The 60,948-nt window shown below is 40.8% G+C and overlaps 2 protein-coding genes across 2 annotated transcripts in view; one reads left to right on the top strand and one right to left on the bottom strand.

Moving 5' to 3' along the window:
- The first annotated feature begins 280 nt into the window (after positions 1-280).
- On the top strand, positions 281-31,507 carry Decr1 (2,4-dienoyl-CoA reductase 1). Its single transcript, XM_052718488.1, has 10 exons — positions 281-660; positions 16,261-16,463; positions 21,305-21,362; positions 21,489-21,575; positions 22,561-22,708; positions 27,220-27,319; positions 28,939-29,011; positions 30,528-30,674; positions 31,089-31,151; positions 31,246-31,507. Exons 1-10 carry the CDS (start codon positions 592-594, stop codon positions 31,303-31,305), a joined length of 1,008 nt encoding a protein of 335 aa, XP_052574448.1. The 5' UTR covers positions 281-591; the 3' UTR covers positions 31,306-31,507.
- Positions 31,508-44,131: 12,624 nt separating this feature from the next.
- Positions 44,132-60,948, bottom strand: part of Calb1 (calbindin 1) — a 22,785-nt gene continuing 5,968 nt past the window's right edge. Inside the window, exons 4-11 of the mRNA XM_052718489.1 lie at positions 53,035-53,118; positions 52,874-52,930; positions 49,608-49,685; positions 47,573-47,628; positions 47,443-47,482; positions 47,264-47,317; positions 45,406-45,477; positions 44,132-45,065 (exon numbers count right to left, since the gene is read on the bottom strand). Coding sequence (XP_052574449.1) covers positions 44,952-45,065; positions 45,406-45,477; positions 47,264-47,317; positions 47,443-47,482; positions 47,573-47,628; positions 49,608-49,685; positions 52,874-52,930; positions 53,035-53,118 — 555 coding nt within the window. The 3' untranslated portion in view covers positions 44,132-44,951. The remainder of the gene's footprint in view (positions 45,066-45,405; positions 45,478-47,263; positions 47,318-47,442; positions 47,483-47,572; positions 47,629-49,607; positions 49,686-52,873; positions 52,931-53,034; positions 53,119-60,948) is intronic.

Below are 60,948 nucleotides of genomic sequence, written 5' to 3'. Positions count from 1 at the left end.
CAGAGTCTTACACCCCCGGGACCCGCCCCCTCGGGCACCGAGCAGAGTCTTACACCCCCGGGACCCGCCCCCTCGGGCACCGAGCAGAGTCTTACACCCCCGGGACCCGCCCCCTCGGGCACCGAGCAGAGTCTTACACCCCCGGGACCCGCCCCCTCGGGCACCGAGCAGAGTCTTACACCCCCGGGACCCGCCCCCTCGGGCACCTAGCAGAGTCTTACACCCCCGGGACCCGCCCCCTCGGGCACCGAGCAGAGTCTTACACCCCCGGGACCCGCCCCCTCGGGCACGGAGCAGAGTCTTACACCCCCGGGACCCGGCCCCTCGGGCACCGAGCAGAGCCCCGACACCCCGGGACCCGGCCCCTCGGGCACCGAGCAGAGCCCCGACACCCCGGGACCCGCCCCCTCGGGCACCGAGCAGAGTCTTACACCCCCGGGACCCGGCCCCTCGGGCACCGAGCAGAGCCCCGACACCCCGGGACCCGCCCCCACGGGGCTAGACGGCTCTCGGTCGCAGCCCGGTCCCCGCCCTGATCCGAGACTTCCGGCCGGGGCGGGTCCTCGCATTACCGGCACTTTTGCTGGAGACATGGCGCTGCAGGGCCGCGCGTTCTTTGCCCGGGTGTCCCGCCTGCCCCGCGATCCGGGTCCTCTGAGGGTAAGGCAGCGCGGGGTGGTGAGGGCCAGGCTCGCTTCTGCAGGCCAGGGGCCCCGGGCCGAGGAAGTGGGAAGACCGGGCTTCCTGGGAGCCGGGGGACGTGGAAGAACAAGGGTGCTCGCGGGCAGGGAGGGGGAAGGCCAGGGATCCCGGGACGCCGGCAGGTGAACCAAGCCCAGGGCCTTGGGGTGCAGGGAGGTGAGAGATGCCAGGCAAGGAGAGGTGTGAGGGGACAAGGTTCCAGGACTTGGAGGAGATATGAGGAGAGAGGAGAGGGCTCCAGGGACGCAGTGAGGGGAAAAGAGAGGCCCGGGGGTCCCAGGACGCAGGGAAATAAGAGAGTGGGGGGAAAAAAGAGGTATAAACCTCCGATAAAGGAACTTTCGTTTGTAAATAAGCAGGGAATGGGACACAAGTAGGCTGGGTGAACTCTGGTTTGTCCAGTGTTAGGATGGGAACTCAGATTATTTTGGAAGAGGTCCATTGACCTTTTACCTACTTTTAGCACGCTCCTAGTCAAAGCTGGCCTGCCTGCATAGCTGTCTGTCACTTCTGCGGGTAGGAAAGGGAAAGAGTGGGCTGGCAGGTTGGTTCCGTTGCCGAGGAAGCCTCCCCTGAGCAGCGTTATCGTTCTCAAGCCCCCCACCCCACACACAGTGCCTTGTTTTTGTGGGATGTGACAGGAGTGACTTCATTTTGTATAATGAATTTTCACAAAGCAGATGCACATGAAAATGAAAGAAACGAAAAGTCTTGTGGAAGTTGGTTCTCACTTTCTGCCGCTGGGTCCCAGGATCCAACTCTTGTCAGGCAGGCTTAGGCCTTCCTCCCCCAAATAAACAAGCACAGTATAATAAAGTAATTTGAAAAAAAATCAAAACCTAAACCACGTTTAGATTCACTTTCTAGAGGTGCTTCTCATGGTGGAATCCATTTTTGTTTCCCTCAAGCTTATTTTGTTTTGCTTTTCAACATTTTCCCACCCAAGTCTACAATGGAAATAAAATATGCAAGTGAAGAAACTAGGGAGGAAGAGGAAGAAAAAAAAAGCACTATTTCAAGGCAATCCTTGCCCCTAACTAGGTTAAAAATCTTAAGCTAAAAAGCAGAATTTCCTTATCCAAATAGAAAAGTCAGTCCACCAATTGCTATCCTCACACCCCCTTCAAGTTTGATAGACTGGCCCTGTAGTGTTTACATTAGAAAAATATGGGGTGGTGTGAAAGAACAGGGTACTGGAGGGCAGTGAGGTAGGAAAGGACAGGAGTCCCGGGGACGCAGAGAAGCCCAGGAGGTAGAACAGGGGTCAGACACGGGCTAGAAAGGGCTCCAGATGTGAAGGCAGGAGAGTAGGTGTGGTGATTTCTTCCAGTCAGAGAATCTCCCGTAAGTGGTCTGTCCCCTGCTAGCGTTGGATTGATACTGTTTGTCTTTAAAGATAACACAGCATTGTAAAGACAGACAAAACCGCTGTGTTTCTTTCTTGAGAATTGGTCCTTTTCGTACCGGCCACATCTCTGACCTAGCGATGCTGTTAGGAGTGCAGCCCCGGAGTCACAGAGCAGAATCCCAGTCTTCTGATACCACTGGACGATGCACTTCGAGAAGGAAAAATGAATTCAAAATGATTGCAATCTGACGCTTTGAAATTCATTCGCTTAAGAAAAATGTTAAGGCATGGTGGTGCATACCTTTCATCCCAGCATGTGGGAGGCAGAGGCAGGTGGATCTTGGTGAGTCTGAGGACAGCCTGGTCTACACAGTGAGTTCCAGGACAGCCAGGACTATGTAGAGAGAACCTGTCTCAAAAAAAAAAAAAAGTTCTGAGGAAATAGAGGTGCCTGTCTGCTTGGCACATGGAGGCTGGAGTGGGGTTTGAATCCCGGGGGAAGGAACCACGAGATGCCAAGAAACATTGTATTTTTGAGCGTTAAATATAAGATATTATACTTAAAACTTTCTGTGTCAGAGAAAAGTTCCAATTGTCATAAGCACCATCTGTGAATGCCACTTTAGATTGAATCTTGACCTACGTACACCTCAGTTCAATCCAGTAAATAACTAAGACTCCTGCTTGGCCAAGTGCTGTCCTTGAGATTAAAAAAAAAAAAAAAAAAGACTTTGATCTTAGTTTCTGTTTCATTCTCCTGAGAAAACATTTAATTTAATCAGTTGTTTATCATGAAATGTAATAGTTGGGCTTTCTTTAGAGAGACTCCCTGGTTGAAAAGGCGAGCCTGCACTCAGTGTGGAAATAGATTCACTTATGTTTCTGGAGCGATGGTTAGCATCTCATGATTAGGCTTTGACATACATCTAGTGCAAGGCAAGCAGATGCAACAAAGAATTAGAAGAAGGCAGTGCCGTGAGTCTTGTCAGACTCTGGCCCGTTGGTGCTCACTGCATGACCTTCAGTTTTTATCTCAAGTAATCGCTTTATTATTTTTATAAAAGTGATTCCTGCCCAGTATTAATTTAAGCAGTTTATATAGTTAAATAAGGTACAGAGTAACAATTCTATAAAAAAAAAACAAAGTTTTTTTTTATCCTACTTAAAATTCTGTTATCCCATCTGTAATTCTGTCACATCTGGTTGGCTCACTGATTGCCCCCAACCCAGGACCTGACACAGAGTAAACATGGAAGAAGAGTGTAACATGAGTGACTGTGCACACTATGTTGTGGAGTTGGAAAATTTATCACCATGGTTCACACCAAAAATGTGTGAAAAAGGTTACTACCAGCTCGGACAGACTGAAAACACAGTGCATTATAATGCATAGATGAACAAAATCGTGTATGCAGAGGCAGACAAGGCTGCCTGGAGGAGGAGGGCCCAAGAAGGAATTCCAGCCTAAGGCTGGAGAGATAGCTCAGGGGTTAAGAGTGCTTGCTGCCTTTTCGGAGAACTGAAGTGTGTTTTCCCAGCACTCACACCGTGTAGTCATAACCAGGGGATCTGACACCCACTTCTGTCTTTAGTGGGCATCTGTCTTAATCACTGTTCTATTGCTGTGAAGAGACACCATGACCAAGGCAATTGTTATAAAAGAAAGTGTTTAAGTGGGGGCTTGCTTACAGTTTAAGAGGCTAGTCCATTATTATCATGGCAGAAAGCATGGCAGCATGCATGGCAAGCATGGTGCTGAAGAGGTAGCTGAGAGTTCTACATCAGGACAGCCAGAGAGAGAGGAGAGAGAGAGAGAGAGAGAGAGAGAGAGAGAGAGAGAGAGAGAGAGAGAGAGAGAGAGAGAGAGACAAACATTGGGCTTGGCATGGGCTTTTGAAACCTGAGAGTCCACCCACCAGTGACATACTCCCTCCAACAAGGTCACACCTCCTAATCCTTCTCAAGTAGTTCCATTTCCTGATGACTAAGCATTTAAATATATGAGTCTATAGGGACCATATTCAAATCACCACAGCACCTGTATATATTTGTACATATAAACACATACACACATATACATAAATTAATATAAAAAAGGTAGTTCCGTTTTGAAGAATAACATGTATCAACAAGGAAAGGGTCATTGCCCATTTCTGCAAGTTGAAATGATTTGATGTATGCTGGGAGCGATCCCCAGCGGTGGAGGGATCCTGCAGAGGATGTACGGAGTCGGTGGGGAAGGAAGTGAGTCAGGCCATGGTGGTTGGGAGAATCTTGCAGCCTGACTGACTAGCAGTCAGAGTGTTTATTTATACAGAATTTAGTTAGCAGGGATACATTCATGATGTTCCAAAACATAGATCATATCATTTTTGTTTTTGGACATGTGTTTCACTTCCTTTTGCTCATCTTTTAGTCATCATTAATAAATTATGACAGAACAGAACTATCATTTCCAATCATTTCCCCTCAAGTTTTGACATCATTAATAAACAGAGTTATCATTCTTACTCATTAACCCCATAACCCAATTTTTGAGAATCTAGAGGCATATGACAGCCTGTGCTCAGGCTGGTTGTTTTGGTTGCTTCAAGGACATTAGACCAAAACAAAATCTTCACCCACCCTGGGCATTTTGTCATGTCTCAAGCAATGTATTATTAACTCTTAGTGGTCAGAGTGCCCAGGAAAAACCCTTAGGCTAAAGCTGATGCAGTTATTATTCAAATTCTGGCATAATACAATCAATAATCACATTTATATCCTTATAGTATTTGTCTATATGTCTAATCCTGGCATTCTGTTGTTCCTTGGTCATATGACATTGTAGTGGCTCTATATGAGCTAACTTCTAAGAGAGGGAGGTCCTGACACCTCATGCTTTCATTATCTTTCCACTCCATACTTTGCTCATCAGTATGTCTCTATATAGGGCAAAGTTGTATGCTACATAATTGTCTGAGTGTACAGTGGGAAGAGCCTTGTAATCTGAACTGTGGACAATTCCTCTAGCCCACCAAATCTTGTTGACCTTTTTAATTTTACTTTGTTTTGAATATCTTGTTCCTGTGTAAGTAGAGGAACAGATGTTTCAAGACTATCTCATAACCTCATAAAGAGACCTCTGGCTTCTTTATGTGTCACAACCTCCAAGGCATAAGGAAGACCTTCAAGTAGATAAGGATATCTCCCTCAAAGTGTGTGTGTGTGTGTGGGGGGGGGGACAGTATGTTCAGGACTTTCCTGGATAAGCTTAGAAGCAGCATTGCTGGGAGAAGGCATACATGATTCATAAGGAATTTTCCATCAACCCAACATCCCCAAATTGTACAAATATTAAAAGTGCCCCAAGTATGTAACAGGTGGAGATGACAACCAAAGGTGACATGGCAGCCATCATGTGTCTCAGCTCTGCTGGATCTTTGTCAAGCAGCTGTGCTGGCCCTATGACTTCTGCCATTCCGTCCAGATGTGGCTGTGCCAGATGTAGTACAGTTTGTGTCTTAGTACATGGAAAGAAGTATATGATCTTGGTCTAAGGACATCGTGGTAAAATCCAGTCTGTGTTTGCTTGGTGTCCTTGATGTTGCAGAGCTTCAGAAGAAATGCTGTCTCTTTCTTCCATTCGGAAGAAGATAATCCCAAAGTATCACTGTTTTACTTTTATTTATTAATTTTAAAAATATTTATTTATCCTTAGTTCATGTGTATGAATGTTTTGGCTTCATGTATGTCTCTGCACCAGATGCATTCTTGGTGCCTGCAGAGGCCAGAAGAGGCCATCAGTTTACCGATGACTGGAGTTACAGATGGTTTCAGTCACCACTCAGGTGCTGGGAACCAAACCCAGGCCTTTGAAGAGCAGTAGAATCTTTACTGCTGAACCATATCTCCACACCCACTTCTACCTGTAGCAATGGCCTACTTCCATTCTATGCCATCCTGTAACATGCACCAAGGTTTAATATACTGTATATTTCTCTTAGTTGTTTATCCCATTCCCCAAAATCTAATCTCACCAAAGATAGAATAGTGTATCTTTATTTCTTTGTCCACTGCTACATTGTCATTGCCTAGAATAGTGTTTGGGGCAGAGTAGATGCTCAATTAAAAATTTGCTAAAAATAAGTAAGTGGATGAACTTTACCATAATGTCTGTTTTCTGTCTAATAATTTTCCGCATAAGCAAATTGTATAATCCAAACAAACCTTCTGTAAGAACAGGGATTCTGATTGTTAGTTCAATGATGAGAGTCATGTTACTCTTGGCTAATGTAATAGAGAGTCAAGAAGAGATGTCTCAAGGGCAGACAGGAATGAAGACCAATGGAACACCTCCAACCATTCCCTAATTCATCTGTTTCATTTATTATGCAGCACTGGGAAACATCTTGGTCTGCATCTAACTACAAATAGATAAGAGCTGTAATAACAGTGGAAAGTACACCCCGTAGCACAGAGTAATGACTTTTTCAAGGACTTTGGTTCATTCTATGAGATGTGTCATTACTCAGAAATGAAATTTCTGCCTTGCTCTCGGCAACTGCATGATTCAGCCTATCCTTTGGAGCTTGGAGTCCAGCAATGCATTTTCTTTTCCATCCAGGCTCGTTGTTGCTGTGGCAACAAGATCTGAGCTCCCCAGGAGCTCAGCGTCCCAGCACTCTGTGCAGTGCTCTGTTGTAAGTTGTAGATGGGTAGGGATGCTCAGGTGGTACACAGCTCTCTGTGCAGTGCTCTGTTGTAAGATGGGTAGGGGTGCTCAGGTGGCACACAGCACTCTGTGCAGTGCTCTGTTGTAAGTTGTAGATGGGTAGGGATGCTCAGGTGGTACACAGCTCTCTGTGCAGTGCTCTGTTGTAAGTTGTAGATGGGTAGGAATGCTCAGGTGGTACACAGCTCTCTGTGCAGTGTTCTGTTGTAAGTTGTAGATGGGTAGGGATGCTCAGGTGGTACGCAGCACTCTGTGCAGTGTTCTGTTGTAAGTTGTAGATGGGTAGGGATGCTCAGGTGGTACGCAGCACTCTGTGCAGTGTTCTTTTGTAAGTTGTAGATGGGTAGGGGTGCTCAGGTGGTACACAGCTCTCTGTGCAGTGCTCTGTTGTAAGATGGGTAGGGGTGCTCAGGTGGCACACAGCACTCTGTGCAGTGCTCTGTTGTAAGTTGTAGATGGGTAGGGATGCTCAGGTGGCGCACACAGTTACAGAGTGCACTTCAGCTAGCAGGTGAAGAGCCGGGAGAGGGGAGTCACAGAGTTTGGACAATTTAGTTCTTTAAGTTTTTAGGGTCATGGTTGGCATTCAGGGTGCTGGGGGCAGTTCTTACTCTCTAAGAACCTTGCTTTCTGCATTGGAAAGTACAGAAGAGCTGTCCCTCCTGCTAAGAACTGTAGGTGCTATACTGAAAAGGCAGTGTCTGGACACTAAAAAGGACATGTGACTGGCACAGACAAGCACATTCTAGCAACCAGACAAAAACTGCAAGAAGCAATGGAAGACTTATTATATGCAGGCAATACAGGGAGTGCTTTGGAAGTATACAGGTGCACAGTTTCACATCCTTTGAAATATATGGTTGGCCAGTTTTTACCAAACTGATGTTATATGACAGTTAAAGAACAGTCTGCACAAACTCCCACTTTTGTGTGAATCGGAGTCAAAATAAATTTTATCTAAAAATATTCACCTGACACAAATCAACAGACCCTCAGCCCCTGCCCCTCTCCCTGAAAGAACCATGGAAGGAGTTCATTGTCTACCCTGGAACTCGCAGCCAAGTGTTAAAGGCAGAGTACTTCAGATAAGGTGGCTGTTTGTGAACTGTTTTGGTGATGCTCTTCTGAGATGTTTCCATCTCAGACCTTCCTGGGTTATGTGCTTGCACACTCTTTTGTGTTGGATATTTCAAATGAAATACCATCTAATGAATGTGGAATACTCAAGCAGTGTTATGCTGTGTCTATCTTGTTAGTCTTTTTCTGATAGTTTACTACAATGAGTAGTTTCTTGTGGGTTGTTTCAGAAGCTTTTGCGATTGTGTCAACACATAGGAAGATAGCCTCTTCTGAAAAAGCACGTGGTGGAGATTATGCATCACTTTCTTTGCATCTTTCTTTTAACGCATAATGCTTCATATTGGTGATATTCAGCAGACATTGTCGATCAGTTGGACAAACTATCTGTGGCAGTGTTCACCTTCAGCATGTGAGTTGTGCCCTTCTCTCAGTAGGTAATAGGTCCATGCTTTATGAATGGCTTTGGCTATTTCGAGCCTGTTGCAGTTCCATATCAACTTTAGGATAGTTTTGTCAACTTTTGTAAAAAGTGAAATAGAATTTTAATAAGGATGTAATTTGTTTTCAATGCTGGCAATAGAACCCAGGGCCTTGTACATGCTAGGTAAATGCTCTACCACTGAACTATACCTCTTGCTCCTTAATGCTTGTAACTCGATCGAAGGGTATTACATGTGACATTTTGATCAGTGTTGCCAAATTGGTCTCCAGAGAAGTAGGCACCAATCGGAGGGGAAATGGTGACTTTCACCTAGTTTTGACTGGTGCTTCTGCCAAGTTGAAAAAGAGTAGTTCAGGCTATCGAGAAAAACAGAGCAAAGGTTAGGAGGTGAAAGTTCTTGGCAAGCTTCAGGAGTGCTGCAGCAATAGTAGCTACAGATTTGACTGTCAGAACTGGTAGGAAGTAGCTTTAGAAAAGCAAGCTGAGACCACACTAGGTGGGTGCCTTCAAAGACCCAAGTACAGTCCTCAAAACCCATATACAACTGGGTCAGGTAGTACACACAATCCTGGGAAGGCGGAGGTGGGAGGACCCCTGGGACATGCTGGTCAGCCAGTCTAGCCCAAGCAGCAATTTTCAGATCAATGATGGACCCTGTTCCAAAGAACACGGTGGTCAGCCACTGAGGAGTGGTATTCATGGTTGATCTCTGGCACGTGCCTTTGCACTCTCTCTCTCTCAAATTCATACACACGGATGGAGAGAGGAGAGAGAGAGAGAGAAAAATCGAAGTGTGTGGTTTTGTCTTTTTCATTCTGGATGTATCCATGCTTTTAAAGTATGCAGTTTGATTGTGGAGGCCCTGATCAACAGTCATTATGTTGGCGGTGTAACAGCTGAGCCAATCTTTACTAAATATGGATCTGTTCAGCCTCACAACTTCCCTGTGAAAATCTATTGTTTAATGAATTTTACAGATTTGAAACTGACTTTTCTTTAAAAAAAAATCTGGCATGTTTAAGTACTATTTTTTTAAAAGATATTATTTTACATGGACTTCCAGGAGCTTGTTTGTGGTGCAAAAAGCAAAACAACACCAACAACGTGATCTACAAGAATCCCAAACTTGTCCCACTTCCTTTCGTATTGATGCTTGGGTTTTGTTTAGACAAGGGGTCATCACTCAAATGTCTCAGGGCCCTGAAGGCTCTGGAAATGAAGAAGGCCTCTCAGTGAAAGGGCCACACTTAGCTTGTATGACTGGAGGCTGGGCAGATGCAAAACTTACCTCAGGTGGGCATGGCTTAGAGTTGTACTGACTCATGTAGTCTTTGTATGACTTGTGAGTTTTATGTGAAGTTTCCCAGCATCTTAATCTTGACTCAAAGTTTCAAGACTTGGTGCTAGCTTCATAATACACATTTGGCCTAAGATTACCAATGCATGTATATTTTAGTTAACCTTAACATTGTTGGTATTCAACAGACATTGTTGAGCAATTGGACAAGCTATCTGTGGCAGTGTTCACCTTCAGCATGTGAGTTGTGTCCTTCTTTCAGTGGGTAATAGGTCCATGCTTTATGAATGGCTTTGGCTATTTCAAGCCTATTGCAGTTCCATATCAATTTTAGGATAGTCTCATAAACTTTTGTAAAAAGTGAAAGAATTTTAATAAGGATGTAATTTGTTTTCAATGCTGGCAATAGAACCCAGGGCCTCGTACATGCTAGGTAAATGCTCTACCACTGAACTATACCTCTTGCTCCTTAATGCTTGTCTTTGAACAGCTTACTTTAGGCTAGCAAAAATCAATAAGTAATTTAGAAATGAACCTCATCTATGTCTTTTAATCCCTTAAGGAAAGGACAAAGACAATACTTTCTCAGAATTGCCATTTTGAGGATAAATGTGATCACCCTTGATGTACATGCTGGGTATGATAGGAGATGCTGCTGAGTATGGAAGTGGGAGGGGTGAGAGTTGGTCTTCCAAAGGCCGATTTAGAGCTCAACATGTAATAAGTAGGCATTTCCAAAATATGAAGACTTTAGAAAGTTTTGAAAAGTTCAGGACATCAAAGATCTACAAGGAAACCAATGCTGATGAGAAAGGTATTATTTCTTTTTCTTTTTTTTTTTTCTGCTTTTTTTTTTTTTTTTTTTATTTTGCAATACAATTCAGTTCTACATATCAGCCACGGATTCCCTTGTTCTCCCCCTTCCCGTCCCCCTCACCTTCCCCCCAACCGCCCCCCATTCCCATCTCCTCCAGGGCAAAGCCTTCCCCACAGACTGAGGTCAACCTGGTAGACTCAGTCCAGGTAGGTCTAGTCCCCTCCTCCCAGGCCGAGCCAAACAATTCTGCATAGGCCCCAGGTTTCAAACAGCCAACTCATGCAATGAGCACAAGATCTGGTCCCACTGCCTGGATGACTCCCAAACAGATCAGATCAAGCCAATCAACTGTCTCACCCATTCAGAGGGCCTGATCCAGTGGGGACCCCTCAGCCATTGGTTCATAGCTCATGTGTTTCCATTCATTTGGCTATTTGTCCCTGTGCTTTATCCAACCTTGGTCTCAACAATTCTCACTCATATAAACCCTCCTCATTCTCGCTAATTGGACTCCCAGAGATCCACCCAGGGCCTAGTCATGGATCTCTGCATCCAGATCCCTCAGTAGTTGGATGAGGTTTCTAGCACAACAATTAGGGTGTTTGGCCATCCCATCACCAGAGTAGGTCAGTTCGGGCTGTCTCTCGACCATTGCCGGCAGTCTGTTGTGTGGGTATCTTTGTGGATTTCTGTGGGCCTCTCTAGCACTTTGCTTCTTCCTATTCTCATGTGGTCTTCATTTACCATGGTCTCCTATTCCTTGTTCTCCCTCTCTGTTGTTGATCCAGCTGGGATCTCCTGCTCCCCCAAGCTCTCTTTCCCTCGACCCTCGCCTTTCATTACCCCCACTCATGTCCAGGCTGTTCATGTAGATCTCATTCCATTTCTCTGTCATTGGGCGATCCCTGTGTCTTTCTTGGGGTCCTGTTTTCCAGGTAGCCTCCCTGGTGATGTGAGTAGCAGACAAGTCATCCTTGTTTCATGTCTAGTATCCTGCTATGAGTGAGTACATACCATGTTTGTTTTTCTGAGTCTGGGTTACCTCACTCAGGATGATTTTTTCTAGATCCATCCATTTGTCTGCAAACCTCATGATGTCATTGTTTTTCTCTGCTGAGTAGTATTCCATTGTGTATATGTACCACATTTTGTTTATCCATTCTTCAGTTGAAGGGCATCTAGGTTGTTTCCATGTTCTGACTATTACAAACAATGCTGATATGAACATAGCTGAACAAGTGCTCTTATGGTGTGGTTGAGCATTCCTTGGGTATATGCTCAAGAGTGGTATAGCTGGATCTTGGGGGAGATGGATTCCCAATTTTCTAAGAAAGCGCCATATTGATTTCCAAAGTGGTTGTACAAGCTTGCATTCCCACCAGCAGTGGAGGAGAGTTCCCCTAGCACCACATCCTCTCTAGCATAAGGTGTCTTCAGTGTTTTTGATCTTAGCCATTCTGACAGGCGTAAGGTGGTATGTCAGAGTTGTTTTGATTTGCATTTCCCTGATGATTAGGGATGTTGAGCAATTCCTTAAATGTCTTTCGGCCATTTGAGTTTCCTCTGTTGAGAATTCTCTGTTTAGCTCTATAGCCCATTTCTTAATTGGACTGTTGGGCATTTTGATGTCTAATTTCTTGAGTTCCTTATATATTCTGGATATCAGTCCTCTGTCAGATGTGGGGTTGGTGAAGATCTTTCCCCATTCTGTAGGCTGTTGCTTTGCCTTGTTGACCATATCCTTTGCTCTACAAAAGCTTCTCAGTTTCAAGAGGTCCCATTGATTGATTGTTTCTCTCAGAGTCTGTGCTACTGGTGTTCTATTTAGGAAGTGGTCTCCTATGCCAATGCGTTCAAGACTACTTCCTACTTTCTCTTCTAGCAGGTTCAGAGTAGCTGGATTTATGTTGAGGTCCTTGATCCACTTGGACTTAAGTTTTGTGCATGGTGATAGATATGGATCTATTTGCAGCCTTCTACATGTTGATATCCAGTTTTGCCAGCACCATTTGTTGAAGATGATTTCTTTTTTCCATTGTGCACTTTTGGCTTCTTTGTCAAAAATTATATGTTCATAGGTGTGCGGATTAATGTCAGGGTCTTCAATTCGATTCCATTGGTCCACATGTCAGTTTTTATGCCAGTGAGAAAGGTATTATTTCTAACTAAAGAAAAAAAAAACCTTACTTCTAAATAAGCCACATGTAGAAAAAAAATCACAATGCAAGATTTGAATATCATTCAAGGCCCATTTATGTTGCATTCACTTTTCATAATTCAGAAGGAAGTGGCCAGATGCAGTTTGAGTTGTTCAGGATTTTGCCTTGTAAAAGAGGCACGATCACACCATGGTTCTGTGAGATCTAGTCACTTTGTGAGTCTTAATAGACAACTTGTGATTAGGCAAAGAGATGGCTGATTTCATGCTCACACATGTGCTGTCAGTTATTAGAGGATGGTGTCAATCAAAATAGTGAGTAAGCGGTTTCCCTTTCAGTGTGAGGAAAGGAATTCATAAAATTATTATCAATCAGATCACATGAACTTACTAAGACATGAAATGATACTTCATTAACACAGTAGGATTGCTATTATCAAATATAATATTTTTATCTTTGTATATTTCCTTTGCCAGTTAGAAGGCTGATAAAATGCTTTTAAATATATTTTAAATGCTTTTATTTAAATGATTAATTATCCTTCAGAAAGCTTCAAATTTCCTGCACAAATTAACCCCAAATAAATAAAAATTCATGGCAGAGCCTTTTGAACATTTCAGTACATTTTTCATCATTCCCAGATAGTGACAAATTTACCAGCCCACTTGCGCAAATTTCCTGATTCATCATCCTAATGGAGCCCTTGTGGAGGTGGGTGGAAGTCTTAAGCAAATCTGCCATTTTTCTAAAGAAAGAGATGATTGTAGGCTGCTTGGATTGTTGCGTTGTAGCAAAAGGATATTGTGGTGGTGGGGGAGAACAGCATTGTCAATATGATGATACAATTATGATGAAGAGGATGAGACATAACCAGATTTGTAAAATTTAACCTTTGTGATGATTTTTTCTGATTATGAAAGAAGATCATACTTGCTCAGTAGATTTGGAAAAGAAAAGAAGTTGTCCATAAACCCATCACTTAGTGATAATAACCAAGTACAATGAGTCTCTGAAGCCAGACACATAGGATTTAAGTTGACTTCACTTCTTACTATTATTTTATTTATTATAGACTTACTATTTTTAGAAATTCTATTTATGTAATTGTGTGAGTGTATGCCATGTTAGGGGTGCTCACAAGGCCAGGAGAAGATTATGAGCTGAATGATGCTGGGTGCTAGAACTGAACTCAGGTCCTTTGGAAGTGCAGTGCGTGCACTTAACCACCGAGTAATCGCTCCAGCTCCCTTGCTATTATTTTTAAAAGTAGATTATTTGTCCTTTTAGAGTTTCAGTTTCCTAATCTGCAAAATGAGCATGACAACAGAATTTACACTGTAGCTGTTGTCCACAGGTGGCATGGGCAGGTGGCACATGGTCTGTAGCTGTTGTCCACAGGTGGCATGGGCAGGTGGCACATTGTCTGTAGCTGTTGTCCACAGGTGGCATGGGCAGGTGGTACATAGTCTGTAGCTGTTGTCCACAGGTGGCATGGGCAGGTGGTACATGGTCTGTAGCTGTGTCTACAGGTGGCATGGGCAGGTGGTACATGGTCTGTAGCTGTGTCCACAGGTGGCATGGGCAGGTGGTACATGGTCTGTAGCTGTTGTCCACAGGTGGCATGGGCAGGTGGTACACAGTCTGTAGCTGTTGTCCACAGGTGGCATGGGCAGGTGGCACATGGTCTGTAGCTGTTGTCCACAGGTGGCATGGGCAGGTGGCACATAGTTCACTATTTATGGTTGTTTCCTTCTTGTCTTTGTCATAAGTGTGTTTTTATGGAGACCAGGTGGACTTAGACTTGCTATGTATTTGAAGATGACCCTGAACTTTTATCCTTAAGTATCCACCTCTGTGGTACTCTGATTACAAGTGTGCACTACCACACCTCATTTTCTGTATAGTTCTGGGTATTGAATCCAAGATTTTACGCATGCTAGGCAGTACTCTGCCTATTGAGGTACATCCCCACACCTGAACATTGGTTATTATTTGTAATTAAGAAAATAATGTGTATGTATGTGTGTGTGTGTGTGTGTGTGTGTGTGTGTGTGTATAAATTGACTTAACATCACACTGTAAGTGCTGTCTTATATAAATTCAGCTGGTCAGCCTTATTTTGGTTTGCTCACAATCTAATTATTTACAGCTATGTAGCATACAGAAAAACTCTATTATTTACAGCTACGTAGCATACAGAAAAACTCTATTATTTACAGCTACGTAGCATACAGAAAAACTCTAGCAGGCAACGATAGATCTAAAATTTTGATCTTGCCAGCATGACCTGTCTGATAGGGAAATGTCACATCTCTCCCTGGTGTATTAATGAAACTTAAGAGAAACTTAGAGGAAAGCCAAAGACAGTGTGCCAGGGTATTGTAAGAGCAGGCTCCAGAGTTTGCCAGCCTATATTTGAATTTGGTCCTGCAATTTTCAATGTTCATAACCTCCTTGAACCTCTGCTAGGCAATAGGGTAAAAATCATACCTATTTCAAGTCTATGGTTATTACATGGTTTGTTATCTAATTGTAGCCCATAGTAACCACTAAATGAATGTTGGTTTTATTGTGTGTGTGTGTGTGTGTTTTTAATTTATTTTTATTTTATGTTCATTGATGTTTCGCCTGTATGTATGTCTGTGTGAGGGTGTCAGAAGCCATGGAATTGGAGTTATAGACAGTGTGAGCTGCCATGTGGGTGCTGGGAATTGAACCCAGTCCTCTGGAAGAGAGGCCAAGCCATTTCTCTAGCCCTTTACTGTGTGTTTTGCTCCACACTTAAAGTTTGTTTTTATAATTAAAATGTGTGAGAGTAGCAGTGCTTTTCACAAGTAATTGATTTTTAAACTGTGAAATATAAAACTAAGCAAAAGAATTATGTTTTAAGTTAATTTGAGTTATTTACCCTTCACTTTAAATATAGTGGGAATAAGAATTTTAAAATAATTGTCTTCAGTAATTCAAAGACAGAATGTGGTTTTCATCTACATTTTTCTGTCTTTTTTTTTTTTTTGTTAATGGGCTGGCTTTGAACTTGTGATCCTCCTACCTCAGCCTCCTGAATGGCCATGATTACAGATGTGTGCTACTCACCTGGCTCCCCCCCCCCCCCAAAAAAAAACCAACAAAAAAACCAGGGTTTCTCTGTGTAACCCTGGCTGTCCTGGAACTTACTCTGTAGATCAGGCTGGCTGTGAACTCAGAGATCTGCCTGCCTGCCTTTATGTTCCAAGTGCTGGGATTAAAGGTATGTGCCACCTCTGCCTGGCTAGCTATAATACTTTTTATACTTGAATGTAAACATAACATCTGCAAATAATAACGCCACCATTTACACTAGAGTGCTGTGTGCTGTGTGCTACTTCCTTTTTCTAAGTACTACTGTGTTTATTTTACTGACAACAACTAGTGAAATCCTTACAATGTCCCATGATGATGCTTTTGTTGGTCTCATTTTATGAATGAAGAAACGGAGAGAAAAGGAAGTTTAAGAACTTGCATATGACTATGGAGAAATTTCTTTCCTGTGTTGTCTAAGCCCTGGAGCCCTCATTATAGTACTTAGTAATTATATTCACTTAATATGTTTAATTATTCAGAAAAAGTGCTTAAATTCAATAATGATGGACAGTTAGAAGATTTCATCTCTTTTGTAAATATACAGGTGTACAAGTCTCAACTCATTTTTTTTCTTTTAGTTTTTCAGTTATGGAACAAAACCACTGTATCAAAGCATTGATGCTCCACAGTCTAAATTCTTCCTGCCCCTCTTAAAGCCTATGCTACCTCCTAATACTTTTCAAGGAAAAGTGGCTTTCATCACTGGAGGAGGTACTGGCCTTGGCAAGGCAATGACGACTTTCCTGTCCAGCCTGGGTGCCCAGTGTGTGATAGCCAGCAGGTAAGTGTCACTTGAGAGTCTGTGAAGAAACTAACTGTGCCACAGTATTAAAAACAGAGTGTCCCAGGGCCGTTTGATTGCATCTTATAGAAAACATTCTGTAGATTGATTAAATAAATGACCTTGGAAAAATTAAGTTGTAATTTGAGTTGTAAAAATAGTAAGGAATTTCATGAAACTGGTGGTATTTGCAGTTTTCATTGTCTGAATGTGAAGGTGGAGTTCTAAAGGACTACACGGAGGTAGTTTTGATTTCTGTTGGGCTCCTTATCCTTCTTACTAATTCAATTGATAATGAATGCCATGACAGAATAATGGATTCAACCCTTAGGGTTGCTTTAAGGTGGACAAGAATTTCAACATACATATTGTAATGGATGTAAAACCACACAGGCAGAAGTTCTTAGGTGGATATATCATCTTGTTATGGAATATTTGGTTAACTAGGCAAAGATGGGTTTGTTTAAATGTTTGTTTAAGTTGCAGAATATTACTTTAACTATGTGAAGGTGTGTTACACTTGTTTATAGTGCCTTGTGAATGATGTAAAGATGTGTTACATTTGTTTATACCACATTTGTTAAATTATGAAAAGATGTGTTGCTGTTTCAACCTGCCTGCCTAAGGCACCTGATTGGTCTAATAAAGAGCTGAATGGCCAGTAGCTAGGCAGAGAAAGGATAGGTGGGGCTTGTGGGCAGAGAGAATAAGTAGGAGGAGAAATCTAGGCTCCAGAGAAAAAGAAGGAGAGAATGAGGGAGAAAGAGAGGGACACACCTGGGCCCAGAAGCCAGGCAGCTGCCAGCCAGCTAGCCATAGAGAAAGCAGGAAAGAAAGAAAGGAAGAAAGAAATAAAGAAAGAAAGGAAGGGAGAAAGAGAGAAAGAAATGAAGGAAGGAAGAAAGAAAGGAAGAAAGGTTAAAAGCCCCTGAGGCAAAATGTAGATGAAGAGAAATAGTTAAGTTATAAGAGCTAGCAAGAAACTAGCCTAAGCTAAAGCTGAGCATTCATAACTAATAATAAAGTCTTCATGTCATGATTTGGGAGCTTGTTGGTGGCCCCAAAGAAAAAGCCTTGTACATTCGGTATTCCAACATGGGAACCAAATTTCCACATAGAGTCTGAGATACCTGGGAGGGGGGGGAAGCCGGCACATTGAGTAGAAACAGCATGCTGGGTAGGTACACTGTTGCAGTAGGCACAGGCATCCCAGAGCTGGGGTGAATTGAATGCAGTTCCCAGTTGAACACAGCTCTTGGCCAGGCTCATGGGGTGTAAACCTCCTCTCTCGTGGACAGAGGAGAGGGCAGGGCTACTCCCTCCCACTTAGCAGTTTAAAGTTTGGCTCAGATGTCAGAAAATGTTGCAAGTGAGCAGCTGTAGGCACTTTGTAAAGCCAGTCCAGATGGAAAAAACCCTCTAAACAGGTTCCAGTGTGTTAAAAAATGTACATAGGCTAAAGAAAGAAAAGAAAAAAGGTATAGACAGTCATAGAAAAAAATAGTTTTAAAATAATAAAGTCTTTAAAGAAAAAGTAAAGTAATATAAAAAAAGAATAAGCCACATAGAGATGGGAAATACACAGGGAGTCTGGATCCTATATGTTGATGTATTGACTTTGAATGTTTTGAATGTTAATGAGTGAACAACAGCTGCTGAGAGATGTAGGATTGTAACAGGGACTGCTGAATTTAACCAGCCTCGATACTTTAGGAATGCCTTAACTTTAAAATGGAAGTCAGAAAATATATTGCATTGGGGAAGTCGTTATGCTTTTATTTCCCCAGGAAACAAAAGGCTGTGGATTCCTTCAAGGTTCATAGAGATCAGGTTCGATCAGGGGAGAACCCCTGAAAATCCTGGCTACAAACATAAAGAATTAAAACTAGGAAAAAACTACAAGATAGGTGATGTATATTTTACCTGCTAAAACATAAAACAAAAAGTCTTCTTTGGCTGGCACTGTGTGTAAATGCACAGTCCATACTTATATTACTATAGATATGTATGTTACATTTGAAAGTTTGTGTGTTTTCAGAGTAAGGGGACCAGATACCAATGAAAATGGGTGGCCCAGGTGATCCAGCCTCTCAGAGTGCCTCTGTTACAGTTTCCTCAGAGTTCTGCATTCTGCATCCAGAATAGCTTCAAGGATGCTGGCTGAGACTATTCTAGACAGGACTGCAGATAAGCCTTGCACTTTCCCATTGTACAGAGATTGGACAACAAATGTTATGTCTAATTTTCCCAGGATTTCACCATTATCTCAATTTTCTCAGGTTCCCTAAAGATGCTTTTGCCCACAAACAACAGGAAGTAGTCTAAAGAACACAATGCCCCAAGAAGTAGGGTGGGTGATTTTTGGTTATTTGATGTGTTATGGATGATTGTCATCATTTAAGAGGAATATAGGAATATAGGTCAAAAAGACAACTATTAGCCTCAAATATTTTACATTGGTATGGATTTTGATATATTGATACAAATTTAAAGTTATTTTTGTTATACTGTATGTATGTTTCTACTCTTGTTTGGGTTATTGTGCTTATAGAGCTCATTTAAAAATAAAATGTATAATTAAGAAATGCAGGTTAGTAGTTAGTTATATGTAATAATCAAACTTGTAGTCATATTAGGTATGTTTCCAAGGTTAATCAGCTATATTTAGATAGATAGATGGTCTTCAAACACTTCAAAGACCTACAGAATATGGCATTTAAGATGTTTAATAACCTAAGTCTTTTCATGACAGTGAGACACATCTGCTCCTGGCAGCATCAATCTACTTCATGAAAGGATGATGGGAATTAAAGAACCTCCATATGGAATTTGCTTTCATTCTGGCAAAGTTAGCCATCTGAGCAAGAAACTGCTCTTGCCTTGACTGCTGACAGTATGCTGTAAAAACTGGATAAGCAAGATGCAAAGGAAAAAGACTGCTGAATTTTGCCAAGATAAGGCAGGACAGTCCTTCAAAATTCTTGCTTCATAGAAAAGTCTGCCAGACATTCTGCAGGACACACAGGAAAGTGACTGCTGAACTTTGCTAAGACTAGTCAGGATAGTCCTTCAAAATTCCTGCTTCATAGAAGAGTCTGCCAGATATTCTAGACCTGTAGGCTGAAGATGGATGCCCCAACGTTGCAGAGGAACCTGGGGTGACTGTCCAGGCAGCCAGATGTCTCTGTCATTTTGGAAGTGGTTTGCACTGCACTTTCTGTCTACTCAAGTAATATTATATCCTTCTGGGGTCTTTGATGGAGTTGAAGACTAGATAGTTATAGTTTTCCTTAGTTATGATAGAAGGTAAATTTGGATTCACCAAGATAGGATAAATAATTAAAAGTATTTTCTCTGAATTTGCCAAATACAAATGAACTGGTTATTATAAATGTAATTGTTACTTGATAACTGTTCTTACTGTATATGATTTTACTATGTTAAAGTTAAAACCCTTTTTTATTTAGACAAAAAAGGGAAATGTTGTGGGATATTTGTTTAACTGGGCAAAGATGTGTTATATTTGTTTAAGTTGTGGAATATTACTTTAAGTATGCAAAGGTGTGTTACATTTGTTCATGCTGCCTTTGTTAATGATGTAAAGATGTGTTACATTTGTTTAATTATGTAAAGATGTGTTGCTGTTTCATCTTTCCTTCCTAAGGCACCTGATTAGTCTAATAAAGAGTCAGTGGATAGGCAGAGAAAGGATAGGCAGGGTTGGCAGGCAGGGTTGGCAGGCAGGGAGAATAAGTAGGAGGAGAAATCTAGGCTCTAGAGAGGAGAAGGAGAAGAGAATGAGGGAGAAAGAGAGGGACATGCTCTGGGTCAGAAGCCAGTCAGCCAGCCAGCCATGGAGACAGCAGGAAAGTAAGACATACAGAGAGAAGGAAAGGTAAAAAGCACTGAGACAAAATGTAGATGAAGAGAAACAGGTTATATAAGAGCTAGCAAGAAACAAGCCTAAGCTAAGGCTGAGCATTCATAAATAATAAGTCTCCATGTCATGACTTGGGAGCTGGTTGGTGGCCCCAAAGGAAAAGCATGGTACGCCATCTTACTGTGAAATCTGGATCTTCAGAGTCTTGTTAAAAACTTTGCTCAAGCTGTCGCCTCAGTGACAGTCAGTATGTCATTACAAATGCAAGTTGGCTGGAACATTTTTTATGTTCTCAGTGCAATGTTTTAAAGAGTTTTAAAATGCTATTTTTACTTTGATGCTATACAGTTCACATTCATGGTTGGTTTTTTTTTTGTGTGTGTTTCTTTCAAGGATGTAAGATTGAACTCAGGGTGATTCAAACTCATAAATTTAATCTGAAACCCCTGGGGATTATAACAGCAATATATTTCTTTGGTTGAAGAATGAACACACTGATTCTAATTGAGGAAACAATTCAAATTTAAATTAAGTGAATCAGGTGTGGCTGAACATACTTTAATCCTAGCACATGGGAGGTAGAGGCAGGAGGATGAGGAATTCAAGGCCACTGTCTAATGCCTAGAGAGTTGAAGACCAATATTAACTACTTGAGTTTCTGTTTCCAAAACAAAACAAAGCAAAACCCTTCAAATAATTTGATATATAGATAATGCTAAAGCTACTCATATAAAAGTGATTAAATCTGTAAATTAGTTTCAGATATATGAAAATTATTTCAATTTAACTTAAAAAATGAAATCAACTTGGTTTTCCTGTAAGTATAAATTTCATACTTCAACAGAAATGCTTTTCTTTAAATTGTCAGTTTTCTGTGTTCTTTAGCTTAGGAAATTAAAAAGAAAAATATAATATGAGAACATTTTAGAACTCATGAGAAGCTACCTGTGTTTATTTCTAGGAATATTGATGTTTTGAAAGCTACTGCGGAGGAGATTTCTTCTAAAACTGGAAATAAGGTATATTGAAAAGCAGCTCTTTAAATCTGCTGTGGGGATTATAATGTTTATATAGTTTATTTGTAGTTTGGGGTTAGGAAGCCTGGAAATGCCTGAGTTCTTTCTTCTCTTTATCGTTTTTTGCAGGTTCATGCAATTCGGTGTGATGTACGGGATCCTGATATGGTGCATAACACCGTGCTAGAGCTGATCAAGGTTGCAGGGCATCCTGATGTAAGTGTAACGGGGCTAAAGCCTTCCAAAGCCCCTGAGGACAACCCCTAGACACACAGAGGGAAGGAGCTGCTGGTGTGATCGAGAGCCAGGGTGGAAAAATGCCGGCTCCGCTTAAAGCAGAGAAAAGATTGGGTGGACTGCACTCCCATTACCCCACAGGAATACTTTAAAAACATATTCATAATTGTAGAACAAACTTGATTTCACCTTGTTTGATGAGATTATGCAATAACGAGCATGCAGTAGCTAGTTTAAGTGATTGACTGGGTTGCTTTTCCTAATGACTATCAGCATTTCTCAATGGAGGAGAACGGCACAAACCAGGGAAATCATCAGAAATTCCACATTTCTGCTTTCTAGCCCTGAGAGGTAGTGAGTACTTTGCTGTTGCTTGGCTCATTTATTAGAGAAAAGCTGCTTCTTCCGTAGTCTCAAAGAGAACACTTTTCTCCGATAAATGCTGTTTCAGACAGGCCTGTAATCCTGAAGCCGCTGCAGAGCCCAGCAGAGCCTTCACTGGGAGTGAGGCAACAGCCACCGGGGAAGACGGGCGTTTCTTAGAATTAAAGGGCAGCAGAACTTAAAAGGCTTCATTTTGGTGATTTGTGTATGTGGGTGGAGGTTGGGATAAGGATTCCCTCTCCATGTAGCCCAAGCTGGCCTGAACTCCCTGTGTACCCCTAGGCTTTTAATTTTTTCAATCTTTTTGTCTCAGCCTTCCTAATGCTGCCTTTGAGCCAACACAGCTGGCTCAAAGGTATCTTATGATCGTTGAAGTAAAGTGTAGTTACAGGGTACATACCCTTACCTACATTTGTTGTCTCTGAAGTCCATGCTAATTTAAAGACAGGACTTGGAATTCTGGGCTTGGGAAATTACAAGTGGTTTTTACAGATTTAAGAAACATGAAAATCAAGTGAATCTCATGGTATTGCTTTATAGCTCATTGGGATGTTCAGATCCCTTGTCTTATTTATTTTAGGTGGTGATAAACAACGCAGCAGGGAATTTCATTTCTCCCAGTGAAAGACTGTCTCCTAATGCTTGGAAGACCATAACTGACATTGTTCTCAATGGCACAGCCTATGTGACTCTGGAAGTTGGAAAGCAGCTAATTAAAGCACAGAAAGGTATGTTTATTCATTCCTCTTGTGTTTATCGAGCACTTTCTCAGCTGAGTCTGTGCTAAACCCTGGCGTAGCCCTGGCATACTTCAAGATGTAAGTGAGACCGTCTGCACTCGTGTATCTCACAGGCGTAAAGACCCATGTTTACCAGAGGTTGTGGTGTAAGTCATAGTAAACACAGGTTTCGAGGGCATTTGGAAACTCAGAGATGGGAAGACGGCTACTTCTTCCTGTGGCCAGTGATTAGATTCAGAAATAAGATGCAATTGAGATTCATTTTCAAAAATGTATGAGTAAAGAAAGAGGACCAGGAATCAGGAACATCCCTGGATAGAGGGCAGCTGGAAGGGAAGGGCAGATGTGTTTAGAGAGCAATAGAGAATTCGATGTGGATAGAGAAGGGGAGAGAGGAGGCAGGAAACAGTTGTGGGGAAGTGGCTTGGTATGTAACTGGGAAAGTCCCCAAAGGCAAAATAGGCAGTTAGCTGTCCATCAAATTTACCATGTGAAGAATAGTGATCTAATGTAAAATATCACTGACCACATTGTGGGGCTGGGAAGTTTGATGTTTTTCTTTTTGGCACATGGAGAGATGGTATGGGTGGTAAGGCAGGAGAAGTCTCAAAGCTGACAGCAACACAACTTACAAGAAGATGGTTTTTAGCTGGGTGAATAGTTTAGATGAAGGTGCCATCTTTGAGATTGCAAACACCAGAGAGATTGGGATTGGATGTTACTAGAACACAACTGTGAAACAACTTCTCTATTAAAATTTATGTCTATATAAATAGAATATGTGTAATGCCTATAGGTACACTTTAAACAAACATAAACACGGAGGGGGGGGGAGAATAGCTAGAGCTAGACAGGGTGCTTTGCTTACTAGATTCTCACCACGACTCTATATACCAGACCTTGGATGATGTGCTCTCTGAAGCAGAGATGTACAAGATTGTGCCCTGAATAATTTGGGGTCAGGACTTGAAGCTTGGTGCATTTTCTTGGAGTCGGTAGAACACATGAACAAGGCCCAGGACTCTCAGTGGCTGGCGTGGGGAGAGGAGGATGTTATATCTGACCTTTGTCCCCTCTCTGGTTCAGTTTCTTCTCCCCAGTGTGACTAATTCACACACTGGCTTGAGCAGGGATGATAAAGACATGGAAGAGTGAACAGGATTATAGAAAGGCACAGCTTTTTAAAAGATGCTAGCAGTTTCTATCCTTTCCCAGCACCCCAGCACAATCCTCATTACCCATTTCCACTGTAGCAAAGTGGCTGTGGTTGGGATCAGGACTTTTGTGACACTGTTATTTTATTTACTAATGTAATTTTTTCCTGACAGATGGAGAGGCTTGGGAAGGGAGATGGGGTTGTAGGCTGACTCTGTGTGCCTGCTCTTATTTTTTGATCCTTTGTCTGTCTCATTGGCTCCGTGTGTTTCTTTTCTCTCTGCTTTCTGACCCCGTCTCTCTGTCTTTCTTACTCTCAGCTCCTTACGTAATTCTTCACTTTGGGTTCTCTGTTTCTTTCTGTCTCCATGATTACTTTCTTCCTCTGCTTTATGAGCTCTTATTTCTTCCCTTGCTCATCTTTGGGATCCTTAGTTTTCTGACTGACTCACTTTTCCTTATTGTCTTTTATTTTAACACAGACTTCAGTCTATTTTTATTCATCACACTGGATTAAAATTCTATGGGCTTCATTATAAATGTATTAGGTAAGACTTTGGAAAGATGGAAGCCCGTTTCTATTCTCCCGAGTTTCCTGTCAGTTGAGGCTATGTCCTGATAGTTTGTGTTTTGGGCTGGAGAAGCTGGGTACTGTGGGTCTAACCTGGTCCCAGATTAGCAGTCGAGGCTCCCGAGTGCTCTTGATCTCTCAAACATACCACTTTGGGTAAGCCTGGATGTTGGTTCAGTAAAGCAATGCATGTAATCCCTCATCAAAACTATGGAGGCAATCCAACACCTAGGAAGTCAATCTAGGCACGTCAAGGGTAGTCGTCTAATGAAGATGAAGGCACCCAGTTCGAGTGCACTGTTGCTTCCTAAGGTCAGGGGAGGGCACGGCAGATGGCTGAAGGTCAAGGGCAGTGGCTGAAGGTCAAGGGCAGCCTAGCCAGAGTTAGAGGCACAGCTGGTGGTGATGCAAAGCTATGAGTAAAAAGAAAAATGCACCTGGCATTGCTTGTCCCTGTCCTGTACCGGGACCACTAAATCTCCGCACTCTTTGTCCCACAAGGAGATTTTGGAGGCAAATCTGTTTTCAGAGATCTAGAAGGAGGAGTTTGAGATGTAGGAGTTGTGAGAATGGCTAACCTAACCGTGCTTACTCACATATCCTCAAAGGGACCCCCAGCACCGTCCTCCACCCCAGCTCTCTGGGCTGAGCTGTACGTTGTTTCTCTTCTTAAGTATGTTGACAGAAAGAAGCCTGGTGTAGAGAAGACCTTATGGAAGTGCGCTGCAGAATACTTTCTTGTGGTCCCTCAAGTTTAACCTCCTCCTCCCTTCTTTCCTTCCGTTGTTTTCAGACATGTAGCCCAGGCTGCCCCTCAGCTCTCGCTCAGCCTTGAAAGTGTGGGGATTACAGGTGTGTACCACCGCACCCCACTTATAAATACAGGCTAGTTAAAATGTTTTGTAAAACATATAAGTATATTTTATTCTTTTATAATATTAAACTTACAGTTTTTTTCAAATCTAGTGTTATATCTCTATAAGAAGTAGAAAATCTGTTTTGTCACAACCTAGAGTACTCTTCAAACTTTTAATTCATTCAACTTACTGAGACTCTACTATGTCCCAGATGCAGTTGCTACTTATGTATATAGTGCCACTTTTCACTCTAACTTTATGCAGTCAATTAAGAAATAAAGAAACGAGAAAACATGCTTTCTTACCTACACACTTACCATTTCTGATATGTAATTCTTTAGACTATCTGGATTTCTGTCTAGTATTAATTTTATTTAACCTCAAGGCTGTCTTTAAATTCATTCTGATTCAGATTGGGGGCTATGAATTCTGTCTGCATTGGTGTGTCAGAAGACAGCACCTTCAGTTGAAGGACATTTTTTGTTGCTTAAGGAATTTAAAATTGACAAGATTTTTGATTCAGAATGTTAAAGGTGTCCCTGTCTTCTGTGTGGTCCCTGATGAGGGTTGGTGCGGACAGTGACCTGTGTGACCCTACTTACCCTCTCCTAGTGGTTTATTGTTTCCTTTATAGTTCCTGCCTTCTGTTTATCCCTCTTGGCATTTGTTTACCGCCTAGGAAATGAACTTTATAGTTTTTATCAAATTTGATTGTTTTCAGTCTATAGTTCTTCCCCTTAGAACTCCAATTACACGTATATCATGCTAGAATGTCCCATAGCCACTTGGCAGTCTGGTCTTTTGTTTGTTTTTAACTATTTCCCCTGTGACCTTTGTATTGGATAGTTTTTACTGTCTTGTCTTCATTGACGATCTTCTACAGCTAAGCTCATTAATTTAATTTTAAAATTTCAGATATTACATTTTTTTTGCCATAAATGTTGCTTGTTTCTATCTTTATATTTTCAATTATTTTTAGAATTTCATGTATTTACTTGTGTTTGAGTATGCACATATTTGTGCGTGTGTGGACGTATTCTTCAGTGAGTACAGGAGGTCAGAGGACAACTTTCAGAATGGGCTTATCTCTCTCTTTCCACCGTGTGGGTTCCAGGGTTGAACTCTAGTCATCAGACTTGGCAACAGACTCCTCTCCCCAGAGGCCCATAGTTAGCCTTCTTTGAACTCCTTTAACATGTTTTCTTTCAAATCTTATATCAAGTTTATAATACTTTTATAAAGGTCCTTATATGCTAACTGTATCTTCTGGTCCTTTTTGTACTCTTTCTATTAATTGCTTTTCCTCACGTTTCTAACTCTGTATAAGTTTTGAGTTTTCCTTTGAAGTGTGTTGAGCCTTACTTTAGGAAGCAGTTACTCTGAGTACATGATCATTTTACAACTCATCTTTAAGGTTTATTTGGGTGGGTATAGTAGCTTTTCCTTTGGGGCTAACTTAGCCCTTAGGTATGATTTTTCTGAACTGGCAACAGAAAATCTCGAATGTTCATTAAGTTGCTGATCACCCCCTTGTCTCCCAGCCCTCTGTGAGGTCTACAGACACCGTTCAGCTCACAGCTGCACTGGCAGCTGCTCTTTGCCAGATTCCATGGATGCTTACCCTCAGGAGCATAATGGGGCATCAGTGCATGCTCAGGGAGACCCCATGAAAAGTAATTGAGCCCTGTTCCTGTTCTCAGAGTGCAGACTGGCCATCCCAAGACAGTGAGACTGGGGAGCAAGATGTCACACTTTTCCTAGATTTCAGTGATAAAGGGCTTATAACTCAAAACCAAGAAGAAGCCCTCTGGTTTTTGTGACTCCTTTTTGCACAGGGCCCCATTTTTGTCAATCATGTTTCTTTGATAGGAACTGATGTGGCTGCTTTCTTGATGACGTCCCCTTTCACTCCCCAGGAGCTGCATTTCTTGCTATCACTACCATCTATGCTGAGAGTGGATCAGGCTTCGTAATGCCAAGTTCTTCAGCCAAATCAGGCGTGGAAGCTATGAATAAGTGAGCATTACTGTGTTAACTATGTCGCTGAAAATAGATAAAGTTCTCTGGTCTCCGTTCAGAGAAAGGTAAAAAAAGACTGGTTTGGAGCAGACTATGTTTGATCACATGTTCCCATGCTACAGGACTGGTTTTACTGACCTGGACTTTGATTGATGCTCTCAAACTATCTTCATAGGTACCCTATAGTTTTATGAAGCTCACTGAATTTTATCTGTTGTAAAGTTACAGGGTCTTAAGGTCATTATTATGTTACAAAAAATTTTCATTTTATAAACCTCTCAGGAGAGAATGTTTTCCTGAGTTTTGTACTAAAATCAGTTGCACTTCTGAGCAATTAGGATGCTGTTTCTCACGGACAGTACAAACTCCATGACTGAATTGGCTTATCATTTTCACAGAGTCATGGTAATAGGGTGCAATTTTGCCATTAAATAAAACACTTTGAGGGGGGGCATGTTGAAACTGGGCTTCTTTACACAGTCCCCTGTCCTGGAACTCATTCTATAGACCAGGCTGGCCTCAAACTCACAATGACCTACCTGCCTCCTGAGTGCTGGGAGTAAAGGTGTGTGCCACCACTGCCTGGGTGGATAAAACATCTTAATACATTGCTCTTAGCTTCCTTTTGGCATCATTATGCTTCCTTGTCTGCTCTGGCCCTTCCCTCTTTCTCCCTTCTGTCTTACCTTCCTTATTTGCATTATTTGTATCTTGTAAGGTAACTTAAGTCTCTTTTGCAACTATGTTAAGTACATATATGTACAAATATACACACACAAGACACATGCCAGTGCTATCTATAAAATATGATCATGTTGAAAAATAAACTGTAGAGTGCGTTTCTAAACAAGCTGCTACACAAGGTTCCATGTTCTTTCTTAGGATGGTATTTTGGTTTAAGACATTCAAGATTTTGTCTGAGTCTTATTTCCTTTGAAGTTCAGTTTAACAATTATGGTAGATCCTAGTTAAACAAGGCTGTGTTAATGATTTAAAGCTGTGTAACCCATGTCTTGCTCAGTTGATAAACTTGTGATGCTACCTGCAGACATTGTTATAGGTTATAGGTTATAAGAAAAAGTAATGGTCTTTGTAAATGTAAGCTGGGGCTGCAGCCAGTGGTGGGGATGAGCCCAAAGCTCTCTTGTAAACCCAGCTGGCTTTGAAATAGAAATGCACCTACCTGTGTCTCTTGAGTGCTAGGATTAAAGGCATGTGTCACTATGCCTTTCATATCACATTTCTTGTTGTAAACTATAGATGTTAGGTGTAGTGACTAAGGACACTAAAATGTAACTGTTAAGTTGTGTAGTAGAGGAGGTAAAGATGCAGCCATGGCCTAGACTCCCAGAGTTTGACGGATGGGCAGCATGACCTCGAGAAAATGGTTTAGTCTTTCTGTGCCTCAGTTACCTGCCTATTTGTAACACATTTACCTGTTTGTGTGTGTTTCCTGGCAAGCAGTGAATGTGCAGTGAACCCTGGGTAGTCATGCATGAACACACAGTACAAGATTTTACAATGTTCTTTGTTTACTTTAATTTATAGGAGTCTTGCAGCTGAATGGGGGTAAACATGGAATGCAATTTAGTATTTTTATCTCCTTTGATTTTTAGATCTCTTGCAGCTGAATGGGGTAGATATGGAATGCGATTCAATATAATTCAGCCGGGGCCTATAAAAACCAAAGTGAGTTCTATTTGACATATTATAACACTGTGCATGATTAAAGAATCAAACAGTGGTGGGTGCATTCTGATTGCTGTGTGGACTTTCCAGGGATGCCTGGATCTGAAGCTCTTATAGGGAAAGAGCGAGTGAAACTGGAATGAATATATATATATATATATAATAAAACTCATGAAAAACTAACTGAAAACTGAAGCATGCAGTTCAAGTGGCATCTGCTACATACTGTTCCAGAAGAACTGTAGTCACAGAAGTGTCTTCTCTGCACTCCAGTGACTCCATGAAGTCATCTGCTCCATGTATTTATTTGCCTTTTTAAAAAAATTTAGATTTATTCAGTTTTGTTTTATGTGTGAGATTTTGTCTGCATGTACATCTGTGAACTATGTGTATGCTTGGTGCCACAGAAGTCAGAAGAGGGCAGTAAATTCCCTGGAACTGTAGGCAGGGATGGTTGGGAATCACCATGCAGGTGCCGAGAATTGAACCTGGTCCTCTGTAGGAGCAACACGTGCGCTTAACTGCTGAGCCATCTCTGCAGCCCCTGCATTGCATTTTTTGAATGCCCACTGTATACAACAGTATTGGGAAAGATGTGAGAGCATTTGTGGCAGAGTGCTTCCCAAGAAGGGACGCTTGTAGTGGGGAAGTGGGGGCATGGGTTGTACCCAAGTAATAGGTAGCTCATGTTAAAGAGAAGAAGGCAGCTGGAGCCCAGTACTTTCCTGGTGAGATATGCTGGAATGAGGGTCGCACTAGCTGGTGCTTTTAGTCTTTGCTGCTTTTTATCTGCCCTGGGAGGACTGCAGGCTCACTGGGCGCCTTCAGTCTGAGCTCTCTCACACAGACTCAGAGATCTAAGAGAGAAGGAACCATCATGTTTTCTGAGTCTGTGGACTTTGAGCTCTCCTTGCTGTGTTCCACACATCAGACACAAAGCAGAGGTTCACCATCGCAACTACCGACTCCTCTTTCAGACGGAGTTGGAGTTAAGAGCCCTTGTTTTAACTTTTCTATTTTTATTTTTGAGGAAAAGAGAAGAAAGTAAGTTCTCTTGAACATTTCATTGAATTACTTTTCTGAATTTACTAAATGAAATAGCAATCACACTGTCTCCACCATACAATGCAATCTCAGAGTTCTTTTGGGTGTATTGTTTGTTCATTTGATTTTTATAATGACTTGCTGAGATAGGAGAAATAAAAAAGTAAGATAACAGCATTCTTGATTTTTCTCTTAAAGGCTGTATTTAGGTAAAACGACCTGTTTTGGCTGGCAGTGATTGTGAAAGAATTTGGTGACATTCTTTTTACAACATCTGAGGTGTGAACAGCATGCAATAGTACAAGTTGTATTTTATATAAAATTGAGGAATTAAATACATCTATACACACACGAACACATACACACATACACACACACACACACACACACACACACACACACACACACACACACAGACACACACACAGACGCGCACACACACTAACTTAATTTTTCTTTTTTCATTGTTAAGGGTGCCTTTAGCCGATTGGACCCAACTGGAAGATTTGAGAAAGAAATGATTGAGAGAATTCCCTGTGGTCGGCTGGGGACTGCGGAGGAACTTGCAAATCTGGCCACTTTCCTTTGCAGCGATTACGCCTCTTGGATTAACGGGGCGGTAAGCACTGCTGTGTGTCTTCACTTTTTTGAAGGTGTGGGGAGCCCTATTTTGGAATCAGTCCTAATAACGCTAAATATAAATATGATTTAAAAATATTTAATTAGCTATAAATCATATAAAATATTTATACATTATTCATCTTAAACATTTATTCCTTGATAAATTAGTTTTATTAAGTTCAAGTTGTCTTGGTAGACACCGTTTAAAGATGATCTTTAAATTGGGTAGGATTTTGTTGGAAGGAGTGTTCTAACTAGAACAAATAAATTTAGATTATACCTCAGATTTATCCTTTGAAATTTGAGCTTTGATTGAAGCTACGAAGGAGACTGCGTTTATTTAGGGGATAAAGGTGGCTGATCGTTGAGAGACTTTCAAAAAGAGTGAAAAGGTTTGTGGTGTCTTTTCCAGGTCATCAGATTTGATGGTGGAGAGGAAGTATTTCTGTCAGGTGAATTCAACTCTCTAAAGAAGGTAATGCATTTGGTTCATACACTACTACAAGCCAGAGACTGGGCTTTAAATTGTGTGTAGACCCAATTAAACTGACATTGTTTCCCTCCGTCAGATCACCAAGGAGGAGTGGGACATGATGGAAGGACTCATCAGGAAGACAAAAGGCTCCTAAGACGGTTTCTCTTCATCTGGGACAAGAGGGACTAGAGACGACGCAGATGGACCGTGGTCTTCTGTTCGTTTTCAGGGTTAATAAATGTTTGCTCTGATGATGTCTGTATTTCCGGGGATCAAACCCAGGGTGTCTGGTGTGCTCGTGTGCGACCTCTGAGCTATACCTCAGCCCTAATAAATGGTTAGGTGGTCATCGAGTACATACAACGTGCCAGTTATCTTTTCTTCAAAGCATAGTAGAAACAAAAAGGAGTAAAGATTTTTTTTTTTTAAATTATTCTGTGTCAGTGAGATGGCTCAGTAGGTAAAGGTGCTTGCTGCTAAGTCTAATGACCTGAGTTCAGTCTCAGGGACCAACATGGTAGGAGAGCACCAACTCCCAGAGTTGGTGTACTGACTGCTGTACACGCACCGTCACATGTGCACTTCGCAGCATTCCTGCACACACACACACACACACACACACACACACACACACACACACACACAATGTAAAATGATCTTTCACAACTTCATCCACATATATAAATGGTTTGATTGTATTCACACTCTCCTATTATTCTCTTTGGTCTCCCTCTTTCACTGAACCTTTTCTTCTTCCCTCCCTGCCCACTCATAATTTCAGGGTTGTTTCCATTGGCATGGGTAGGAAGTTATTTCTTTGAATAACAGGGCCATATATCACTGAGGAAAATGGCTCCTCCCTCCCAGCCCCCATTAACTACCTGAGCTGGCTGGGTTTGAATCAATTTGACACAAGCTGGAGTCATCAGAGAGGAAGGAGCCCCAGTTGAGGCAATGCCTCCATGAGATCCAGCTGTAAGGCATTTTCTCAATTAATGATCAATGAGGGAGGGTCCGACCCATGGTGAATGGTGCTATCTCTGGACTGGTGGTCCTGGGTTCTATAAGAAAGCAGGCTGAGCAAGTCTGGAGAAGCAAGCCAGTAAGCTGCTCCCCCCTGCCATGGCTCCTGCATCCACTCCATATCTTCTGCCTCCAGGATCCTGCCCCATTTGGGTTCCTGTCCTGACTTTCTTCAGTGATGAACAGTTATAGAAGTGTGAGCCAAATAAACCCTTTTCTCCCCAATTTGCTTTTTGGTCATGGTGCTTCATTGCAGCGATAGGAACCCTAACTAAGACCCTGCCTGTAGCTCCTCAGATGGGGTATGTTTTAAAAGCTTTGATAGTACTGAAGTGTATGTGGAAATGCAGAGAACGGAGAAAGGAGTATGCTTCTGTGATCTGGTAAGGCTGAAGAAACCAGTGGAGGTAGCCCGTGAGGTGCACATTTCACTGTGGCAATGAGACCTAGAAGTGAGAGGAGTTATACTGATTTCCAAGGACCCGGTCTTCTCAGTATATCCTGTTTTCATTTAGAGTTCTGAATTATCTCTTCATAGCTCTGCATTAACTCAACCCTTAGTGTGTTAGGAGGTTGTATATTATACCAGATGTTTTATTTGATACAACTGATAGTCCTTGGCTCTTGAAACTTTAGCTAGCAGGAATGACAGACCTTTAAATTAATTGTGTCTGATGCACTGATAAATATTATTACATGGGATTTAGATGTGAAGGAAGAAGTACTTCACATTGCTTTCAAAGTTAGCAAATGTAATTAGTAATATGAGATAGCATTCAAAGATTTCAATAGATAGAGAGGAATGAACGCTGTAAGATATTTTGTAAGCAAGCAAGCAAACAAAAAAGCCAAGTGTGGTGGCGCACACCTTTAATCCCAGTGTTTGGGAGGCAGAGGCAGGTGGATCTCTATGAGTTCAAGGCCAGCCTGGTCTACAGAGTGAGTTCCAGGACAGCCAGGGGTGTTACACAGAGAAATCCTGTCTCTAAAAACCAAAACAAACAAACAAATAAATAAATAGGGCTGTTTTACAGACAAACCTTGTCTTGGAAACAAAATAACAAAAATTATATCTTATTAACATATTTTTCATTTGGGCTGACTAACTTGCAATCTTTAAATCAAATAAAAAGAAAGCCATAGTCTTAAGCATACAGAGTTAGAGTTTTGAATCCGTGTTTTTCAAAAGTTCCTTCTGTTTTCATAGCAACTACTTAAGAGCATGCTCGCTAGACTGACTGCCTCCATTGTCCTTGCTAAAGAAGGAAGCAACTTTTACTTCATGGATAGATCTGTGGAAGAATCCAGAATTTCTGTTTGATATGTGTAAGACCTGTATGGGAACTATATGCATTGACAGTTAATTATGTCTAGAAATGATGTTTATCATTCAGTAAATACATCCACAGGGTCCTCGTTTGGTTTCAAGAAAGGTGCTGGACAGTTGCTGCTACATTGTCATCCACTGGGCTTGCGTAAGATGCTAGTGTTTTTCTTGCACGCGTGTTAGTGTCCACAACTAGCCCTCCCCCGTCTAACACTTGGCTCTGCTTTCCTCTCACTCATCCACATCTTCTGCTTTAGCGTTGTTAACACTTCTTAAAGCATTAAAAAAGTTTTGCTAGCCCTGGCCTGCAAGGGAACAACAGCAACAGCTCTGTGCCGTGCCTTGTGGCTGGGGCAGGCAGGATTCAGCCAGGAACCCCCCCTGCACTGGGTGTACAGGGTGGAGTGGTGGAAGAGAGAGGAAGAGAGAGGCAGAACGTTTCATGGGCTGGGGAGAAAGGCAGATCTGAAGCTGTGAGGAACAGGCTGATGTGAATGGCCTCCTAGCCACCCAAGTCCAGGGTGATGTCCAGGCCTGGACTATAGTCAAGGACCAAGTCTTGATCTGAGGCCCTGCAGCAGGCCAGGGGGCCTGAATTGATGTCTGTAGCTCCTGTTGCCACTAAGGCCCTTGCAGAGGCCTGTAGTCTGGGCCACCACCTGGGGCCATGTTGGTGTCTGAGGGCCACACTACTGTGGGGACCATGTCCATCTGAATGGCCTATGCTGCCACCTGGGGCCATGGTCACATCCAAGCCTGGACTGCTGCCAAAAACCAAAGCTATGTCTATGGTCTTAACACACCCAGGGTCTGTGTTGATGTCCAGTGGCCTGTGTTGCCAACAAAGGCCACAGGTATGCCCAGGGTCTAGGCCGAAACCTGTGGCCATGTGGGTGTCCGAGGGCTGTGCTGCTGCCAGGGCCATGCCAATCTGAGTAGTCTGTGCTGTCACCTGGGGCTGTGGTGTCACTGGGACAGAGCTGCTGCCGAGGGCCATATCTGGGTCCATGGCCCTATAGCAGCCAGGGTCTGAGTTGATGATGACCATGGCTCCTGTTGCTACCAAGGACTGTGTGGATGCCTGGGGTGTGGTCAGTTACTTAAGCCCATGTTGGTGTCTGAGGGCTATGCCATTGCCCTGGCCATACTGATGTGGGTGGCCTGTGCTGCCACTGGGGCCACAATGGTGTCCGGGGCCAAGCTGCTGCCATGGGCCACGTCATGGATCCATGGTTCTGCTGCAGCTAGGGTCTGTGTTAATGCCCATGGCCCGTGTTACCACTAGCGGTCACAGGAACCATGTAGATTGAAATCTGAGGGCCCCGCCCATCACTGGCCCTGGGAGAGCAGGCTCCTACCCTCCTTAACCATGGCCCCATCCTTCACTATGGGCTTGCACTTCACCTAGGCAGCACACTAGAGCTGGCCTGTTGTTGAGGATGCCGGTGAGCCGGCACGAGGGTGTGAGAGCAGCAGAGCTGAACACACAGAGCTGACCCCGTCTGCCCCTAGTCAGCCATGTGAGAGGGAAAGATGCCTCTCCACCTCCATACCTGTGGTAGGTGAGAGAGCTGGCCCCAGGCATCACAAGAGTTGGAGAACTAGCCCTTCCCCTCACCAGCTGCAGCACACAGGAGAGCAGACCTTGTGTGTGTGTGTGTGTGGGGGGGGGGCGGGCACAGATGAGGCAGCCCTGAGGGCATGAGAGCAGGAAAGCTGACCCCCCCCCCCCCCTAACTCCCGTATGCCCCCTACAGCAATCAGGAGAGAGAGAGAGAGCTCTGCTCCTTGCCTGAGCAAGACAACGGAGCTGGCCTTGGTGGTGTGAGAGTGCGTGAGCTGGACCTGAGGGCCTGAGAACGGGAGAACTGGACCCTTGCTGCAGGCTGCATTGGGTGGGCTGGCCAAGCGGTGCTGCAGAGCTCACCTAGATGTTGACATGGGGAAAAACTGGCAGGCTGGCCAGTCCAGCTACCACCCAGGCCCAGAACTAGGGCTATGAGTTGGCCCACCCCAACATCCACCTCATCTACGAACTGTTGAAGCATGTGAAGGGGCCAGACCTGCAGATCCAAAGCTCCAGGATCTCCATGACACAGGGCAACAGAATATCCAAGAGGAGCTCCAGTGAGAGCCCCTTAATCAACGGTGTAGCAGAAACCAGAGGCCTAGAGTCAGACCGATTGACTCAGGCCCATGAGCACTTGGCGAGTGACAGTAAAGGTACTGAAGGGGACTGTGTGACTCACCGGGCCACACCACAGCCTCTGCGAGATGCTTCTCCTTTCTTTGTTTGGTTTGGTTTTTCTTTTAAAGTTTGTTTTGTTTTGGGGGGAGGTTGCAATGGTGGAGGTCAGATATTGGAGGGATGAGGAGATGGGTGGGATAGGGTTACATGATGTGAAATTCTCAAAGAATCAAAAAAAGTTAAAAAAAAAAGAGTTTCATTAGTTACATAACCTTGTTCAGGTTTCATCATCTTTTTCCTTTTTTTTTTTTATAAAAGATTTATTTTGTTTATGTGTGTGTGTGTACACATGTGTGGGTGCACTCCGAAGCCAGAAGAGGCACCAAATCTCCTGGAGTTTTTGAGTTACAGGTGGTTGGCAGCTGCCCGCCTCCCCATGGGTGGACTGGGGTCCTGTATGACAGCAGTGCTCCCAGCCACGGAGCCACTTCTTTAGTCCCTGTTTTCTTCATCAGTAAAATACTAGAATGTGATACCTTCTTCATGAGGTTGTTATGGAGTGAAGAGGAAACAAAACTGCTTTCAGAATTCAGAACACATGTGTGAGAGATTGGCCTGTCCACCTTTTTTCTTTCATTTCCCCTTTATTTATTTTTCTGTTAGTTTTATCTTATTTTTTGTTATTTAAAACTATTTTTAAATTTAAATATATCTTGATCATATTCTTCCCCTCTAAGTACTTCCAAGATCCTCTCCCCTTCTCTTCCTCCCCAACTTTATGTTCTTTCTCAAGCAAACAAATAAACAATACCCTAATACAAAACAAAGTCCCCCCAAACCACAGAAACCCCACCACCACCAAAAAAAAAAAAAAAAAAAAACCAAGGAAACAACAAATAGAAACATACCAAATAAAAGCACACTAAAAAAAAAGACTGTGGAGTTCATTATGTGTCTGTCACTAGTGAACATGAGGCTTGTCCTGGGGTGGTTGATGTACCCAGTGCCACTCTACTGGAGGAAACTGATTTTTCCTTCTCCCAGCAGGCGTAAGCAACAGATCAGTTGTTAACCTTTACCCTAATGGTTGGTTTTCATTCCTTAAAAAAAAAATAACAAAATAAAATGTAATTAAATAAGGGAAACTATCACATCGAAGTTGGACAAGACAAAACAACAGAAGATAAAGAGCCCAAGAGAAGGCACAAGAATTAGAGACACATTCTTTTCGCTCACTTACGAATCACATAGAAACACTAAACTTGAAGCCATAATGTTTGTGTAAAGGACCTGGTGCAGCCCTGCACAAGCCCTGTCCTGCTGCCTCAGTCTCTGTGGGTTCAGTTGAGCTTTGTTCATGTTGATTTAGGGGCCTTCTTTCCTTGGTGTCCTCCATCCCCTCTGGCTCTCACACTCTGTCCACTTCTTCTTCCTTGGGGTTCCCTGAGACCTGAGGGGAGGGATTTGATGGAGATACCCTTTTTAGGGCTGTGTGTTTCAAGGTCTCTCTCTGAGTAATGACTGACTGTGAGTCTCTATATTTGTTCCCATTTGCTGAAGGAGGAAGCTTCTCTGATGAACAAGGCATTGATCTATGAATATAGCAGATTATATTATTGGAGCCATTTTATCACTACATTTTTTTTTCTTTATACCACTATTACTTAGTTTTACCGTAGGTCCCTGGGCTATCTAGTCTCAGGTTCTTGGTCATCCAAGCAGTGTTGGATATGGGTTCTATCTTGTGCAGTGAGCCTTAAATCAAATCAGTTATTGGGTTGGTTACCCTCACAAACTTTGTGCCACCATTACCCTAGCATATCTTGCAGGCAGTATACCATTGTAGATAAAGGGTTTGTGGCTGCCTTGGTGTTTAGGTTTCTCCTTTGAGAGTGTGATCTAAGTGAAATCACCAAATAATTGGGGAGACAGAGTACCATTTGGACTTCTTGTCACCATACAAAGCTTCCAGTTCTGAGACTGGGTTATATCTAATTGAGTTGTTGGCTGAAGGGGGCCCTATGGGAATCCCCAAACAACCCAGGCTGTTGCCAGGACTATAGGTTGCTCTCCACAAACTGACCACAAGGCCCCATTGCTGAACACAATGCCTACACAACTCATTGAAGATGGAGATGTTGATCAGGTGCCTACATAGAGCCTTCACCTCTACTCCAGCGTCTTTGGTACAGGAAGGTCCTTGTTCATTTTAAAGACATGATTATCACAGAAAGATTAAGAACACCAAAGAATAGAGAAAGAAAACTTGTTAATTTCCTAAAGAAAACATGTTAATGCCTGAGAATGTTCTTGATCCTTTCCTTTTCATTTAGTTGTTTTTTTTTTATAAAAGAATATGTAAGTTACCCAAAAAGTCTGCTTCAGCCCCTGATCTATAGCTAACTTCCCCTAACAATTATTTTCAATAGTTTCTGCCCCCCCCAGAATATACTTTTGCTTTTTAAAGCAACATACTTTTTTATTTTTATTTTTATTTTTTTTTTGGATTTTCCCAGTTTTTTCAAACATGTTGACTTTCTTCCATGGTTGATGATTTAGCTTGACTCTATTTCATATCCTCCTTAATCCCACAATTAACCAAATATATATAGATAGAGACCCCTTTTCTGCTCCACTAATTCTATCAATATATTCTCATCTCTGTTTTTTGTTAAATGGATATTGTATTTACGTTTTTATGATTTACAAAATATTGCTTCTAATATTTTCTTAATTACCCCCTTTTAATAGTTCAGATTATATTATAACCAAGAAAAAATTTAAACTCTAGCTTTACTTGGCTTCTTTTGACTTTAAAAACCACTGAAATAGGGGGCTGGTGAGTTGGTTCAGTTAGTAAAGTGTCTGTCATGTGATGTCTGTCATGTCTGTGAAGACCTGAGTTTGGCCCTCCAGTGGCTCCCCTCCCCCCATCAAAGCTAGACATAACCACATGAGCCTGTAATCACAGCACTGGGGCAGTGGCGACTGCAGGGTGCCTGGAGTTGCTGGCCAGCCAGACTAGCCAACTGGTGAACTCCAGGTTCTATCAGAGACCCTATCTCTTGGAAAATAAGGTTAAGATCAACTGAGAAAGACACCCAACATCGACTTCTGCCTTTCATATACACAACCACACATATACATTTGTACACAAAACAATCACTAACTTTGGAAGTCACACAGCTGATCAGCCTTTTTCTAACTTAACCTTTGGGCAATATTTCCACTTACTTCTGTGTGTAGTCCTGTTAATAATTTATGAAATTTTGTCTGAGACATTAATAAGAGATTGACTTCTTCCATAGTGACCTAATTCTTTCCTTTTTCCAAGACTGAAGACACCAAAATGATATGTTCAGGATTTAGAGGAACATCATGATCTACAGATAACCAGCTAGTAGGTTTCACAGGTCTTGTCCCAGACCATCATAGCAGTGCTTAACCTAAGCCTGCCTTCTGTCCTGTATGTGGGTGGGGGCAGAGCTTGAAACTTCAGCTGAATGAAGATGGCCTTTATTGACCATAGCCGCCTTCTTCTTTTTTTTTTGAGTTGCTGGTTTTCCTAATCATTCTTTTCTAAAGAGAGCCCAGGCTGGCCTCAAACTTGCTACGCAGTCAAGAAGGATTTCAGACTTCTGATCCTTCTACCTCTACCCACCTAGTGCATGGACAGCCAGGAGGGTACCACTATAACTCTGTGTTCACTATACTGGGATCGAACCCAGGGCTTCCTGCCTGTTAGACAAGCCCTCTACTGAGTTGTATTCCCAGTCCCCAAATCACTCTTTTTCCAGTCCCGACAACTTGTTCTCAAGTCTTTACTTCTTTACTATGTTTTTGTTGTTGTTTTTTGAGACAGGGTCTCACTATATAGCTCTGGCTGTTCTGGAACTCACTATGATGACCAGGTTGGCCTAGAGTGCTCAGATTAAAGGTGTATGCCACCACACCAAGCTATTTAACCTGTTTTGAGAGGCAAGGTGTTAAACCTAACCAGTGACAGCACAATAAATCAGATTCTTCTTTTGAAAAATACAAATATGTATTCTGAGGCTTATATGTATCAATTTATTCATTCTTAGAACTAGTTTCTTCTGTAATTAAAATATTCCCTCCCCCTCAGGATACTTGATGATTCTTCCTTATCTAATGAATTTTAGATCATCAATATTCTTATTGATTAAAATGATAATTGGATATGTTTAAGGGGGACAATTTGATATCTTGATGTAGATGCACAATGTGGAATTGTTTAAACCCAGCAAACAAATATCTATTGTCTGGTTGATCTATATAATTTTTATGGTAAGACTTCTGAAGTTTACTTTCTTATTTTGAAATGTGTTATCCATTATCATTGACTGTAGTCATTTTTCTGTGTAGTAGATATTAAAATATTCTCCCTGTTCATCTGAAATCCTATGGTCAACTCTACATCTCCCTGTACCCTGTCCAAATATCTGGAAACCAACATTTTGCTCTCAACTTCATGAGTTCACCTCTGTTACATTACACCTATAACTGTGATCAGACAATATCTTTCTTTTTCGGTATTGTAGACAAAACTGAAACTTTTAAATAGATAAATTATTTTTAGAATTTGAAGTATTCCTCATGACAGATGATTAGAAATTGTGTGTGTGTGGTCGTGTGCACAGGCGAGGGTGCACCCTGTGCATATACATGTGTTTGTGGAGTTCAGAGGGCAGCTTCAAACATCATTCCTTAAGAGTGATTCACCTTGTTTTGGGGACAGAGTCTCCCACTTGGACCTGGTGTTTGCCTTTTAATCTAGTCTGGCTGGCCAGTAAGCCACTGGGATCTGCCTAACTCTGCCTCCCCATGCTGGATTACAAGGGCACACCATGTATTTTGCTTCTTATATAGGTGCTGAGGATAGAGCTCAGGTCCTTTCACTTTGGTGGCAATTACATTACCATCTGAGCCATCTCTCCAGCCTCTTCATATTAATCAAAGGTTAAGAAGGTTTAGCACCATAAAACATTTCCACATATTTGTTGTAAAAAATGTGTATGGATTTATAACCCCTGAGCAGTGAAATACCTGTTATCAATGAAAACTATACCTATTTGTTAAAGAACAAATCGTCGTTCACTTAAGAATGTGTTTAGTGGTTTGGCTCAGTGTTAGAGTACTTGGCTAGCATATGAGTTTGATTAAATTTCTATACTTGAGAACTTTGTGTTTTACTTGTTGATAGTGGGGTATTTAAAATTTTTGATTTGTATGAGTTTGTATACTTTTTAAAATCATTGAGTTTTCTAATTATTAGATGTTATTATGAAAGATGGATGAAGGAATAAACATCACAAGTATGGCAGAGGTGATCCAAAGAGAGATCATAGGGATTTTTCACACTAAGACATTTCTGTGTATGAAAGAGAGAAACTATTCATGGATAATCAGACTGGCCACCCTTGCGCTGTAACTCCCTCCATTTGTTACCTTAAGAATTATTACCGTCACTCTTCCAGGTTCTTTTGGTAAGAATCCTTTTATAGCACCAATGGAAATGTTAATACTGTCAATTAAGGAAGGATTATTGGTGGCACTGTCACTCATAATTGCCATGTGAAAATCTTAGTATCTCACGATAGAGTGACAGTCATTGTTTCCTTATTGCTCTTGTGGAACCTGATGCAGTAAGAACATAAGTGACCAAATAACAGAACTGTGCAGACAAAGTGGTAGAAGGTAGCCTCAGGCTCTCTGGTTTACAGAGAAGGCTACTGCCAAAGGCCTAGGCAGGTCACACAGTCAAGTTCACACTTGTGATCCAGTTAGATGTCTCATGAGTTCATAACTTAAAGATAATAACAGGATCTAAGCTATACTTATAAAATTCTTAAAATGGAAAAAGCCCATTTTTATAAACTTTTTAATTTGAGAAGAATATAAACAAGTCATCACAAAGTCAACACACACACAATGTTCTGAGATAGAATGTTGCCGAGAATGCAGAAACCCCACCTCTATCCCTCATCAGGAATTGGTGCCTCCTCTTTGGGACTAACCACTATCTTGACATTTAGTACAATAGCTACATGACTTTTGAAACATACAACTCAGTTTGTACTGCTCTGTTTCTGGCCTCATTCCTGTGTAGAAGCTGCTTAGGCACTCGACTTGGTCTATAACATCCCTTTGAATGTATGGTGTGTGCATGTACCACAGTTCTGCTGTTACTGGATGTCTCAGTTGTTTCTAGGACTCAATGCAATGCTGTTGTGAACATGTGTGTTGGGTGAAAATACACATGTTTTTCCAGTAGGTTGATATCATGTAGGTATAATTGCTGGATTACAGAAATTTATTGAGGTATGTTCAGATTTAGTAAGTAGTGTCAAATGGTTTTTCCAAAGTGTTTATACTTTAAGCTTCCATTATGTAATGGGGGTGGGATTTCCACCATACCACAACCTCATCAACCCTCTTAGGAGCAACTGGTAGGATCCCATTCTTAAAGTTTGTGTTTCTCATGATTAACAATAAAATTGGTTATTTTTATGTTTATTGGATAATGAAATGTCCTCTTGTGAAATACCTACTCATCTATCTCACCTGTTTATCAACTGTGTTATATTTTAAAGTTGATATTTAGGAGTAATCTGTATTTTGGCTATCTGCCTTTGTCAATTACTTGTGTTATAACTTCTTTCACTCTTAGTAGTGTGTGTGTGTGTGTGTGTGTGTGTGTGTGTGTGTGTGTGTGTGTGTACAGATCCTCTTAACTTATTTATAGGTTATGTTTTTCAGTGTTTCTTTTAAATGGCTAAAAACTATTTCTGTGCCCAAAGTATTAAAGATACTCTCTGCATTATCTGCATACCATTTATATTTATGTTGGAACTAAGCTTGAAATGCATTTCACTCAAGGTTTTAAGACAGACATTGTGCCAGTGGTCTTACGTTCACACTTCTAGATTTCTATTCATTCTGTTCTTTCTGTTCTCTGTCTCAAAAAAGGATCTGTTGCATATTTGTAAGTTGGCTTACTACAGTGTTAGAATTTTAATAGTTTTCAGGAACCTGAGTCCACCATGATGGTCTTGCTACTAGATTTGTGACCATTGTTGCTGTCAGCACTCTGGGGGTCTTTTGAGAAAAGCTACTACCAGTGTTGGGTATGGTGGCACACATCTATAATCCTGTCACTAGGGTAGCAAAGGCAAGAGGATCAAGAGTTCAAGACCAGTATATACCACATGGTGAGACCCTGCCTCAAAAAATAAACAGATGAACAAAGAAACCCAACCCCCAATAAAACATATAAACAACATCAGAAGAATTACTACAACCATATTTTTCTATTGTAGGTTTTGTTCTACCATTATCATAAGAATGCCAAACTTGGTACCATTTTAATGTCTATTTTGTGGAATAGCCATTTTTCTATCAATAAAATTTAAAACATCTTTGTATGTTCCTACTTCTTTTAAGATCTTGCATGAAAAAAATATGTGGCTAAATCACTTGAGGAAAAAGAAATCTCTAAATATTTGGATCTTCTGGGATTTCTTTGTTGGTTAATCTTAAAAATTCCCCATACCTCTAAGTCTTGCAGTCATTTACTGGACAAAGTTTGTATTAGAGCCCTGAGGCTATAATGGTTCAGGATATCTACACTTCTATTCTAATCAATAATGATTACATGCCAACTAATACTTTGGGGGGAGAAACAAATATGAGAGAGTAATGTAATTTTCTTTATTCTTAGTAGTTAAATTCAGTCTAATGTCACTGCTTCCAAATATATCCTACAGCCAAGCCTGTCTATTGCTCCCTCCCATCCTGGTAATATGGTGTTTGTATTCCTTTTTTATTCATTCTTGAGGGAAAAAGCCCACACTTTTTGTTGTTGTTATTTTTATGAATTAGAAAAAAAGTGCTTAATGGGAATATTCAAGCTGATCTAGGCCTCCATTAACTCTTTAGTGGCAACTATAAATTTCACAGACTCTGTCATTTTTTTTTTTGCTTCATAATAAAGAATCTAAGGTCATTAATCATTATTTGTAATCTATAACCAATATAGGCTATACTAGCTAAAAACTACATAAAATTGAGCTACATGTGGGGCAGTGAAGGTTTCAGAATATCATTTACTAGATAAATTATTACACTATTATTTCTCTTCTGAGTCTATCTTGAACTCATCTGAAACTCTGCAGATAGAAATAGAACTATTTTGAATACTGATCTCAATATGAAATATACAATCCACAGAATACACAAAAGTTTTGATGAAATAACATTCAATAATCAGGTTGCTATGAATCTTACATTAAAATTCAATTACATAGTAAAAATAGAGTAGTTGTAACTAGAAAAAATATCTTCAGAGGCAGCAGAAACCCATGGTGGAAATGAACAGTTCTACATAGAAAATCCAGGAAGTATGCAAACTAGACACCAGGATACTCAGTACATTGAATTTAATCAGCGAGTACACACAGAATATGACATAAAACAGCAGTTTACTAGAATAATTGTCATCTGGAAACACATGAAAATAATTTAGAAAATGGGCTAAAGTCATATTCTCTGGCAGTAGACTTCTTGGAAATACAGACATAGAATCAGACAGATTTCTGTGTCATCTGGCTCCCTTCCCATGTCACCAAGCCAACTTGAGTCAAGAGTGTGGTTTCTATTCAAGCAGTAGACATGTCACTGATCAGTAAACTAAATCTCTAGGGAAAATGTTTTATACTAAAGCCATAATTAACTAACTATTGATATTTGGTGCTTCAGATGCAGAAGCACATCCCCTCTACTAGATGGAAACAGCATAGAAGTACTTTGTGGGGCAGTCCCATGATTACTTAAAATAAAAATGCTTGGCTTGTCATGAGTTCTTCTTCCACCCAGTGACAGATGTGCATTTACACATCTGACACTAGAAGTTTTGAGATGAATCCTGGTAGAATTTTTAGGGACATTCAAATGTTCAGCTGCATTTATGAAAGCAAAACCATGTTAGATTCATTTTTTTTTTAATTGATTGTACCGACTGGCCTAAGCATGGACTTTCTCCTTTTCAATTATCTGGTTACAAAAACTGTACATTACAAACAGTATAGAAACAAGCAGAAAAGAATGTGCCACACATCCTGGATAATTCTCTATATGCAGTAGAATTTACAGATATAAAAGAAAATACAGCCTACTCCTTTATAGCGCACAGTTATGTTTTTAGATACAATGTATCACTAGCAAGTGGTTGTGGCCACCAACTCTAGTTGTCTCCAGCAGAGAGAATAAGAGCAAGATCTGTTCGGTACAGCTTCCCTCCATCCGACAAGGCCATTATGTTCTTCTTGTATGTAGTAATATTATTAACATCCAGTTCCTGTATAGGACATAGATAGGATTGTAATCCAATTAAATATGGAAATTAGTTAACCACTGGCCAGTGATAAAATGAGAGAAATTGCTTGTTATATCAACTCATTAAGAAAAGATCTGAATTAAATTCTTTTACAAATGGGAATAATCACCAGGTTGTTTCTAACCCAAGCCTGTTTGTCACAGTTTACTGATTTGTGCTGAACTCAATTTGAATTAAGAGTTAAAGTATGCTCTGCTCCTCTGCAAATTCTTTGAGTAGATTTCCACAACAGATGTGTGGTCGTTTCTGGGTAGTTCCCTAAAGCCTGATTAGGAAACAAGTTGCATGGCAACTGAATTACCTGTTTGTTCTTCTCACACAGATCTTTCAGTAAAGCATCCAGCTCATTTTCATCTATGTATCCGTTGCCATCCTGAGGGAGGAGAAATAAAATAGTACACACTGGAAGCAACTGCAGTCCTCAGAAAACCCCTCTTGGCGAGGGTCCTAACCGGGTGTGTCTTGCTCCTAACACAGCTCTACTACAGTTGCCAAATAGGTGAGTACTTACACTAGTGAAATAGATCGACATTTTCAAAGGATGAAAATGGAAGCATTGGGCTGGTAAGATGGCTCAGGGGCTAAGACAGGCTGTGGCGTGCTTTCCCTCCATGAACAAACAACAAACAAACAAACACGAAAAAGGCAGCAGTTTCTGATTTCAAAATATAGTCCTCAGCTACAGTAACTAAAACAGTATGGTAATTACTTAGAGAGTGGTATATACACTAATGGAATAGAACAGGGAGCTCAGGAGTTGGTCCATATGCATAGAATCAACTGATCTTTCACTGGGAAGCCGAGTGTAAGGACAAGGATAGTCTCTTCAACAAAAGATATAGGGAAATTGTGTATCCACATGCAAAAAGGGAAAAATTAACTTTCATATGGACAAAAATTAACTCAATGCAAATATTTAAATCATGAAGATATAAAACTCTTAGAGTCAGGTGTAGTGATACACATCTTTAATCTTAGCTCTTGGGAGTCATAAGCAATGGATCTCTATGAGTGCAAGGCCAGTCTGGTTTATATAGTGAGTTCCCGGCCATCCAGCATGGGGTCCTGTGTCAAAACCAAAACCCAAACCAGACAATATAAACAGAAACTACTCCTAAATATAAAATAGTAAAAGCTTTATGACATTGGTCTTAGCATTGAGCTTGTGGGTTATGAGCCCAGAGCACAGACGACATGAAGACAGCAGAACTCAGCCTAAAAGCTGCAAGAACCATTCAGAGTGAAAGGCAACCTGAAGACTGGGAGAAGACAGCTGTAAACTGTGTATCAGGCAAGGCACTAATGCCTTACGTAAAGGGAATGTGATATTAAAATATGTAAGGATGGGCTAAAAAGTAAATAGATACTTTTTCAAGGAAGATATAAATGTCTAATCAGTTTATGAAAAAGTGATCAATGTTATTGACCATCACAGAAATGCAATGAAAACAAATTATTTCACAGCTGCAAGAATCACTATTATTAGACAAAGGAAGGAAGTGTTGGTGAGGATATAAAAAAATTGGAAACATTTGTACACTGTTGATGGAAAATCAAAATGATACAGCAAGATAGTAATGATGATACACCAAAAGAATTAAAAATAGAACTAATATATGATACAAAATAATCACAATTCTGTTATTTTTCCTCAGAAGACCAGGATGTTGAAGAGATATTAACACTTCATGTTCATGGCAGTGGTTTCTCAAGAGCTAAGATTTAGAAACAACCTAATGTCCATTGATAAGTAAGCAGAAAAAGGATATGTATAAGGAGATCGCAAATGTACATACAACACAATACTATAATAAAAACGACAGTCTGTAACGTGTTACAGTATAGTGAACCGTGAGAACACGCAAGGGGAGATAAGCCTGTCAGGAGGGTGGTTATGGGAATACACTTGTAAAATGTTTTTAAAATAATGAAACTAGAACCTGTGATGTCAGGGAAGGGAGAGTTGAAGTGCACAGTCACTCGTGGGTGTAAAGTCTCAGTTGTGTGAGGTAAACCAGTTCTATAGAACTTCTATGCAGCCTTGCTTCAACAGTTAATAAATACTATATTTTATACTTAAGGTCTTAAGAGGATAGATTTCCTGTTAAACTGTTTTTGTAATATTTTTTTTAAAGAAAAAAGAAAGAAAATAGTTTTACCTGATCATATAACTCAAAAGCCTTATTGAACTCTTTCCCACACATTTTGATTCCCTAGGAGACAGAGAAGAGAGGTTCAGTTAAAACGTGATGTGTATTTCAGCTTGTTTTTCTTGACAAATCTCCCACCTTTGACTTTTTAAGAAAAACATTACTTATTGCAGAGAAAAGCCAACTACCTGGAATTTAAGAAGGAAATTTTCCTGCACGGGTAGCAACCTTTTGAGAGAAAAACATTATGTTAATAGCCTGGAGTTTTAGATGAGAGCAAGTTTATTGTAATACTGTCTGTGTAACCCAGAAACTTACCTGGCCATCTCTGTCAGCTCAAGCTTTCCATCATTATTTGAATCAAACAGTTTCAGCTGAAAGACATTGTCAATGTTTGGGCCACTGAGTTATAATTTATTGAATGAACAGGACAAACATTCAAACATCAAACATCTTGAGTGCCTGCAGTACAAGCACTCTAACACTGAATTGCACCCTCAGCCTGTTTTACATCTTTAAAGCAAAAAAAAAAAAATTCAACAAAAGCAGTAAGTGGATAACATGACTACATTATTTGGAATAATTTCAAATTGTTTAATTTTCCTTCCTTAACAATACTTAACAATACTTCCTAACTGGATACTATACTTACATATCATATACTGAGGTATGCTCATACATAAATACCATTTAGGAAACATTCACATTTTTAGAAAGCAGGAAATATTGCCATAATGAAGATAATGCTAATCCTAAATATGCCAAATGTAGCATATCTATCTATCAATCTCTCTCTCTCTCTCTCTCTCTCTCTCTCTCTCTCTCTCTCTCTCTCTATCGATCTATCATCTATCTATATTGTCTCTATCGTAACTATTGTCTCTCTCTCTCTCTCTCTCTCTCTCTCTCTCTATTTATCTATCTCTATATATATCTGAGAAAAGGGCTATGGTAAAAAAAAGTTCATAGAAGTTTAGAGAGGTCCTTCAAAGGGAAAAAGAAAGGACATTCTACGGTTTGATATGGTCTAAGAATTCTTTGTGGGAAGTAGAACATTTTTTCAGGGTTCTGTATTGACACAGCATTTTACAATCCATTGACCATGAATTCTAATGTTGTTGTAATGTCTACCAAGATACTGGACAACTAGATCACAGAGCTTCTTGCCCATAGGGAAATGTTTCCTCCCCTATATATTTAAATTTTAATTAGTTCTTGATTAATTTGCTTCCTGGATTGAAACTGGTTTATGACATTTAATCAGATCTACTAGGCCAGCCCAGCAGGGGGAAGCTCCCATCTGAGTCGTTTTTGAAAGGCAGCTTCAGATTCCTACCTGGAAAGGCAACCTTACTTTAAATAGAATCCCTTAAGATTGAGACAAACTAGAAAACTGAAATGTGGGTTACTGTCCACTTCCCAAAGAAAGGGCCAGAGAGAGCTTAGGTCTTGCCTTCGTGACGCAGCAAGAGTGTCATACCACCTGTTTGCTGCTGCTGCTGCAAATGGAACTGTACTGAGAAGTGAGAAGACTGAAAGCAAACCTCAGTGGCACCGAACAGAACAGAAACTCTAGAAGATTGTTCCTCAGCGTACCTCAAAATCTAATACAGCATAGAAGTAATGTTTTATAACTTATTTACTTAACCCATGGGGTAAGAACTCATAATAACTTCACAGTATGTAGAGAAAATATGAACATATATATATATATATTGCTTGCTATCTTATAACATTAACCCTATAATGAGTTAAGATTCGCAAGCTACCTTCCTGAGACAGAGTAACTTTATGAATTTTTGTTTTGTCTAGAACCTCATTAATTTATTTGCATTAGGCACTTTTGAGTAAAGATTTTGTGGCTATATTATTCATATTTTATAACAAATCTTGTTTATACAATTATCAAAACATCAGGCTTAAGGTGTGTCTGGGTCTCATTCATAGTGCTGATTCAATATTCTAAGATAATAAAAATAAAAGGGAAAGAAACTCATTTAAGCAATTTAATGAATAAAGTAACAGTTTTTGTTAAACTCTAGAAAAGTCTTTAGTTTTCTAAACAATGGTTAAAAGCAAGTTCAGAATTTTTCGGAACAAAGGGTGAAGTCACTTATACTCTGTATATAACATGTAAAAGCTGTATAACTTAGCAATACAATTACTCTGGCTTTTAAAGAAAAGTCTCTGTGAGAGATAAATGTGATGTAGCTTTATCAGAAATGCTCATCTGTAGTGTGTGATGTGCAAGCTTGATTTATTTATTTCATCCTGGGTAGCCTTGAGACTTAGCAAGAACACAGACAATGTGTTTAATGAGCTCTTGGCTAAATCTTTACCAGTTCAGTCTTACCATGAGGTCTGTGTACTCAGCTAGTTTTGTATCATCCACGGTCTTGTTTGCTTTCTCTAGTAGGTCCTTTAGGAAGTTCTGTTGAGAAAAAGAGCACTTAGAAAATTTCATGCCATTGGTAATATGTAGTCTGCAAGAATACACCTGGATGAATGCAAAGAAAACCCCTATGGTAGGACCAGGGGAGGAAAGGACTTTGGAAGTCACGTGGGCCTTGTGGCATCCCAATAATGAAACTGCCTTTGCCAGGCACAACACCTGACTCTTTCTGAGACCTGATTTATCACAGTCAGAGCTGTGCTGTGTTCTTAGGATTGCAGTCAATGGAGGATGGTGATTGTGTAATGTGAAAGGATCTGAATTAAAAACTGAAAAAATCAATCCAATGGATGCTTCTCTTCACCTGTATTCATTTGATCTTCCTGTTAGAAGTGTAAGGCCCCCCTTTTATACCTCTCCAACCTGTGTGAAAAATGTTCAGCAAGCTAGATGGAAATACATCTCCAATTTAAAGTGCGATTCCTGCTGCACTCCTGGCCATGTTTTCCTCTTTGCAGCCAGCGCTATGCTGTTCTCCAGATGGCTTGGTGGTTAGCAAAAAGGCATCACAGGATCTAGAGGATCTTTGTTCAAGTGCTTCCGCTGACAGCACGGACTACAACAGTTGGTAACATTGAATCCTCGAGGGACATATGAATCACATTAAAACAGAGATTAATGTGGGAAGGTTGAAAAACGATGATTATTAACTCAACAGTTGGAACTTGGAAGTGAGTTTAATTTTTGTTTTACAGAGATAAAAGTTTTGCAAAGCCTTGCCATATAAATGTCAGTGTGAATACTGAGGGTTGTAATAGCCTTTCGTTTTCTCCACTGATGTTCATTTGTAACTCTTTCATTTCCTCAGAAAACGAATTAATGCAGCTAGGGAAACTGAGCAGATCCCATGCCCAGAAAGTCTCGGAGGGTTGAGTTTCATTAGCACTTTTGGCAGTGCTCTGTCTCCTTTTTAAAAGAGAACTAGCTCTGCTGGGATGACTTGCTTCCCGTTTTTCAAGGAAGGGCCCTTTCTTGGTTTGATACATTTATTTCCACTTTGAACACTCTGCTTCAGATCCAAAGTGAAGCATATATAAAATTCAAAGTTATCTGGTGGGGGTGAGTTTTATTTTTGAGCCTTCTGAGTTTTTTGTCAGAGATTAATTGGGCTAAAAAGCCTCATCAGACACTGAAATGGTGGTCACAAAAATAGACTTGGAGAAACCTTGGGACACTAGGATTCAAAGTCATGTCTGAGAGCAAGCGGTGTTTTACTCTATTATGGATCTTAAAATTAGCTTTCTTTCCTTAAAATTAGCTTTCTTGAAAGATCCATTAAAAAAGAATGCCAACTTATCTTCAAAATTCTCCAGGGAGGAGGACTTCTATTTAGAATTTCCTTTCTGAGAATAGAATTTAGAACAAAGAGAGAGACTGTGAGAATATTTTGAGGTCAGTATTGAAGTGAGCTAAGGTTTTCATTATGTACTGTGATGATTTTTAAAAAATCATCCTTTTAGTCTAAAAGAACAAAACCACAATGGCTTCCCTGTCACCTTGTGGAGTTTAGTTGCAGAGCAGTTTCTAAACGATATTGTTTTCAGGAACTTTATATCAAAAGTGTCGGCATTTTAAAGAGGCTGCAGTTGAGTCTGTTACAGCAATTGCTCGGTGGTACAAATGTACCAGTCTAATCTCTAAAATTCTGTCCTTCTTAAACCATGTCGAACTATGATTAGGAAAACAATGCATCATTTCCCCCACAAAGCAACTGCAGAAGCAGCTCATATTGAGTGAAGTTTGAGGTACACAGTGGTGTAGGAAAAAAGTTATTGATATTGGCAGACACTCTAGGGCCAAGCCTAGGTTCTCTTCCTAGGCAGATGAAAATACCGCAAGCATTCTGAACTTCTGTCTCCCTACACACTGGGAGTCATAGTGAACTGCCTTGCAAATTTCCTGAAGAATAAACGCTGAGATACATTTCAAAAGCAGTACTGTGTCTGTGACATAGAAGGCACACTTTCAGGTGCTGAACAGATATTAACTTGCTTCCCTTTTAAAAATTAAAAGCATTACTTTGTGAGTGTGTGTATGTGACCGTGCGAGGGTGCACAGATGCTATGGCATGCATGTGCAGATCAGAGGACAATTCTCCTTCCACCACGTGGGGTCCAGGGAAGCAAACTCAAGTAGTCAGGCTTGCTTGTGGGTGCCTTGACCTGTGGAGCCATCTCGCTAGCCCTTGCATCCCATTTAATCCCTCTATGTTCTGAAGTTAGAAGAAATGGGCCTTTCTGACTAAGCAGTCTTCTGGTTGGCTGGAGGAAATGAGGTGGATGGTGTGTTCCCACTCCTGAATTGAGTGCAACACCATTTGCTATGCTTTGCATTCCACAGAAGGTTGTGCAGAGTCTTAGACTCCGCAGTACATCCGACACCACAGTGTCGTTACCCTTGCTTTAAAGATGAAAAACGGTAGGATGACATGGAGATTTGTCCTGAGCTTATATTTGATTCAGATTTCTTTTCCTTGAATCCCTCTCCCACATGACCTCCTCATTATTTCTGTGAATTGGTGATTTATTTTCAAAATTTCAGTTTTCCACAATCTAGTTATATAATTTATGTTGTTGAGAGGCATATGCTATGTCTAAGGATATGCATGAGTCTAGGATTAAACATTACAGCCCTGTGTCTTATTTCTGTATGGCCTTCAGTAGTTCCTTAAATTTTTGCAGGCTTTTTGTCACTAGGGTAATGCTTATCCCATATAATATATGCAAAGATAAAATAAATATGCATAAGGTACAACACATGTCTCTGTCATTTGTGTTTTTTGAAAGAAAAATATATTTAAGCATTCAATTTATAAAGTAAAATTTCAAACTTCAATAGAGAGTAGCCTATCTAGTTGGCATAGTCAGCTCCATTTGTCTATCCGTCTCTGTGTGTATGGGTGTCTATCATCCATCTATCTTATGTAACAATTTAGGTACACCACAGAAAATGCTAATTTCTTGCGCTGATGAGCAGAATCTCAAGAAGGCCTTGAAGTCTGTCTTTCGATCTGGTATTTCGTTAATGATGTGAAGAGTGGGTGCAAATGTGCCACAGCTCAACGTAAGTTTCCTTTGTGGGAGGTTTTTAAAAAAGCTGTGATTCCCTCAGCAGTTCATGATTGCATGTGGAAGGAGCACGCTGGGCCTCAGCTTGGATTCACTCACCTTGAGTTCCTCGGTTTCTATGAAGCCGCTGTGGTCAGTATCGTACTTTCTCCAAGTCTGCAAGAAATCCAGAGACAGAAAACCAGATTTCAATCAATCAGTCACAGAACCCACCGACTTCCATACTTTCAGCACTGTTCTTCAGGGCAGACGGTTCTTACCTTCATGAATTCCTCGCAGGACTTCAGCTGCTGGCATCGGAAGAGCAGCAGGAAATTCTCTTCTGTGGGTAAGACATGAGCCAGCTGGAAAGATGGAAAAAAAGAGCTGAAGAGCCTGGAAAGAGGCTGGGCCAACACCTGCTGCTTCAGTTTTGCCTCAACATGCTCTGTGAGTAGCGATATTGACTGAGAGAGCAGTAACAGATAAACATCAGCTGACTAATAGGGTCGGAGAGGACAGACATAGCTCACTTTCCCTTTCTGGTACTTTGCTTCTGCAAAATACCAAGGTGCTTTCCAATACCTACACCCTGAGGACCTGGCTGCCCAGCCAAAGAGACGGCTGTAGGGGACCACTTTTCATCTGCTGCACATACATGCAGATGCATGCTGCATAAGCTCTATGCCATCGATCAGGTCTCGGTTCTTCAGTGTGCACAGGATGGCACACACTATGGCTCTAAATTTCATGTGAAATGAGAATTTGTGAGGAACATGCATAGAGGTGAAAGGAAGGAAGAAAAAAAAATATATGTCTAATTCTGGAGAGCAACACAATGGAGATGGACCAAAGGCAACTAACTGCAAAACAATAGCAAGAGGTAGAAAGACACATCACCGTAAACAGGGGGAACGAGACAGTAACAGGGACACTCTTAAATCGTGATCTCTGCTCAGAGATGTAGTGCTTCACTGCCTGACTGTGAACATTTCCCCTTAGATCTCATTCCGTAACTTCAACACCTTCCCCTCCCTCTCTCCCCACTTCTCCCTCCGTCCCTCCCTCTCCCCCCTCTTTTGAGGGGTAAAGAGCCACCGATCCCATTTTAAGACTAATATCATCTATTGCATGTGGAGAAGGAGGGAGCGGGATTGATGGCTCCTCTGCTGATGTGACTTCTATTTCTGGCTCTGCTGCTAATGAGCTGTGGTCCCCGGCAACTTCCCCAACTGCACTGGCCCTTAGCACCTTCATCACTAGAAGGAGGTGAAGGAGAAATGAATATCCCTGGCTCAAGATGTGTGCTGTTGGAATTACTGACTCTTCACCACTAAAGAATGAATCTTCATCTGCAACGTTTGACTAATTTCCAGCAGTGGTTGAATTCCCTAAAGTACAGACACGAACCTTTATCCTTGGTACGTACACTTTAAACCTGTCTAGATCAGATCTACTTAAATTTCTCTTACATATATAGCCTCATTTCTCCTGAGAAAGTTTTATGTGACCCCAGGCATATATAATATAGATAGACAAACAAACATTTACTGATAATAAACCATAACAATCTAGTTTAAAATTATTATTTTATATAATTTTACCATTTATTAAAGATGAACTCAAATTGTTTGTTTTTATATAAAGATTCAATCTTGGCTGGATGTTTGATACTGTAGGATACAGAACATCTCCAATCTTTTAGAATTGATCTATCTGTGACAATTCCATAAAGTACAGTATAATTGTCACTGCTGTGAACAGTGGCTCACATAAATATATAACATAAAAAGGCACTACCATGTTTTCACACCATTACAGAAATTGTTAAAATTCTATCTTGATCACAAACTAGAATTAATTTAACAATTTTTTTGTGAAATTCAATTTGACAACTCTAACAGAAAATTTTAAAATCAAGTATTGTAACATAATACAAAGAATAATTTGCTGCATGCTGAGGAATGACAGGAGGAAAACATTAGACGTCTCTGTTTTCTACAATTAAACTAGCACGCTTCTCTAAGATCAGAACACTTCATATGTACAGAAACAGTCTGCGATTGGCAGCACACACCAGTCCTAGCTGGGGTTTCTGGCAGTGTTTGCTGGTGTTGCGTGGTGTGATGCATGCGCAGTGCCCGATGAACATGCGTGCTGAGCACCAAGGGTGCGGTGAAGGTGAGTGCTGCCAGGAACGCCTGGGAGTCACTGCACTTCTTCATTTGAATTCGTTTTTGTTTCATGTGTGTTCAGAAATCTTTTACTGTTACCATGTGGGGTTTGTGACCCCATAGAGGTCACTGTCCTCAGTTTAAGAAGCTGGGGTTGAAATTAACATTAAGGTCAGAAGATGTCCTAACTGTTAAACTAAACCATGGGAAAGATTATCACGCCTACTTAAAATTTCCGACCTTTTAGACCCATCAAAGCTTGAGGTTTAGTGTAAACCATCACTTCACCCGATGTGCAAGCAGCCTCTTCTTCCCTAGAATGAATGGGGTTAGTGAAAGGTGAAAGGTGAAAGACAAAATAAATAAATCTTGCTAGAATATTTAATATGATCCAGTCAGATCTTTTTTTTTGTTTTTTGGAGACAGGGTTTCTCTGTGTAGCTTTGGTGCCTGCCATGGATCTTGCTCTGTAGACCAGGCTGGCCTCGAACTCACAAGTGCTGGGATTAAAGGCGTGCACCACCACTGCCCGGTCTCCAGTCAGCTCTTAACTGGAAGCCAACATCTTAACTAGAAGCAAATGCCACTAGTGTGGGTAGATGATAATGTATTTAAAGGTGAAAATAGGGATTTAGGATTTGCCAGTAATTTTAGAAATTAAATCAGGTTTTGGTCCATAAATACACTTATATCACTGTAGTGTGAGATCTCTCTCTCTCTCTCTCTCTCTCTCTCTCTCTCTCTCTATATATATATATATATATATATATATATATATATATATTTCAGGTATCTTAGTACTACATTCAAGTCTTGTCTGTATAGTTGACTTCTTTACCCATAAAATTCTGCCCCTCAGAAATAATACAGTTCAATAATAATTCAAAGCACAAACTTTTGAACTGAGGATGCTGAGATTGAGCTATCTGCTCTGGTGACTTGCAGACTCTGAAACTCAGTTAAATGTGATGACTGCTAATAAATTAAGCCTGCACCATGCTCCTTGATTACAGTAGTAGGATGAAGTAGTAGGATGAATTGGCTGCTCCTTCCCTCTTGGAATGCAAATGAAGCATTTGTTAGTGATTGCTTCCAGTGGCTTTGCAAAGCCACGCTTCTTTCCACTCATTGAAATCTAGAATTCATCTTCCCTGTGACATTTTCTTTTCTTTGCATCTGTATGTGGGCCCCTAGTAGAAAGTTTCTGTAAACGACTTTCTTTATTAAAGAATCATAAGTGAGGCCCAGAGAGCAGGTCTCCACTGAAGCTAAGAAGGAAGAGAAGAAGTGAGAGGGAGAACTGGGCATAGAGATGATCTTCAAAGAGAGGAGAAACAGCCATTCTCCTAAAGCCCAGTGTAGAGTACTGGAGGTATTCTGGAGAATGCTTCTAAGAAGGAGGAAAGATTTATCCAGGAGAGGACGGGGACAAAGAGGTAACAAAATAGAAATCCTAGGTCTTAAAGGTCTCATCAGTGATGAGACAAGTTGACCAACAGAATTTGATGGTAATGGTACATGTTAGAAGGTTTTGTGTGATTCCAGAAGTCTGTTCATGTTATGTTATGATTAACACAAGCACCTGTTTAGGACTGGAATAGCCAATCTCAACTTTTCCTTTGCCTCTTGGTAAGCAACCTTTAATGCTTGGAGTGGATCTCTTTCAGTCCATTTCAGGAGCTCAGAGAGTTTCTCGTCTGCATCATATACCCATTCAGAATCAATGGAGCCCTGTATACCACGTGCCTAGAACACATGCTTGTGATTTCTTTTAAAAATAGAAATATTTCATTGACTTGGTCTAGAGTCAACAACTTTACTTATATCATTTTCTATATTGCTTGAATTTTATAAAATATCTGTTGCTTTAAACTAAGAAATAATGATTTCTCTTAAAAAGTATACTTCTTAAAATCCATCAACTATTTAAAAATAAAAAAGGAAAAGAGTACACTAGAAAGTAATGATTAGATGTAAGATTAGGGAAATTTATCCATCTTTGTTTTGTAAAGTCTATGTAACTCACATAAAGAACAGAGATTTCTATAATGTCAAATATAGGAGAGTTATAGTCTCCTCCTCTCCTCCTTTTGTTTTTTTTCAGGACAGAGTTTCCCTGTGTAGCTCAGGTTGTCCTGGAATTCACTCTGTAGACCAGGCTGACCTAAACTCAGAGATGTGCTTGTCTCTGTCACCTAGGTACTGGAATTAAAGGTGTGCACCACCATGCTCACTGTTCTTCATGGATAGTATAGATGTATATTTCCTTGTGCACGCTGTTTTGATCTTAATCATAAAAATATTGATTGTATCTATATACAAAATGTTCTTTTTAAATCTCATTAAACTATTAATATTATACTCATTATAGTACTAGCTTATTTAAAGAATAAATGAATTTTACTGACATAAAATATCATTGTAAGACCAAAACAGCCATTTAAAAAGCAATGCATGTGTATGGATGATTCGTGCCTGGGGTGAATAAAAACACTTCCTTCTCAAGGTGAATTCTACAATGTGGTGGTCCTGTGCTGTCTGTTGGTCCTCTTGTAAATGCATAGGAGTCATTATTCAGTCATTATTTAAATCATTATTCACATGGATGTGGAGATTCTCCATCTGTAGCAGTTAAGACAAGGTCTAGGATGTGCCAAAGGTCTTTCACAGAAGATGCTAGGTAGGACTGTGTTATTCTTAGATTTGCTAAGTCACTGATGTCCATAGAAGTTCCCAGTTCTGGTTTCAAGACTGTTGGTGATTTGTTAGTCAATGGATCATCTGCTTTCCCTTTCTTCAACTCCTCAATCTTTAATGTCAATTGCAGAAAAAAGTAGAGTGAATCAAGGGGGTGAATGGAAGGCAAGACAGACAGCTGTGTGTACAGACAGAATCCCTTAGGTCTTGTGGAATTGGTTGCTTGGCACTGAAAGTGGGGAAGCAAACTTCTTTCTGCTTGCCTCTGTCCTTGAGGACATCATTTACGTTTTCACTACTGTTTCTTTGCCTAGCAACTGCATCAATAAATATTTTACTGGTGCAGTGAATGATGGTAACTGTTTGTCTAGAGTCAGCTGGAAACACATGGAAGTAAAGTTCCCTTGGACAATAATTCATTATTGGGCTGTGAATAGGGGCTGGGGTGGATAATGGGAGATGCTACCCAGAGCTGTTCCTGGTTCCAGGAGCTTTGCTGTGCACTCAGCTGCCCCTTTGAGGAATTGTATCGGCTGACGATACCTGCACCTCCAAGGTATCTCATGGTTAATCCACACCGGAGTATGAAAGTCCTACCCTCTTAGTCAAAATCTGGGAAATCTCTGAAGGGCACTGCTACTTCAGAGCTCATTCCAGAGAAAGTCTCTGCTAAAGCTTTGTGGAGGCCTAGCATCTTTCAGGGCTCAGGCCTGCTGTCTTTACTCTCCTTTTGTAGGATATGATGCCCAAGTACTTCCTAACAAAATTCAGGTCTGTTACCAGGGGACTCAATCCTAAAGGATTTTCATTTGCATTCTTTGTCATTTCCTTTCCTTCCCTAGAATAATATGGAACCCCTGCCTTATGCTTTAGAAAGGGTTAAGATCCTACCCATGCCTTATCTGGCCATTGAATTCTAGGCCACTATGTCAATTGCTGGTAATTCATAGTTACTCCTAGTAAGACTCTTACAGGAAGACAGATAATTTCAAAATTTTTTTTCCCTTAACAATTTTTACACAAAGGATAATTATAAAAATAAAACAAAATGATACATGTTAGAGGAGTACCCCTGGAGTGTGACTTGATAGAGAGACAAGTACCTAAAACAGATATGTCAACATGTACAAGAGCAGAAGTCATCAAATTTAAAGGCAACTATGTGACACGTCACACTTCCTAAGCACATTAGACAAGGATTTGTTTTCACATTTGAAAACCGAAGCAGCATTCTTTTTCCCGCCAATGAGAAGTGAATCCAGGGAGTGTGGAAGGTAAATAGTCATGAGCTTAAAAATATTTGAGTTTAATAACTTGAATTTAATAAATTATGTAAGAAGGAGAAAAAAGTTTTTGGCATTTAGAAGAATAGAGTAGGGTTTTCAGTAACTCATTTCTGTATTTAGTAACAATGCCAAATACGCATACTAGGTTTTTACAGTGGTCTGTTTGTTTGACATGGATTATTTCATTTGACACTAATGCTCATAACAGGCATAAGACGTTGTTAGAACATGGTCATGTTTGCTCATAGTCCAGGAAACAGATGTTCTGAGACTGTTTTTATGTAACTTGTAGTTTGAGACAGTGTTGAAGTCAGATGGTCTATTATTGATTTGGAGACATCCATCCCTCGCCACGAGCACCCTTTACTCGAAACAGTGTTTCTAATATCCCATCTTAAAAAGTCTATCCAGAACAAAATTTCAAACCCTATTTTACCATTTATCAGTTTCCCCAATTCTCAAATAAATACGTACTCTGCCAAAAAATCAATAACTTTTCCCCAGGCTAAGTGTATACACTTAAATCCCACTGTGGAAGAGAGGAGGAGATGGCTAGAGAACTTTTTGCTTCCCTTCGATGGCTGGTACAGTTTTTAGGTTAAAATAGCTTTTAGATCTATTTTTTTCTGTGCATGCACTGACCTAGACAGATAAAACACTAAGTCTAGAGAGGTTGATAGGCTCCCACACATTGCCCAAGGGAGCAGAGGGAAAGCTTAAAGATTTGACATCTAGAAAAGGAGGCATCTGTGTACTTCATGTGAGACCTAGCAAAGGGAATTCCATGACCTGCTAAATCATTCAGTCTTCCTCCTTAATTATTTTAGTGGACCTTCTTTACAACAGAACTATACCAGTCTGAATAAATTTAGAACAGTTCTGACTGCCATGGTATTTGCTAAGTTGTCTCAGATTTTCAATGCTCCTCTTTTGAATTTATATTAACAATCTTGTTATTACTGAACCATCTTTATGTGAAATTTAAAATCTATTAAAGTCATTAAATTACCAAATTCAGAATATTAGACACAGCAACATTTATTTCCTTTGAATATGTTTAGGTAAAAATACATGTTATAGAAAGTATCAGTTTACTGTATCAGGTCAGAACATTGATAATTAAGTACTGAATTTTCCTTTCTTTTAATTCAATTGGGTGGTCCCCCAGGGAAGCAGATTACTGGATGCATATTAGTTTCCTTTGATTAGACTTCAATGAGTCCTGGGGTCTAACTATTAAGTGAACATAACACACAAGCCAATTCAACCCCTTTCTTCTTTGAACACTAAGGCATAGTGTACTTGCTAAGATGAAGGAGAGTATAATGCATTTGGAAAATGTGGGGTTTGTGTTCTTTTATAGTTAGCTAGGCTTTTTATATTGGTGTGCCATATTATATGCAGAATTTCTAAGCAAGTAATATCACCCATCAAATTGGACATGGGATGAACTGCATTTAGCACAACTTTCTGGTGATACTAGAGGGTGAGCTGAGAGTTCACACATTCCCCGCTGTCTCCCTGTTTTCTGTAACATTTTACTTCTTTTTCCCAGGCATGCATCAAGACTCATCTTTTCTCGGCTCTTACTTAGCTACCCAGGACATGCGTTATGAACCGCTGCAGCCGTCTCCCTCCTGTTCTTCCATTTTTGAATTCTCTTCTCTTTAGCGAATCTCTTTCAGCTGCCTCCTCCAAAACCTGGGTTAGTAACTGTTATGGGGGCTCACAGCTATACAGTGCACAGTGTCGCTAAGCTATGCTGTTCGGCAGGTTCGCTATTTCCTCTCTCTCTCTTTTTATCCATCTCCTTTTACTCCCATTTTTTCTTTATGAATACACAACCCCTTCCTTCCTAACAGTTCTCAGCTCAAACTTGCAGAGATTTGTGTTTCACCGTATCTTAAGACAACGCCTCTGCCGAGGGGCAGCTTCTTGCTGACATTAAAGTTGAAATGTTAAGTCTAAAATGTTAAGTTAACTCTGTCACACATGGTATAACCTGGATCCATCCATTCTACGTATATAAAAATGTAAC

Source organism: Peromyscus californicus, unplaced genomic scaffold, assembly GCF_007827085.1.
Source record: "Peromyscus californicus insignis strain IS unplaced genomic scaffold, ASM782708v3 Scaffold_5__1_contigs__length_169319896, whole genome shotgun sequence".
NCBI lineage: Eukaryota > Metazoa > Chordata > Mammalia > Rodentia > Cricetidae > Peromyscus > Peromyscus californicus.
This window is presented reverse-complemented; position numbering and strand designations above follow the sequence as displayed.

Bases quoted from the DNA above. Each gene is read 5' to 3' on its own strand.
- Decr1 (XM_052718488.1), top strand. From the start codon at position 592: ATGGCGCTGCAGGGCCGCGCGTTCTTTGCCCGGGTGTCCCGCCTGCCC. The intron at 21,576-22,560 runs GTAAGTGTAACG...TATTTATTTTAG, and splicing joins AGGTTGCAGGGCATCCTGAT to GTGGTGATAAACAACGCAGC. The intron at 31,152-31,245 runs GTAATGCATTTG...TCCCTCCGTCAG, and splicing joins AATTCAACTCTCTAAAGAAG to ATCACCAAGGAGGAGTGGGA.